Below are 71,145 nucleotides of genomic sequence, written 5' to 3' on the forward strand. Positions count from 1 at the left end.
TACTTGGACTGTTAAACGAAGACTAAAGCTTTGAGTTAAATGTCTAATTAGCTATATGCGACGGTTGGATCGAGATCGGTTGTTGCGTTTTTCCTGCCAAAGTAATCTGGTGAGTGATGGTTTTGATGTGGCGGGTGTGTGTGTGTGCAAGAGCGAGCCTATTGGCCTGCGAGTGCTTGAGTTTGATTAAATTGATGAAAAGTGCACCCAAAAAATAATGGAGATAATTTTCTCAATGCTCAGTTGTGGTTGTTGTTGTTTGAGGGTACTTATCATTATTTTGAAAGAAGAGAGTACCCAGGGTTGCCAATGTGTATAAATAAAAAGTGGGGTAAGTGTTTGTTATTCAATGTAGAGGAATTAATAAGGAGGCATATCTAAATCTGAACCGATTTCCACGAAACTTAGCACACATCATTCCAGACTTTATTCAGTACGCTATGCCAAATTTCGTGCAAATCAAAATATATAAAGGGACTTTGGTACACCATTTACCTGAAATCGGACGAAAATATATATGGGAGCTATATCTAAATCTGAACCGATTTCCAAGAGACTTGACAGACATCATTGTAGGCTTATTTTAGTACACTATGCCAAATTTCGTGCAAATCGAAAGATATTTAGGGACTTTGGTACACCATTTACCTTAAATCGGACGAAAATATATATGGGAGCTATATTTAAATATGAACCGATTTTTACGAAATTTAACACACATCATTGTAGGCTTATTTCAGTACGTTATGCCAAATTTCGTGCAAATCGAAAGATATATAGGGACTTTGGTGCACTATTTACCTAAAATCGGACGAAAAAATATATGAGAGCTATATATAAATCTTAACCGATTGTCAAGAAACTTAGCACATATCATTGTAGGCTTATTTCAGTACGTTATGCCAAATTTCGTGCAAATCGAAAGATATTTAGGGACTTTGGTGCACCATTTACCTTAAATCGGACGAAAATATATATGGGAGCTATATCTAAATCTGAACCGATTTTCAGGAAACTTAACACACTTCATTCTAGTCCTAATTCAGTACGCTGTGCCAAATTTCGTGCAAATCGAAAGATATATAGGGACTTTGGTACACCATTTATCTAAAATCGGATGAAAATATATATGGGAGCTATATCTAAATCTGAACCGATTTTCTGGAAACTTAGCACACATCATTGTAGGCTTATTTCAGTACGTTATGTCAAATTTCGTGCAAATTAAAATATATATAGGGACTTTGGTACACCATTTACCTTATATGGGGCGAAAATATATATGGGAGCTATATCTAAATCTGAACCGATTTTCACGAAACTTAACACACATTATTCTAGGCTTTATTCAGTACGCTATGCCAAATTTCGTGCAAATTAAAATATATATAGGGACTTTGGTACACCATTTACCTAAAATCGGACGAAAATATATATGGGAGCTATATCTAAATCTGAACCGATTTTCAGGAAACTTGACAGACATCATAGTAGGCTTATTTTAGTACGCTATGCCAAATTTCGTGCAAATCGAAAGATATATAGGGTCTTTGGTGCACCATTTACCTTAAATCGGACGAAAATATATATGGGAGCTATATCTAAATCTGAACCGATTTTCACGAAACATTGCACACGTCATTCTAGACCTTCTTCATTACGCTGTGCCAAATTTCGTGCAAATCGAAAGATATATAGGTACTTTGGTGCACCATTTACCTTAAATCGGACGAAAATATATATAGGAGCTATATCTAAATATGAACCGATTTTTCCCAATTTCAATAGGGTTAGTCCTTGGGCCAAACAAATGAGCTGTGCCAAATTTCATCCAATACGGATCATAAATGCGACCTGTACTTTGTTTACAATTTAACATGGGCGGACAGACAGACGGACGGACATGCATAAATCGACTCAGAAAGTGATTCTATGCATATTCTCAAAAGGAACCATGGGTCTATCTCGATTCCTTTTGCCTGTTACAAACATATTCAGAAAGACATAGTACCCTGTACCACAGTGTGATGAAGGGTATAAAAATATTTTTAAAATCCAAAGGCAATCCTTTTTCCATTATGAATCTTCATTTCTCATTCCCTATCATTGGGACTCTCTTTCTCTCTTCCCTGCCCATTTCTTCCATTATGTGGTAACTCGTTTACGTAGACTAGTATTGAAATTGTGAATAATACCCCAAACTTATCTTATCATTATTTTTGTTATAATATATTTTTTTTTGTTTATCAGTCCACGATCTAAATATTAGATTGTGTGTACACAATCACACAATCCACGTTCGTAACATAAACAAACAAAGAAATTAAAAATAAAATAAATTTATAAAAAAAAAAAATATCAAAAGGCAGAAGGTTTTTTGATGTGGAGGGGATTTCATTTAATATTTATTTAAACAATACATTTAATAATAACAACAATTTGTCAGACTTAGTTTTGCGAAAAGCGTCAAGAGAAAGAATGTGTTTCTAGGTGAGAAATGTTATTCGGCAAAGAGGCTTAATGACAGGAGGAAATTAATGGTCGAGCTGAAGGGAGTCCAATTGGGCCAGTTGGTGAGAATATTTATAAAAAAAACCTCAGACGATCTACATGAGTGAATCTTTAGAGACGAAGACTCAGATTCAGATTTGGAAAAAAAAATGTAGTTTCGGGGGTGCATTCAAAATAACTAAAATTGGTCGAGGTCATAACCAACAGACTAATGTAAATAAAATACAAAAACTCAAACCACATGTCTCGTGATTACCAAAATACGTCTATTGCGCCCCTAATGAATCATACCAAGTTACAGCAATAAAGAATAAAAGTACGCATCAATTGTCGTACTTTTATTATTTATTGTTGTGTTTTTTATCAAACCTCTCTTATCTTTTATTTTCCGACAAGTACAGCTACATCTCCCCAAAACCAAACTTGTACAACTTCATAAGTGGATTTATTTATTGCAAAACGTAAACGTTCACAAAATATCGCCTTATCTCCTTCTATTGTCTTATCAAGGTCCACAAAATAGGAGGGGGTTTTTGGAAAAAGGGGTACAGAACGTGTTATGAGTTCAAATAAGATTATAGGCTATCTATCGATTCAATTTCTGTGAATCAGCACCCAAGTGCTAGCTAGCTAGGTTTTTGCTCTATACCAAAAAGAGGGGTTCCCAGAATATTTCACAATTTTATCGAATTTCTTTTATTGGCATTATAAAAATTCCTACCGGGGTACCACCACCCTGATGATGATTGTGCCACATTAATAAATTGGTATTTTGCTATTGCCATAAATAGAGGTCTGTCTAAATATAGAATCTATAAGTTGCTCATGTACATAAGAAAATCCGAGTTGCTATTTATTATTTTTATTATAGTGAAAAAAAAACATTATGTCTAATGTAGACAGAAGGTCTCATGACAGAACGTCTTCTATAGGTATATATCGTCCTGAAGGTGCTCCATATGCAGCAGATCTCCATAAGGTCTTCTGAAAACATTCTATGGGCAGAATATCTATTCTGTAGGAATTCTATAAAAACAAAATAACAAAATGAAGATCTTTTATAGACAAATATCCACCTGATAGCTTTTATATTCAGTAAAATTCTTGGAGGCTCCTAGACCGAATTCCTTTTAAAAGCATTTTGTAGGTATTCTATGTATAGACAGAATATCTCCTGCCCGTATTCTATAGACACAAGTTCTAATCAGAGTTTACTATAAACCAAAGACCTCCTAAAGACCATCTGTGTACAAAAGACCTGAAAAGGGTATTTTATAGACAGACCTCCTAAACCTCTTCTATAGGCATAAATCCCCCTGATAGATTTTTTTTATTTTGAAGACCTCCTGATGGTCATCCATCAAAAAAGGCCCTTTGATAGACAGGATGCCTCCTGAAGACATTCTATAGCATAAAGACCTCCCGAAGGTTTTCTATGGACAAAATACCTTCGGAAAGTGAAGGCTGAAGACCTGTTGAATGACCTCCTCCTGAAGGTATTCTACGGGATAAAGAACTCCCGAAGGTTTTATATGGACAAAATACCTTCGGAAAGTGAAGGCTGAAGACCTGTTGAATGACCTCCTCCTGAAGGTATTCTACGGAATAAAGAACTCCCGAAGGTTTTCTATGGACAAAATACCGGTCGGAATGTGAAGGCTGAAGACCTGTTGAATGAACTTCATATACATCTATTATATAGGATGCTATGTGTAGGTTTTCCAAAGGTGGAAGACCTTCCGAAGTTTATCACACGAAAGAAGACCGTCCGACGGGCTACTATCGTATGCCTTTCATAGATAGGACACCTTCTAAGAGCCTTCTATATGCAGATAACTTTCTGATGGTCTTCTGAAGTTAAATTTATTATATTATCATTTATTATAAGAAGGCCTCCAGTATGTCTTTCATTCACAGAAGCCCGCCTGAAGTAGTTTTATAGGTAGAACACCTCCTTGAGAGGACGCCTATAAAGTATACCACTAGATCGCGGACAAAAACTTCCTTCAGAATCTCTCTATAAAATGTTTTCGCTTATAAATACTACCTCCAGTTAGTTCTACAGAGCTCGTCTATAAAGACTCCCTTCCCAGCTCGAACTCCCTTCCCAGCTCGTCTATAAAGACACCTTCTAAGAGCCTTCTATATGCATATAACTTTCTGATGGTCTTCTGAAGTTAAATTTATTAAAGAAGGCCTCCAGTATGTCTTTCATTCACAGAAGCCCGCCTGAAGTAGTTTTATAGGTAGAACACCTCCTTGAGAGGACGCCTATAAAGTATACCACTAGATCGAGTATTAAAAACTTCCTTCAGAATCTCTCTATAAATGATCCGTTCACCTCGCTTATAAATACTACCTCCAGTTAGTCCATAGAGATAAAGACTCCCTTCCCAGCTCGTCTATAAAGACTCCCTTCCCAGCTCGTCTATAAAGACTCCCTTCCCAGCTCGTCTACAAAGACTCCCTTCCCAGCTCGTCTATAAAAACTCCCTTCAGCTCGTCTATAAAGACTCCCTTCAGCTCGTCTATAAAGACTCCCTTCAGCTCGTCTATAAAGAATCCCTTCAGCTCGTCTATAAAGACTCCCTTCCCAGCTCGTCTATAAATATAAAGACTCCCTTTAGCTCGTCTATAAAGAATCCCTTCAGCTCGTCTATAAAGACTCCCTTCCCAGCTCGTCTATAAAGACTCCCTCCCTTCAGCTCGTCTATAAAGACTCCCTCCCTTCAGCTCGTCTATAAAGACTCCCTTCCCAGCTCGTCTATAAAGACTCCCTTCCCAGCTCGTCTATAAAGACTCCCTTCCCAGCTCGTCTATAAAGACTCCCTTCCCAGCTCGTCTATAAAGACTCCCTTCCCAGCTCGTCTATAAAAACTCCCTTCAGCTCGTCTATAAATATAAAGACTCCCTTCAGCTCGTCTATAAATATAAAGACTCCCTTCAGCTCGTCTATAAAGACTCCCTTCAGCTCGTCTATAAAGACTCCCTTCAGCTCGTCTATAAAGACTCCCTGCAGCTCGTCTATAAAGACTCCCTTCAGCTCGTCTATAAAGACTCCCTTCAGCTCGCCGATAAAGACTCCCTTCAGCTCGTCGATAAAGACTCCCTTCAGCTCACCGATAAAGACTCCCTTCAGCTCGTCTATAAAGACTCCCTCCGCCTCGTCTAAACATAATCCAGTTCTACTTTGTCAACAAATATATCGCATGCTATATTTTTTATTTTCCTGCTAATTATTAAAAGCTTAAAGATAGCTTTTTGTGTTATTCTGTTAATTAAAGCTCTTCATACAAAAAGCTTTATGTTATATTATAACATTAAAGCTTTTGTGGCTATACATTAGTGATGTGTGACCCGTTGCATATTATTTTCGGTGACATGCTACGCATCGCAAATGAGGTTGGATCTGTACGAAGCTCGGAGCATTCACTTTAAGTGCACACACGCCACAATTATTTTAAATAGCAGAACAACAAGTGCTTGGCTTTAGGGTCAGGTTATGGTGTGACAATTTTGTGGAATAATAAAATTGAAAGTAAAGGAGGTCGCCACTGGTCAATAAAAAAAAGACGACGATCGCTCAGAACTTCGCTGACACAAAATGGGTCAGACATAAAAAAGAAAAAGTAAACGAAACTACACGACAACGACATCATAAACGACAATTAACGGTAAATATGAATTCAAACAAAACAAAAAACAAATGAAGTTGGTAGTAAAGAAAAACAATAAGGTCGTTTGTTACGCTGCCACTACTGTAAGCGCATGCTAAGCGGGCTGGCCGCTGCAGTTGTGACTTGAGGTGTGTGTGTGCGTGTGTTTGAGTTTGGCTGGCTTAAAGTTTTTTATTGAAAACATTCACCCCGCCACTCTGCTATTGTTTGTTGTTGTTGGAGTTTTGAGGCCGGTTTAGGCGAAAACAAAAACTTCGTCTTAAATCAAACGATGGCATCCAAGGCAGTCGCATTTCAGCCGTTTAAACGTTTGATTGATTTCAGTTCGGCCTAGCTCACGCACCCAAAAATATAAAAAATACGGAATAGAAAAAAATACGAACAAACAAACAAACCGATTTTCATTTACATTCTCTCAAAAACCCTTAATTAGGTCAGGGCAAAGTGTTAAAGGTTTTTTTTTGTGCTTCAATTGAACAAATAATCCGACAATTGTAATCGAAGTCTGTAATACAAAAATGTTGATCGACGAGAGAGACATGATTGAAATTAATTTGAATTCCTCATCGATGGGTTCAACGTTGCTGCATGAAACACCCTGCCTGACAAAGTCCTTTAGCATAACAGACCTCAAGGATCGTGCCCTGCATTCAAGGATTAAACCCCAACCAAAATATGCCACAATTGGTGGTGTCAAGGGCAGTAGCAGTCTTGCCAATGGTAAACAATTGGATAGTCCAAATATTAGTTGTCTGAGGCAGATGTATTGTCCCGACTGTAAACAGCGTTTGGATAAAGAAAGTGTGCGATTTGAATCTCTGCTGACGTGGTAAGTTCGAAAAATGTGGTGGAAAAAAATTTAACAAGGGAAGGGGATTTGTGGGAGAAGTCCTTTTAGACGAAGGGAGTCTTTCTTGAAGAGCAGAAGGGAGATTTTTTAGACGAGGTGAATGGTGTCTTTTTAGATACGATGGAGGAACACTTTATAGAGGAAGTGGAGGTAGTCTTTATAGGCGAATATAAGGGCGCCTTTATAGATGAGCTGATGGGAGTCTTTATAGACGAGCTGAAGGGAGTTTCTATAGACGAGTTGGATGGAGTTTCTATAGACGTTGGAGGGACGAGCTGTAGGTAGTCTTTATAGACAAGCTGGGTGGAGTCTTTATAGACGAGCTGAAGGGAGTTTTTAAAGAGTCTTTATAGACGAGCTGAAGGGAGTCTTTATAGACGAGCTGAATGGAGTCTTTATAGACGAGCTGTAGGGAGTCTTTATATACGAGCTGGTGGGCAGTCTTTATAGACGACCTGAAGGGAGTCTTTATAGACGAGCTGTAAGGAGTCTTTATATACGAGCTGGAGGGCAGTCTTTATAGACGAGCTGGAGGGCAGTCTTTATAGACGAGCTGAAGGGAGTCTTTTTAGACGAGCTAAAGGGAGTCTTTATAGACAAGCTGGAGGGCAGTCTTTCTAGACGAGCTGGAGGGCAGTCTTTATATACGAGCTTGAGGGCAGTCTTTATAGACGAGCTGGAGGGCAGTCTTTATAGACGAGCTTGATGACAGTCTTTATAGACGAGGTGGAGGACAGTCTTTATAGACGAGCTGAAGGGAGACTTTTTAGACGAGCTAAAGGGAGTCTTTATAGACGAGCTGAAGGGAGTCTTTATAGACGAGCTGAAGGGAGTCTTTATAGACGAGCTGAAGGGAGTCTTTATAGGCGAGCTTAAGAGTCTTTCTAGACGTGCTGAAGGGAGCCTTTCTAGACGTTCTGAAGGTAGTCTATATAGACGAGCTGAAGGGAGTCTTTATAGACCAGCTAAAGGGAGTCTTTCTAGACGTTCTGAAGGGAGTCTTTAAAGACGAGCTGAAGGGAGTCTTTATAGACGAGCTGAAGGGAGTCTTTATAGGCGAGCTGAAGGGAGTCTTTATAGACGAGCTGAAGGGAGTCTTTATAGACGAGCTGAAGGGAGTCTATAAAGAAGGGGGTCTTTATAGACGAGCTGAATGGGGTCTCTATTTACGAGCTGAAGGGAGTCTTTATAAACCAGGTTTAGGAAGTCTCTATAGACGAGCTGAAGGATGTCTCTATAGACGAGCTTATGTTAGTTTTTATGGACGAGCTGAAGGGAGTCTTGTAAACGATAGAAGTGTGTCGCTATAGACGAGCAAAGGGAGTCTTGGAGCTACAGGAGGTCTCTATTTACGAGCTGAAGTGAGTCTTTGTAGACGATAGGAGGGTGACGGGCAAAAGGGAGTTAGAGGGACACTTTTTATAGGACCAAGAGGTAGTCTTTATAGACTGAAGGCTGCCATTATAGAGGAGTTGGAGGGTGTACTTGTAGACGAGCAGAAGGGAGTCTCTATAGACGAGGAGATCGAGAGATTATAGACAAGGAGATCGGAGTAATCGTCGGAGTCGGAGGGAGAGTTAATAGCCTTTATAGACTAGCTGGAAGAAGTATTTATAGACGAGCTGGAGGAAGTCTTTATAGACGAGTCGCAAGGAGTCTTTATAGAAGAGCTGAAAGGAGTCTTTATAGAAGAGCTGAAGGTCTGGGGAACATCCATCAATGACCCGGTTTCTAGAAACCCTATCTGTGAGAGACCTATTGAAAATATGTTACCTATCTGATACTCATAAAAAATCTGCTATAGATTTCCTTAAAAATATATTTGAAAAAGATGAAAGTGAAATTTCCCTTACTTTCCCTTGTGCCGTAGGGTAGGCTAGTATATGACCCCATCCGATGCATTTGCATACCAACATATCCCTCATCTTAATTATAATGTGTCAAATGGAAAACAAGAGTTGTTAAGAAATTTAAAATTAGCCATCTGACCTCTCGATAAACAAAAATATTAATCATTTTATTTGTCATTTCCCCCCTCTTCCCGCTTACAGCTGTCTACCATTATTCCCGCTGACAACTGTCTATAAATGCTGTTTGAAACGTTCGGTTGGACGCAAGGTGATCTGTAACAAGTGTGGCAGTAATTTGGGCTATTGGAAGAGATCGTAAAAAAGACATGGCTAATGAGACACAACCCTAATGAAATGATCATTTGTCTATGTGTGTATCTGTGTTTATCTTTTAAGTGTAGTTATAAGTTATTGTTTAATGTCTCATTTTTTTAATTATCGTGTAAGAAAAAAAAAAAAAAAACACAAATACAGTGAAAAAGTGATTTATAATTTTTGTAATAAAATAAATGTATAGATAAAAGAAAAAACAAAGAGAAAAAAATAATTAATTAAGAAATGCAATGGAGTAGTGGCGGGAAGAGTTCAAGGTAGAGTTGAGTGATGCTCTATAATTATGCTAATAAATATGACAGATTTTAAGAGAGAGAGAGAGGTTCGTATAAATGTTAGATGGGTGCATTTTTTATTACAAACCTGAAATATTTTTGAAATGGAGATTTAAATTGACTTGACTTTTGTAAAACAAATTTCACCTTGTGGAAACAAATCTCATGACATTACAATAGGTGGGTCCATGACAAAGTTTTTTTTCTCAGACCTTACCCTGTATTACTTCAAAAAAAAAAAAAAAAAAAAAAAAAAAATAAGTAATAATAAAAAATATTACAATGTATCAACAATTCAAGTTGAAACCGCATCTAATTATATTCAATTATATAATTTTTTCTTCAAAGCCTGCCACTGGCATTTGTTAAAAAATATTTATTTATTTGTGTGTTTGTTTAGTGTCTGGATTTTTTTTATTTATTTACCCATTGGCGTTACTTGACCATGACTTTCGTTTAATAATGATGTGGTATCGTATTTATGTGGTATCACTTGCATGGCTAAAGTCAAGTGCAGCTTTGCGGAATCCGACAAAAAAATGTGTTTCAATGGTGCAAATGTTTCATTCGCATTTATCTTCGTTTTGACCAAGTGCTTTGGCATGGCCTACGGAATTAACCATACCAAAATAGGAAATATTTCTGAAGTAATAAAAAATCTGTGAAGCCTATCATAAAATTTTAAGTATTTTCAAGTGGATGGTATGATTTGAGGAAGTAAAAAAAGGATTTGAAATTTTGCAATCACTACATCAGAAACTGAAGGTGATTTTAAGGGAGTGTTTATAGGCATGGTGAAGCGATACTTTATAGGGCAGCTGAAGGAAGGCTTTATAGACGAGCTTAAGGAAGACTTTATAGAACAGCAAAAGTCTTAAAAGACAGGAGCGGGAAGGAAGGCTTTATAGGACAGCTGGAGCTATTACTCATAGAACAGCGGTTTTAGAGATTAACGAAAATCTTAACAGTCTTAATTGATAGGGCCTGTAGGAAATCTTTATACCTAAGCTAAATGGAGTCTTTATAGATGGTCTGGAGGGAGTCTTTATGGGCTAGTTTGAGGGAGTCTTTACCCACAAGGTGGAGGACGACTTTGTAAAAGAGCTGAATGAAGTCTTTATAGACGAGGTGGTTGGAGTCTTGGTAGACAAATTGGAAGAACTCATTGAAGGCCAGCTAGAGGTAGATTTCTTTTAATATATATATACTTTTTTTTTTAAATTCACGGCTTCTATGGATACTTTAAAAATATTTTTTTTACTCTACAGATGCTCCAAAAATGATTATTTTTAAATGCACGCCTTCTATGAGAAAATATTCTTTACAAAATTCACGCTTTGTATGGAGGCTTCAGAAAGTATCCTTCACAAAATTCAAAATTCAGAAAATATCCTTTACAAAATTCACGCCTTCTATGGAGACTTCAGAAAATATCCTTCACAATTGAAAGATATAACCTTACCTCAAACACCACCACAAATGCCAAGCGGGCTGCAAAAACATGCCAATAGTGGGGACTTAAACCATAGGGTTCGTAATCTTCAGGATCATTTCTATATAAAAAATAAAATCATTTTAATTTTTTGAATTAAAAAATCAAATCCCTTCCTCCCTTTGCTTACCTATAACCCCTATAATAACATGTATCCGGATCTTTTTCCGTTTTGGCACCCCACGGTCCCAACCTAGATGTGGATTTTTTAAGGTCCCAACCCAGGCGTGGACTTTTAAGGTCCCAACCTAGGAGAGGATTTTTTAAAAATACTTTTTCAAGCTTTAGAATTTTTTCTAATTGGGCGCCACTTACTCATTTCCAAATATTCATCGAACAGCGCTAACCTGCCCGGATCCTGCATATGATAATCCTGTTCCCAGGCCATGTGCAAATGACTCTCATCCTTGCTTGCGTTGACGCCACCAATTATAGAATTTCGGAAATAGATATTCCATAAAATTATTCCAGCATTGCTGGCCAACCATAATTATAGCCAATTATGTACACAATTCCGAAAGACATCCTGCCGGATCGCATATATCATTTTTCAAACGAAAGAAGTCGCTACGGCGGGCCTGATCATCCCCAGGATAATCAAAAAACCGACCCTTAAAGAGCGCGATGTAAATCGGCGACGAACAGAAGTTCATAAATTCAAAAAAGAATATCTTGAACGTATACGAGTCTTCGTATTCCGTATGGGTACGGGGATTTTCCAAGTTCGTCAGACGTATGGCCAGGCGATGGTAGATCTGAAGGAAGATTTTTGTAATTAATCCATAAAAAAATCATTACAAAATCCTTACCCTTGTCAATATCATAATGACCACCAAGTTAATGAGGGCCGGGGTTACCAATCAGGGTTTCCAATCAATACTCATACTCACCCCATGATGACAATGGCAAAAAATACCGTTGACGGATTATCGAACAAATATGTAATCCTCGAAAACAAACATGACTGAGACAACCTCTGATAGCTACAAGCTTTATCACATAGCGGACTCCAGCGTTGCCAAACCATAAATAAAAAATAGGGTACCCACAATCGATGGATAGACCAACATTTCCGGCTAGAAACCTAGCCAACAGAAGTATAGGGCAATTTTGTCGCCAAAAAAATCCACGCCTTCTTTGGAGACTTCAGAAAATATCCGTTAAAAAATGCACGCCTTCTTTGGAAACTTCAGAAAATATCCTTTAAAAAATCCACGCCTTCTTTGGAGACTTCAGAAAATATCCTTTAAAAAATCCACGCCTTCAATGGAGGTTTCAGGAAATATCCTTTAAAAATCCACGTCTTCAATGGAGGGTTCAGAAAATATCCATTAAAAAGGATATTTTCTGGAGGCTTCAGAAAAAATCTTTTAAAAAATACATGCCTACTACGGAGGCTTCAGAAAATATCCGTTAAAAAGGATATTTTCTGGAGGCTTCAGAAAAAATCCTTTAAAAAGTCCACGCCTTCTATGGAGGCTTCAGAAAATATCCGTTTAAAAATCCACGCCTTCTATGGAGGCTTCAGAAAATATCCGTTAAAAAGGATATTTTCTGGAGGCTTCAGAAAAAATCCTTTAAAAAGTCCACGCCTTCTATGGAGGCTTCAGAAAATATCCGTTTAAAAATCCACGCCTTCTATGGAGGCTTCAGAAAATATTCGTTAAAAAATACACCCATTCTATTGAGGCTTCAGAAAATATCCTTTACAATATTCACACCTTCTATGGAGGCTTCAGAAAATATCGTTTAAAAAACACCACCTTCAATGGAGGCCTCAGAAAATATCCTTTACAAAATTCACACCTTCAGAAAATATCGTTTTAAAAATACCACCTTCAATGGAGGCTTCAGAAAATATCCTTTACAAAATTCACACCTTCAGAAAATATTCTTTACAAAATTCACACCTTCAGAAAATATCCTTTAAAAATTCCACGCCTTCTATGGAGGCTTCAGAAAATATCCTTTAAAAATTCCACGCCTTCTATGGAGGCTTCAGAAAATATCCTTTAAAAAATCCACGCCTTCAATGGAGGCTTCAGAAACTAACCTTTAAAACATCCGTTAAAAAATCCACGCCTTCTTTGGAGACTTCAGATCCTTTAAAAAATCCACGCCTTCTTTGGAGACTTCAGATCCTTTAAAAAATCCACGCCTTCTTTGGAGACTTCAGATCCTTTAAAAAATCCACGCCTTCTTTGGAGACTTCAGATCCTTTAAAAAATCCACGCCTTCTTTGGAGACTTCAGATCCTTTAAAAAATCCACGCCTTCTTTGGAGACTTCAGATCCTTTAAAAAATCCACGCCTTCTTTGGAGACTTCAGATCCTTTAAAAAATCCACGCCTTCTTTGGAGACTTCAGATCCTTTAAAAAATCCACGCCTTCTTTGGAGACTTCAGATCCTTTAAAAAATCCACGCCTTCTTTGGAGGCTTCAGGAAATAACCTTTAAAACATCCACGCCTTCTATGGAGGCTTCAGAAAATATCCGTTAAAACATCCACGCCTTCTATGGAGGCTTCAGAAAATATCCGTTAAAAAATCACGCCTTCTTTGGAGGCTTCAGGCGAGCAGAAAACGATCTGAAAGAAAGACCCTCCTTCCTTTGCGAGCTGCATTCTCATAATGCAGAAATGGAAATTTTTCTATTCCACAGTAAGAACTTGATTCGTAATTTTCCCAATGAATAAATTAATTAATTTAATGATTCCATGATGCATACCACCACAATTCCATATTTTTTAATTAAATTCCTTGTAAAGCAAAATTCTACGGAAATTAAAACATACTATGTCACCCGATTATTTCTCAATCGAATAATGGCTTTCTCTCTCTTAGGTACAACTTTCAATTTCAATAGCTCACCCATCCACTCTCTCTCTTTGGTCATTTGGCACGCATTTTTTCAAAAAATATGGGATTCTGCCAACAAATTAGTCTAAGTAAATTTTTTATAAAAAAAAATCCATCGTCACCCCCCACAACAAAATTAATTTTGTTGTTGCTTTATTTCTGCCAGTGTTGTTGTTGCCCACTTTTTTCATTAGCCTCTCCGAATAGAATAGCAATTTTGTCTTTTCACAAATTTTAGTTACGCCAAAAGACGCCGTGTGACAAAAACGGAACGAAACGTAGAATCGCGTCAGTGTTCTAAGCAAAATATAAATAAAAATCGGACAAAGGTGACAAAAAAAATAAGCGATTTACATTGAAATGGCCACACGACCACAGCAACAACAATCTTCTCAACAACATGAAATGGTTGAAATACGCTTAGATTCGCCACGTACTCCAGATCAGTCTCAGGTGCCTCAGTTTAATGCTGGTGGAGTTCAGGATACAGAAAATACCGGTAAACCCTATTTAAGGTTCTATGCGGTGGGACCAAAGACGAAGACAATTGTCTGCCCATTGTGCAAAGAGAAATCAGATGCTACAGATTTAAGTTCATCGGGTATTTTCGATAGTCTGAATTGTCTACTGTCCTGTCTGTCGTGGTAAGTACACACAAATTATATGAAGATCCCCTGCCTTCAGTTTCTTTATATATTTATATTATATTATGCATAGTTAAAAGGATATAAATAAATAATAAACATGCAGTCGGTGAAAAACTTAGCCCACACCATTCAAGACTTAATTTAGTATGCTGTGCTAAATTTCGTGCAAATCGAAGGATATACAGAGACTTTGGTGCACCATTTACATATAATCGGACGAAAATACATATGGGAGCTATATATAACTCTGAACCGATTTTCAGGAAACTTAACACACATCATTCCAAACCTAATTTAGGACGCTATGCCAAATTTCGTGCAAATTGAAGCATATATAGGGGCTTTGGTACACCATTTACATAAAATCCGACGACAATATATATGGGAGCTATATCTAAATTTCTCTATATATATATATATATATATGTGCAAATCGATGTTTATATTGGGACATTGGTACACCATTAATATTAAATCGGACGAAAATATATATGGGAGCTATACCTAAATCTGAACCGATTTTCAGGAAACTTAACACACATCATTCTAGACTTAATTCTGTGCGCTATGCCAAATTTCGTGCAAATCGAAAGATATATAGGGACTTTGGTACACCATTTACATTGAATCGGACGAAAATATATATGGGAGCTATATCTAAATCTGAATCGATTTTCACAAAACATAGCACACATCATTCTAGACTTAATTCAGGGCGCTATGCCAAATTTGTGCAAATCGAAAGATATATAGGAACTTTGGTACACCATTTACCTTAAATAGGACGAAAATATATATGGGAGCTATATATATATATATATATATTATTCCACGTATTCTGTAGATGCTTGAAAAAGTATTTTTTTAGAAACACCCTAATAAACATAAAATATGTGTGTGTATTAAATTCACTTGGAATACGGTTTTTTTTTATAAATAATGAAAATCATTTTTGTTTTGTATATTTGACTGTTGGCATCACCGCCACTTCAGGCTGTCCATTTGCGTTATTTTCAATTAAAAATAAATTAAAAAAATTATTTTTTTAAATGAAATCATTTTTTTCACACATATATTTTTTTGTTCTTTATTTTTCCAGCTGTTTCCCGATTTTCACTCTCTCGTGTCTGTACACGATGTGCTGCCAGGATATTGTTACGGATCATCGAAAATGCTGCACGAAATGTGGTGGCCATTTGGGTTTCTATGCCAGGCCCCATTAGTGTAGCTGCAGCATGGATTTTGAAATATTGTTATTAAATTTGTTTATTTTTATTTTTTGTTGTTGTTGATCATTAATAAAAAATTCAATATATGTATATTTTTTCAAATATTAATTGTATTATTATTTGAGTATTCAAGAAGGCGTGATGACGACACACTCATCATGATCTCTCATTTTCAAATTGCTGTGAGACATTTTTTGTGTGATCGACAAACCATTCGGAAAGTAATGGCAAAAAAATAAATCTCTTAAGCCAATCGCCAATGACTAAATGCCCTCCAAACAAGAAGAAGAAACAGAACAATTTTTTGTTGTTCTACTCAGTTTTTCTTTCGGTCGGACTCTCATTGGCATCGTCTTTGTGTATTTGTTTATTTTCCACCACAGTGTCAAGTGTTTAGTAAATTGTCGCGCATCACCCAAAAGACTCACTGCGTGAATAGAGTTCGGTTCGGCGTTTTTGTTTTTTTTTCATTATCGAAATGGCCCAAACAATTAATAATAATACCACCGCGAACACTGCCACCGGTCCTGCCAACATCCGAGACAGTCGAATTATTGATGATCGCAAACCTGAGATACCCAAAAATGTAGGTCACCTCCTCAAAGAATCGGTTGAAATCGATTGTCCGGCCTGTCATAAACGTAATATGACCCGAGTATCTAAAACAGCTGTGACATTTTGTCAACTTGTTGTGGCGGCCATTAATGCGATTTGTTGTTGTTGGTGAGTATGATTCATTTCTTATAGAGGTCTCTGAAAAAATATTCTTAAAAAAATCAAAAATCAAAATATCCACGCATTGGTTCGACTTACAATTTTTTTTGAAAATATCCACGCTTACTCAGGATGCCTTAAAAATATTTTTTGAAAATATCAGCGCCTATTCAGGATGCTTTAAAAATTATTTCTTTTTGAAAATATCCACGCCTATTCAGGATGCTTAAAAAACTTTTTTTGAAAAAATCCACGCCTACTCTGGATGCTTTAAAAAATATTTTTTGAAAATATCCACGCCTACTCTGGATGCTTCAAAAAATAATTTTTAAAAAATCCACACCTACTATGGGTGCTTCAAAAATAATTTGTAAAAAAATCCACGCCTACTGTGGATGCTTCAAAAAATATTTTTTTAAAAAATCCACGCCTACTGTGGATGCTTCAAAAAATATTTTTTTAAAAAATCCACGCCTACTCTGGATGCTTCAAAAATAATTTTTTAAAAAATCCACGCCTACTATGGATGCTTAAAAAATATTTTTTGAAAATATCCACGCCTACTCTGGATGCTTCAAAAAAATAATTTTTAAAAAATCCACCCCTTAAATTCTTTTGTTATTATTTATTTTTTTTTCAACTTCCAGCAAAGATGCCATCAAATGGGAGGGCCGCTTCGATTACAATCACTTCTGTTCGGAGTGCGGTTGCTATATTGGCCGCTATATATCGTTGGGCTGGAACGAACGTCGTATGCTGAGAGAAAAGCGAATGGAATTGGAAATCAATCATATGGTCGATAATATGGTGGATCGCGTCACAAATAATCAGAGGGAACAGCAACAGTCCGGGCAGACTTCACCCTATGGGGCAACAACGGTACCCAATGCGGCTACACAACTTTAGGTGAAACGAATATTTTTTTTTTAAATGATTTGGGCTTAAAATTTTGAAAATGTTTAAAATAATAATTTTTGTTTATTTATTTGTTTTGAATTGAATACATCATCACCTATACACACATAAAATATATTTATGCTTTGTTTATTTATAGAGGAAGGTAGTATAGGTGCTTAATTTTGAAATCATTAAATATCCTCACCTTCTACAAATGCTTGAAAAAATATTTTTTAAAAATCAACGCCTTCTATGGATGCTCAAATCACTTACTAAGTCGATTTATGCATGTCAGTCCGTCCGATTTAAGGTAAATGGTGCAACAAAGTCCCTATATATCTTTCGATTTGCACGAAATTTTTCATAGGGTACTGAATAAAGACTAGAATAATGTGTGGAAAGTTTCATTGAAAATCGGTTCAAATTTAGATATAGCTCCCATATACATTTTCGTCCGATTTAATGTAAATGGTGTACCAAAGTCCCTATATATATTTCGATTTGCACGAAATTTGACATAGGGTACTCTATTAGGCCCAGAATGATGTGTGCTAAGTTTCAAGAAAATCGGTTCAAATTTAGATATAGCTTCCATATATATTTCCGTCCGATTTCAGGTAAATGGTGCACCAAAGTCCCTAGATATTCTTCGATTGGCACGAAAATTGGTACAGCGTAATGAATTAGGTCTAGAATGATGTGTGCTAAGTTTCATGAAAATCGGTTCAGATTTAGATATAGCTCTCATATATATTTTCGTCCGATTTAATGTAAATGGTGTACAAGGTTCCTTATATATCTTTCGATTTGCACGAAATTCGGCAGAGCGTACTGAATAAAGCCTAGAATAATGTGTGTTAAGTTTCATTGAAAATCGGTTCAAATTTAGATATAGCTCCCATATATATTTTCGCCCGATTTAAGGTAAATGGTGTACGAAAGTCCCTATATATCTTTCGATTTGCTCGAAATTTGGCATAGCGTACTGAATAAAGCCTAGAATGGTGTGTGTTAAGTTTCTTGAAAATCGGTTCAGATTTGGATATAGCTCCCATATATATTTTCGTCCGATTTAAGGTAAACGGTGTACCAAAGTCCCTATATATCTTTCGATTTGCACGAAATTCGGCAGAGCGTACTGAATAAAGCCTAGAATAATGTGTGTTAAGTTTCTTGAAAATCGGTTCAGATTTAGATATAGCTCCCATATATATTTTCGTCCGATTCAAGGTAAATGGTGTACCAAAGCCCCTATATGCCTTTCGATTTGCACGAAATTTGGCATAGGGTGCTGTATTAGGTCCAGAATGATGTGTGCTGATGTATCCTGAAAATCGGTTCAGATTTAGATATAACTCCCATAAATATTTTCTTCCGATTTCAGGTAAATGGTGTACCAAAGTCCCTATATATTTTTTGATTTGCACGAAATTTGACATAGGGTACTGTATTAGGCCCAGAATGATGTGTGCTAAGTTTCAAGAAAATCGGTTCAAATTTAGATATAGCTTCCATATATATTTCCGTCCGATTTCAGGTAAATGGTGTACCAAGGTCCCTATATATCTTTCGACTTGCACGAAATTTGGCATAGGGTGCTGAATTAGGTCCAGAATAATGTGTGTTAAGTTTCATGAAAATCGGTTCAGATTTAGATATGGCTCACATATATATTTTCGTCCGATTTAACCTAAATTGTGCCCTAAAGACCCAACGTTTGTTATTAAAAACTTTCGTGTGCCTAGTTTTCTTGAAATCGGTTCAGATTTACATGTAGCTCCTATATATACTTTCGTCCGATTATAAGTAAATGGTGCACTGAAGACCTATTCCTAGGCAGATGGAGACAACTTACTGAAGTTAATATAAATTAATCTCTGCAAGTTTCCTTGAAATCGGTTCAGATTTAGATATAGCGCTGCTTCCATATATGAATTCGACCTATTCGTGTTTATTGTGCACTAAATAATCAATGGTTTGATATAAAATTTTAAACAGTGAGGCGTACCAAATATCTGGTGTAAAGTTTGCTTTAAATCTGTTTACAAAATTTAGAATAGGTTGCATATAATAGGTAGATTAAGATCGCATATTTAAGTTCGTTGAATTTCATGTCAATGTTCCTTCGAAAAAGCGACGTCTTTTAGGATACATATTTAAAATATACCCAAAGTGGTGAAGGGTATCATATAGTCGGCCCAGTTCGTCTTTGCTACTTTTCGAACTTTTTTTTTTTGATTTGGCCCTTGACAGTTTTTTACTTCAACGATTTAATATTTATTATTAATTTTCTCCATGTTCTGCCTGTAACGTTGTAATTCTCTTTATAAATTCCATAGTAATGATCTCACGCATTGCTCCCAAAGTGTGGGAGAGTGATGCACAGTTAATTTGCTTAATTAAATTCTCAGAAATACGACCATCGAATATTTCTCTGGTACATTTGTACTCGTGGCATATTCGCTTGTCACGACACGAACAAAAATAGAACAACATCATTTTCACTTTTAGGCACACAGTTAATACCACATACGTCAGACCTATATATTCGCAGACATCGATTTTCATTCTCTTAGCACTTGGGCAGCATTCTCTATTCTATGTGAAGAGAAAGAGAGATAGATCTCTTCTTCCCAAACGGTACTCATTCGCTTTTTTTGCAATGGCCACATTTTCCTCCCTCGCTCTCTCTCATAAACAAATAAACCTGCCTGATATTCCAGAGAGTAATATTTTCTCTGCCTCTGATCTATGCAATTTTTTTTTGTTCTGTTTAACTTGCCCCAATTGTGGCCCCAGTACACTTCGTGACCAGTAATTGTTCTACTCGGGGGTTAGTAAACGCGTGCAACTTTAACAGTATGGATCAGCAGAAGCAACAGCAGCAACAACACGTGTCGCCATTGTTGGATGGCCCAACCGAAGTCGATGTCAAACAAAGTCCCATCAAATTGCGGCTTGTACCGGCAAAAGGTGGTGACAGCGCGAATGGGAATGTTGTGGCAAATTTAGTTGTTGTCAGCGAGGGAGAAAATGGCATAGTTGAGGGAGCCACAGACATTGATTTACCCTATATCGATGAGACTGAGGTGGCATCACCGGTAAAAATCAATCAATTACAAAGTACCCGCTCGGCAAAGGAAGAGAAACCAAGGGTTCGCTATTACGCTGTCGGTCCCTCTTCGTATAAAATCAAATGTCCGCTGTGTAATCAAAATGCCAATGCCTGTGTGATGCGTGGCGCCACCTGTAAAGATGCCACTTGTTGTTTATCGTTGTTGTCGTGGTAAGTCGGAAGAGAAAAAAAATAGATGGATAGGTGGGGAGAGAGTGTGAAAAATGAATTGTTGTGATGACAGTGGTGAAAGTGTTTATTTCAAAATATCGGATATTTTTTCATTGTTGTTTTTTTCGTTTTTTGTCTTTCAGCATATTTCCGATATTTTGGCTGTGCTGTCTTTGCACTTGGTGTGGCTGCAACAGTGAATGGCACACAAATGGCCTGTACTGCAGCCAGTGTGGCGGTAAATTGGGTAAAATAAGGAAAGCGATATGACCGGGTTAAGGTGATTTGTAATATAAAACGAACATATTTTTTGTAACGAATAAAAAAAAACGAAATAAAATAATTAATTAAATAAAAAGCGAACATTTTAAAACTATCTATGGACTATAATAATACATAAAAATTATATACCTGTAATAAATAAAACCAATAAGGAAAGTAGTAAAGTCGGACTGGGCCGACTATATGATACCCTCCACCACTTTGGGTATATTCTACGTATGTATCCTAACAGACGTCGCGTTTTTGTTATATATCTGTATCTGAACCGATTTCAGAGCAACTTGCCAGAGGCTAATTTATATTACTTCAATACGTTGTGTCAATCGGCTTAGCTATGGATCTTTTCACGAAGCTTAGCAACATCATTCCAGAAAGATATATAGGGACTTTGGTGCACCAATTACATAAAATCGGACGAAAATATATATGGGAGCTATATCTAAATCTGAACCGATTTTCACGAAACTTAACACACATCATTCTAGACTTATTTCAGTACGCCATGCTAAATTTCGTGCAAATCGAAAGATATATAGGGACTTTGGTGCACCATTTACATAAAATCGGACAAAAATATATATTGGATTTATATCTAAATTTGGACTGATTTTCACGAAACTTGGCAGACATGACTATAGGCTCAATTCAGTACGTTACGCCAAATTTCGTGCAAATCGAAAGATATATAGTGACTTTTATACACCATTTACCTTAAATCGGATGAAGATATATATGGGAGCTATATCTAAAACTGGACCGTTTTCACGAAACTTGACAGACATCAATCTAGGCTCAATTCTGTACGTTATGCCAAATTCCGTGGAAATCGAAAGATCTATAGGGACTTTAGTGGACTATTTACATAAAATCAGGCGAAACTATATATGGGAGCTATATCTAAATCTGAATCGATTATCACGAAACTTGGTAGACATCATTCTAGGCGCAATTCTATACGTTATGCCAAATTTCGTGCATATCGAAAGATATATAGGGACTTTGGTGCACCATTTACATAAAATCGGACGAAAATATATAAGGCAGCTATATCTAAATTTTCACCGATTTCCACGAAACTTGGTATACTTCACTATAGGCTCAATTCAGTACGTTACGCACAATTTCATGCAAATCGAAGCATATATAGGGGCTTTGGTACACCATTTACCTTAAATCGGAAGAAATATATATGGGAGTTATATCTAAATCTTAACCGATTTTCACGAAACTTTGCACACATCGTTCTAGACCCTATTCATTACACTGTGCCAAATTTCGTGCAAATCGAAAGATATATAGGGACTTTGATACACCATTTACCTTAAATCGGACGAAGATTTATATATGAGAGCTATATCTAAATCTTAACCGATTTTCACGAAACTTAACATACATCATTCTAGATCTTATTCATTACGCTGTGCCAAATTTCGTGCAAATCGAACGATACATAGGGACTTTGGTACACCATTTACCTTAAATCGGACGAAAATATATATGCTAGCTATATCTAAATCTGAACCGATTTTCAAGAAACTTAACACATATTATTCTAGGCTTTATTCAATACGCTATGCCAAATTTCGTGCAAATCGAAAGACATATAGGGGCTTTGGTATACCATTTACCTTAAATCGGGGGAAACTATATATGGGAGCTATATTTAAATCTGAACCGAATCTTTGCACAGATCATTCTAGACTTATGTCAGTACGCTATGCCAAAATTCGTGCAAATCGAAAGACCTATAGGGACTTTAGTGGACTATTTTCCTAAAATCGGGCGAATCTATATATGGAAGCTTTATCTAAATCAGAACCGATTTTCACGAAACTTTGCACATTAATTCATTACGCTATGCCAAATTTCGTGCAAATCCAAAGATATATAGGATTTTTTAAGGAATATTTTTTTTTTGAGTCGAAACAATGCGTGTATTTCAAAAGAATATTTTTTCAAGCTTCCACATCTTATTCATAATTAAAAATCCGCATCGTTAATAATTTATTAAAATATGTATTATATTTATGTATACAAAATTATATTAAATATTTTAGAAAAAATATATATCAAAATATTTCGCAAAAATTCTCCTACAACTTTGGACGTCTATAGGTGCCCAAATATTCACCGCACGAGGAACAATACTGGCGACGCATGCAGCAGCTCAAGAGGAAACGTCTCGTGATTGTTTTACCCTTTTGTTTACAATAGGGGCAGCAGACTTCGTGTGGCTTGGGGCCAACGGCAAAGTAAACAGGGGGTGGGGTAGTGGCATCTGTAGCTACCATAATGTCGAGCACGGAATCGAGCGAACGAACGACGGAACGAACGGATGAGAGTCAGTGACTAACACACAACCTTGACGTAGATGAATGGATGAAATCATTTGAATTTTGTTTAATTATTGCAGTAATAAAAACAAAAACAACAACTACATAATATTATGGGAAAAGGAAGAAGAAGAAAAGAAAGAAGAAAAAAATTATTTTGTTTGTTTTGCTTACTTGCAAGTGGTTGTTGTTGGGGAGTGATCGTCTTCTCACTGTCTTGATCGCCAACGGAATGCGTAGTGTGTTTTGGGATAAACGTTCTATGAAATACTGTGACATGAAAATTGGTCTGTGAATCGTGAAAATTTCGATTTTTTTGTTTGTTTGTGGTGTAGTAAATTTTTAAGAGACGGTAAAGAGAATTTACTCTACTGAGAACCAAATGGATTAGAGAGGAAAAAATAAATACGAAATAAATATATAGATTCTTATTAAGAATCTATTTGAGAATCTAATTGGATTGTTGATAAACTAATTAAAATTTGTGAAAAAATATTCTTTAAGAAATCCACGCCTCATATGACCCTTGAAAAAATATTCTTTAAGAAATCCACGCCTCATATGACCCTTGAAAAAATGTTCTTTACAAATCCACGCCTCATATGACCCTTGAAAAAATGTTCTTTACAAATCCACGCCTCATATGACCCTTGAAATCATATGACCCTTGAAAAAATGTTCTTTACAAATCCACGCCTCATATGACCCTTGAAAAAATGTTCTTTACAAATCCACGCCTCATATGACCCTTGAAAAAATGTTCTTTACAAATCCACGCCTCATATGACCCTTGAAAAAATGTTCTTTACTATGCTATGCCAAATTTCGTAGAAATCGAAGTATATATGGGGACTTTGGTGTACTATTTACCTTAAATCGGATGAAAATATATGGGAGCTATATCTAAATCTGAATCGATTTTCATGAAATTTAACATATATCTTTGTAGACTTAACTCAGTACGCTATCCCAAATTTCGAATTTGAAAATCGAAAGATATATAGAGACTTTGGTGCACCATTTACATAAAATCGGACGAAAATATATATGGGAGATATATCTAAATCTGAACCGATTTTCACGAAATTTAACACACATCGTTCCAGACATAATTTATTACGCTGTGACAAATTTCGTCTTAATCGAAAGATATATATGGACTTTGATGCACTATTTACCTTAAATCGGACGAAAATGAATATGGGAGCTATATCTATATTTGAACCGATTTTCACGAAATATAACACACATCGTTCTAGACTTCATTCAATAAGCAGTGCCAAATTTCGTGCAAATCGAAGGATATATAGGGACTTTGGTGCACTATTTACCCAAAATCGGACGAAGATATATATGGGAGCTATATCTAAATCTGAATCGATTTTCAGAAAATTTAACACACGTCGTTCTAGAATTAATTCATTGCGCTCTGCCAAAATTCGTGCAAATCGAAGGATATGTAGGGACTTTGGTGCGCCATTTACATAAAATCGGACGAAAATATATATGGGAGCTATATCTAAATCTGAACCGATTTTCACGAAATTTAACACACATCGTTCTAGACTTAATTCAGTACGCTGTGCCAAATTTCGTGCAAATCGAAGGAAATATAGGGGACTTTGGTGCACTACTTACCTTAAATCGGACGAAAATATATATGGGAGCTATATCTAAATCTGAACCGATTTTCACGAAATTTAACACACGTCGTTCTAAACTTAATTTAGAATGCTATGCCAAATTTCGTAGAAATCGAAGGATATTTGGGGACTTTGGTGCACTATTTACCTTAAATCGGACAAAAATTTATATGGGAGCTATATCTAAATCTGAATCGATTTTCAGGAAATTTAACACACGTCGTTCTAGGCTTAATTCAGAATGATATGCCAAATTTCGTAGAAATCGAAGGATATTTGGGGACTTTGGTGCACTATTTGATGAATGAAAATGAATGAATATTAAAAAATATTTTTTTGAAATTTAAAGCCATGTTCTCCTAACCCATTTGGAGAATTGCCCGAAAAGAGTCGGTATACAGCATTGTCTTCATTTCTTCGTACACTTGAAACCTTTTCTGACATCATTTTGTTCTTTTTTTGCTGCTGTTCCATCAATCCCATTGCCCATTGCTCGATGTTTTGGCATTGTTCCAAGGAGCGCATTAATCATTTTGCCCCAAAACAATGGAAATATATTTAGACCAATATTGAATATATATTGGGGATTTGTAGCTACATATTTATAAATGTTAGCAATTTTAAGTACGCATGATTTGCAAGGAGGGATCTGTGGAAAGACTGCTTTGTTGAGATCAATTGAAGACAACGGATAACGAATCATTTATGAGACATCGTATTCATTTAAAATATTTTCCATATATGCGATAAATTCCACAAGAAATCTCTTCCTCGAAATGCAATGACATTTTATTATTTCTTCGTTGGAATGCATTCAAATAAATAATTAAATTTCAAATTTATATATTTTTTTAATTTTTATATTTGTTTTTTTTTTAATAAATTTCTTAAAAATTAATTTCGTTTATGACCCACTTTTCTTAATTAATTGCCATATTTGCTGCTCAAATGATTGCCCTGATGGCTTCTGACCGGTGGTACACGTTTCGCACGGCCCAAATAGCAGCTGCAATTTTTACAATAATGATTGACATCTGTGCGATTAACCAACTTCTTGTAGTCGAAACAGAAACAGCAGCAGAGACCACTATAAAAAATGTAAACAAAAGAAACAAAAAAAAAAAAAAAACAGAAAAAATAATTCCAGTGATTTTTGGAAACGGTGACGTATGATTAACAATATTACGTTTACGCCCCATGCACACACACACACTCTCCTAACACCATTCACACACTCACACACACTTCCTACACATTTATTTCCTGTACTTACTAAAACAATGCCGAATAAATATCATTACACGTCGTCGACCATTTCTTCTGCTCAATGTGGACCTCTGTCAGCTGATCTACCCCACAACTGGGACACAGAATCGATGTTGGTTCCTTGGGCAAATTTAAATGGGTTCCAGCCAAGGGTGTAGCATAATTATTATCCATTTGTCGTTTCTTTTCCTCGTCGAGTTTTTCTCTTGTCAGTGGCATTTTTGTGGTTAATTCGAGATGTCTTTTTTTTGTTTAAACTTTAAATTCGAAAAAATCGGCTAATTTTTCTGTCAATTTTTATTTTGTTATTCACACAATAACGTCGCCGGTGTAGACTAAACAAAATATTTTGTGTATATTTTTTGCGCGTCTTCTACGACAGTCAGAGTTTGTCATCGTGAATTTGTCGGTTTGTCCACCTTAGAAGAGACACCAGAGTGTCTCTGGTGGAGTGTAATTAAAAAGGAAAAGCAACAAATACCACAGAGCTCAATATGCTCTCTCTATGTGTACAACGGCCTATGCCTTTCACTTATTTATAAGTGATGGAGGAGAGAGTAAAGTTTACAGTAATAAGGAAAACAACCACAACAGAGATCAATGCGTTTCATTTCTCCCTCTATCTCTCAGTTATTTCTATGGGATAGGAGAGAGGTAGTATTATTAAGAGTACAAGGAGAAGGCAATACCACAGAGATACACCATACTTTTAAAGGAGTTTCTAGTTCAGTTATTTATAAGAGATGGATGGAGAGAGAGAGCGATTATTATTATTATTCAGAAGAGAGCATGCATTGAATATTGCTACACACATTTATAAATAAATATTTTTTTTAATATATAATTTGGTTTGCTATACCAATTAGAATATGAATATGATGCTCTCTCTCTCTCTACATATATATTTGTTGTATTATATGAAATATTGGGAAAGAGAGCATCATCTTAGAGCAGGGGAAGAAACATATTTTGTAATAATTAAAAACTAATCATATAGTCTCTCAAATGTCAATGGCTAGTACGCATACAAAAATTACCATAAAAATTGAAGGTCATGGTCAGACAGAGACAGATAAATATATGGGGTATGGTCGGGAAAGGGAAAATTATTAAGGAATTATTTGTTCAAGCAGGGACTATCAGAGGGGTGGATTTTTTAAAGAATATTTTCTCAGGGATTATCTGAGGCGTGGATTTTTTAAAGAATATTTTTCAGAGACTATCTCAGGCGTAGATTTTTAAAGAATTTTTTTTAGGCACCTATATGATGATTTTTTAAGGAATATTTTTTCAAGGCTCACAACAAGGCGTGGATTTTTTAAGGAATATTTTTTCAAGGCTCACAACAAGGCATGGATTTTTTAAAGAATATTTTTTCATGCCTCCTTCCACAATGCGTGGATTTTTTAAAGAATATTTTTTCAAGCCTCCTTCCACAAGGCGTGGATTTTTTAAAGAATATTTTTTCAAGCCTCCTTCCACAAGGCGTGGATTTTTTAAGGAATATTTTTTCAAGGCTCACAACAAGGCGTGAATTTTTTAAGGAATATTTTTTCAAGGCTCACAACAAGGCGTGGATTTTTTAAGGAATATTTTTTCAAGGCACCCAACAAGGCGTGGATTTTTTAAGGAATATTTTTTCAAGCCTCCTTCCACAAGGCGTGGATTTTTTAAAGAATATTTTTTCAAGCCTCCTTCCACAAGGCGTGGATTTTTTAAGGAATATTTTTTCAAGGCTCACAACAAGGCGTGGATTTTTTAAGGAATATTTTTTCAAGGCACCCAACAAGGCGTGGATTTTTTAAGGAATATTTTTTCAAGGCTCACAACAAGGCGTGGATTTTTTAAGGAATATTTTTTCAAGGCTCACAACAAGGCGTGGATTTTTTAAGGAATATTTTTTCAAGCTCACAACAAGGCGTGGATTTTTTAAGGAATATTTTTTCAAGGCTCACAACAAGGCGTGGATTTTTTAAGGAATATTTTTTCAAGGCTCAAACAACAACATTGAAGACTTCAGGGTCCTGACGATTTCTATGAAAAAGTATCTTCAGGGTCAAGACGATTTGTTTCCTATAGAAAAATGTCATCATCAGGGTCCTTCCTGACTATTTTTTTCTATGAAAAAGTATCTTCAGCGTCAAGACGAATTGTTTCCTATAGAAAAATATCATCATCAGGGTCCTGACGATTTTTTTTGTATAGAAAAATATCATCATCAGGGTCCTGACGATTTTTTTTCTATAGAAAAATATCATCAGGGTCCATACGTTTTTTTATACTCTTTACCCTATTATGTCTTTGTGCATATGTTTGTAACTGACAAAAGGAAACGAGATAGACATATGGTTCTTTTTAAGTCGATTTATGCATGTCCGTCCGTATGTCCGTCTGTCTGTTCATGATAAATTGTAAACAAAGTACAGGTCGCATTTATGATCCGAATTGGATGAAATTTGGCACATCCCATTTGTTTGGCTCAAGGACGAACCCTATTGAAATTGGGAAAAATCGGTTCAGATTTAGATATAGCTCCCATATATAATTTCGTCCGATTTATAGAAAATGGTGCACCAACGAGTCAAATTTAGGTCGATTGACACGAAATTTTGCACAACGGACTAAAATATAGATAGCCTAAGGTGTGCCAAGTTTCATTGAAATCGGTTGAAATTTAGATATAGCTCCCATTTATATTTTCGTCCGATTTTTAGTGAATTGTGCACCAAAGAGTCAAATTTTGGCCGAATGGCACGAAATTTTGCACAACGTACTGAAGATAGGACAGTCTAACGTGTGCCAAGTTTTATTGAAATCGGTTCAGATTTAGGTGTAGCTCCCACATATATATTTTGGTCCGATTTTTAGTGAATTGTGCACCAAAGTGTCAAATTTAGGCCGAATGGCACGAAATTTTGTACAAAGTACTGACGTTAGGATTGCTTAACTTGTGCCAAGTTTTAATGAAATCGGTTAAGATTTAGATATAGCTTCATATATATTATCGGCCGATTTTTAGCGAATTGTGCACCAAATAGTCAAATTTAGTTCGGATGGCGCGAAATTTGGCACAAAGTTGTGAAGTTAGGACAGTCCAACGTATGTCAAGTTTCATTGAAATCGGTTCTGATTTAGATATAGCTCCCATATATATTATCATCCGATTTTTAGCGAATCGAAAGTGGTAAAGGGTATCATATAGTCGGCTCCGTCCGACTTTACTACTTTCCTTACTGGGTTTTCTATGAAAAAAATTCTCGAGACCAACTTCCAATTTTTTGTTTTATATTTGCAGTTACACCCTAATACACATGTTCGCTATTTTGTGTTTGTTTTTTTTTCGCTACTATATTTAAATATGGCATTTGTTGTTGTTGTTTTTGTTTTTCATATAAAATGTATTTATTTATATATATACTATAATTATACACAAAAAAATAATGTTGGGAAGGGTAAACAAAAAATACTTTTCGAACCGTGAGATGAATATTTCAACACTTTGGCAATTTGTTGTGTATTGAAATTTGAAATTAATTTAAATAAAATACCATTTAGTTGGGGAAATGAAATTGCAGGCCTCATGTTGTGTTTTTTTTCTTGGTGTGGCACATTGAAGTCCAACTCCCACCACCACCTTCTGACCTCTCCTAGTTTCAGGCTACCAATGCTGGTGGTCTACGTTTCGCTCGTCCATAATAACAATTGCAATTTTTACAATAATGATTTGTGTCACACTGGCCACAGGGATCGGAATAATTGAAACAACAACAACAGCACAGGGAGCTGGAACGAAGGAAAATCGAGAATTTTCATTAATGATGTCTTCTGAAGCATTTTGCCGAACTTACGCAAATAGACAACCAAAGAAACTGTTCCACTTCTTGGCCCATTTCTTGGGCTCAACATGCACCTCACTCATACCCTTTACTCCGCATGAGGGACAGCGTATCACAGCCGGTGTTGTGGGCAAATTGAGGAATGTTCCGGCCAGGGGTGTTGCAAAATTATTATAGATTTCTAAATTCCTTTGGGAACGCAACATCTTCTCTGCGGCCTTTTGAGCCTTTCGATCGATCACCACTTCCACGTTTGGAGGGGGTTTGGGATTGGTCTCAGCCACTGCCTGCGTCATGTTTTTTTTTTCGAATTTATTTTCTTTTTGTGATTCTGTTTTTTTTTCGGTTCTCGTTTATTTCACTTCACTTTTGCCACATTCAGCAAATAATCGAATAAGACTAACATCGAAAATGTTGACGAACAATTCATGTTAATCTCAAGAAAAAAAACGGAAAATTCTAATGAGCCAATAATGTGGGTGTGTGTGAGAAAAATTTTGGTGTAAACAAAATTTATAAACAAAGAGTAAAATTAAGAGATAAATTCTATTGCGGGAAGAGAAAAAATATTTTTTAAGGAAAGGATTTTTTTTTTTAATTGTTTTTTTCAGGGACTACAAAAGGCTTGGATTTTTATAACCTTCACCACACTGTGGTACAGGGTAGTATGCCTTTGTGCATATGTTTGTAACAGGCAAAAGGCAACGAGATAGACACAGGGTTCCTTTTGAGAATATGCATAGAAACACTTTTTAAGTCGATTTATGCATGTCCGCCTGTCCGTTCGTCCGTCTGTCTGTCCATGTTAAATTGTAAACAAAGTACAGGTCGCACTTTTGATTCGAATTGGATGAAACTTGACACAGCTCATTTATTTGGCCCAAGGACGAATCCCATTGAAATTGGGAAAAATCGGTTCCGATTTAGATATAGCTCTCATATATATTTTCGTCCGATTTAAGGAAAATGGTGCACCAAAGCCCCTCTATATCCTTTGATTTGCACGAAATTTGGCATAACGTACTGAATTAAGTCTAGAACGATGTGCGTTAAATTTCGTATAAATCGTTTCCGATTTAGATATAGCTCCCATATAATATTTCGTCCGATTTAAAATAAATGGTGCACCGAAGTCCTTATATATCTTCCGATTTGCACGAAATTTGGCTCAGCGTACTGAATTGGGTCTAGAATGAGGTGTGTTAAGTTTCCTGAAAATCGGTTCAGATTTAGATATAGCTCCCATATATATTTTCGTCCGATTTTAGGTAAATAGTTCACCAAAGTCCTTATATATCCTTCGATTTAACGAAATTTAGCATAGCGTACTGAATTAAATCTAGAACGATGTGTGTTAAATTTCGTGAAAATCGGTTCAGATTTAGATATAGCTCCCATATATATTATCGTCCGATTTAATGTAAATGGTGTACCAAAGTCCCTATATATCTTTCGATTTGCACGAAATTTGGCATAGCGTACTGAATTGAGTGTAGAATGATGAGTTGTGAGTTTCGGGAAAATCGGTTTAGATTTAGATATAGCTTCCATATATAGTTTCGTCCGATTTTAGGTAAATGGTGCGCCAAAGTCGCTGAAAATCATTCGATTTGCACGAATTTTGGCATAGCGTACTGAATTAAGTCTAGAACGATATGCGTTAAATTTCGTGAAAATCGGTTCAGATTTAGATATAGGCCCTATATATAGTTTCGTACGATTTAATGTAAATGGTGTACCAAAGTCCCTCTATATATTTAGATTTGCACGAAATTTGGCATAGGGTACTGAATGAAACCCAGAATAACGTGTGTTTAGTTTCTTGAAAATCGGTTCAGATTTAGATATAGCTCTCATATATATTTTCTTCCGATTTTAGGTAAATAGTGCACCATAGTCTCTATATATGTTTCGATTTGCACGAAATTTGGCATAGCGTACTGAATTGAGCCTAGAATGATGTGTGTCAAGTTTCGTGAAAATCGGTTCAGATTTAGATATAGCTCCCATATATAGATTTGCCCGATTTTAGGTAAATGGTGCGCCAAAGTCGCTGAAAATCATTCGATTTGCACGAATATTGGCATAGCGTACTGAATTAGGTCCAGAATGGTATGTGCTAAGTTTCGTGAACCTACTTCAGACTTAGATATAGCTACCATATATATTTTCGTCGATTTAATGTAAATTGTGCACTAAAGACCCAAAGTTTGTTAAGCGGTACACAATTGTTGTTATGCATGTTCATGGGGATTTTCGTGCCTTTGAGATGAGAATCTGTCCCTACCATAGCTCGTGTGTTAAGTTTCGAGAAAATCGGGTTAGATTTAGATTTAATTTCGTTCAATTTCAATGTCAATGTTCCTACGAAAAAGCGACGTCGGTTAGGATACATATGTAGAATATACCCAATGTGCTGAAGAGTATCATATAGTCGGCCCAGTACGACTTTACTACTTTCCTTACTGGGTTTTAAAATAATTTTTTTCAGTACATTTTCTAATTCTTCTCTATCATGAAGCGAAGGGAATTTTTTGTTTGCTTCAACATTTCATTCATTTCCTCGACACTGACAACAAAATTACTGCCACAAGAGCTGACATCTGGAAAATAAACAGATAATTAAATGGCTTCGGAGAACTGACTTCTGTTCTGTGTTGTTCTGTGTTAACGATCGTTGAACACTTGATGCCGCAAAAATATATGTGCCACCGCCACTACCAACCATGTTGTTGTTGTTTTTGTGACGGCTGCTCGTAATAAACGCAATAAATTTCAAGAGCTGAGATGAGTTAAGCTGCTTTTATGCGCGTTCGCTGGGAAATAGACCAACAGCCCAATGAACTTTATATATATTTTTTAATTTTATTAACTTATGTTTGATGTGTGTGTGTGTGTGGGGGTGAGGTCATTAAAGACCTCAATTACGCATAATGAAGACGGAATTTATAATAAATAAAATTAACAACAATAGCAATAACAAAAACTATATTTATGTAGCAAAGTGTTAACAGGGAGGGGAAAATTTCAAATGAGAATTTTATAAATATTTAATAAAATCTAAGCCTCATGTGGGCACTTAAAAAAATATTTTAAAAAAATCTACGCCTCATGTGGACCCTTAAAAACATATTTTAAACCAGTGAGTGGAGCAGTATAGTCGGACGGGGCCGACCATATGATACCCTACACACCTTCCCCTAAAATCTAACTTTTTGTGGTTCTATATTCTAAGCTTGAGCAATATTTCTCGATATTTGCAGCCTATTGACCGACTAGAGGTCAACAAATGTTACTAATATTCAGTACAACCCATCTAAATACTTGTCCAGATTCCCTTCACCGTGGGTTGTGTTGTGATGTTCGGCTTTCCGTTGTGGCCTGTAGAACGACTCGAAATACCACAAAAATTAAGTTTTCGGTCCATTTCATCCCAATATTATTTTCTGATCATCAGCAAACATCACGGAATGTTTCAAAGCGATCAGCGCTATATTTCCGCCCTCTAGTGTGGTAATGGTTTATTAAATAATATATGAATACGGAAGCACCCTTAAATATTTAAGTGTAACTCCCACATTCGAGTACATACGACAATATAATTGGTATAAATTTAAAGGTCAACCGCTGCTCTTGGATATACCATATACTGCTCGGGTCTATCCTTTAAGAGTAAACATATATGCTATAGAATACAAATTTTGTAATTTTTCACACAAAAGTAAATGGTATACCAAGGTCCCTATATATCTTCCGATTTCCACAAAATTTGGTATAGCGTACTGGATTGAGTCTAGAATGATGTGTGTAAAATTTCTTGAAAATCGGTTCAGATTGAGATTTAGCTGCCATATATAGGTTTGCCCGATTTTAGGTAAATGGTGCACCAAAGTCCCTGAAAATCATTCGATTTGCACGAATTTTGGCACATCGTGCCGAATTAGGTCCAAAATGGTATGTGCTAAGTTTCGTGAAAGTAGGTTCAGACTCAGGGTTCATTTGACCCGTTAAATATTGGCCAATCTTCCTCAAAACAGGCATGCCTTTTCTTTGGCCCGATCCCCTTCTTCATGTAAAAAGTCGCGATGTTTGGGCCATAATTGCGGCCTCTGGAGCGACCAGAAAATCCGACAAAAATAAAGTTATTGGTTCATTTCATCCCCTAAATATTAGCCGATCTTTACCAAAAACAATAGGGGTCTTCATTGGTCAGTACCCATCCTACATGCAAAATTTCGTGAAGATTGGTCCATAACTGTGGCCTGTATCGTGTTTACAAATTATAATGGACAGACGGACGGACGGCTACACATGTCTAGATCGACTCAGCTAATCGGTATACTTAAAGGTGTGTCTAGGATCAATATTTTACGGTGTTACAAATTCTTGAGGCTGCACATACCCTGACAACATAGTTGTGTAGGGTATAAAAATCTATGCCTCATTTGGACCCTTAAAAAAATATTTCTATTTTCTTTAATTTTCGACTTCTTTTCTACCTCCTCCTCCTCTTCAGGAGCACTTATTTTCACATTGCGTTCAAATTCAACAGCATTATAATCACGATTTGGTCTAACACAATTCGAAGAAGAAGGTACGGCAATTGGAACAATGCAAATGCTCAACTTCGTGGGAGGGAGAAATCCAAACACAGAGGCCAGCAATTGAGCATACAGAAGGCACACCAGGAATTTTCGGTTAGAAATTCATTTTTAGTCCCACCAAGGGCAATTTATGGCAACCACACTTCGGACAATAGATGCTGCCATTGAGGGGTCGCCACTTTTCAATGGAAGTACGATAGTGGCGACGTTTGCGTGGTGTATTGCGTCGACCACTACTCGTAGCTGATGTGCTAGATTGGGGTTCTTATTTTATAGCGACGTGTATACAACACATTGGTATCAGGATCGAGGGGGCATAAATTGCAGTCTTTAACTTCGGTATAATTTTCTGCTATTTAGAGAGATGTTGGGGGAATAGAGAGAAATGTGAGAAATTATCGATTCTATTTTCTTTAATTTTCGACTACTTTTCTACCTCCTTCTCTTCTTCGGGAGCACTTATTTTCACATTGCGTTCAAATTCAACAGCATTATAATCACGATTTGGTCTATTACAATTTGAACGACGATTATGAAGGCCCAAGAAGGTATGGCAAAAATGCTCAACTTCGTGGCAGGGAAAAATCCATGGTATAAAATACAGAGGCCAGAAATTGAGCATACTGAAGGCACACCAGGAGTTTTCGGTTAGAAATTCATTTTAGTCACCACCAAGGGCGGTTTGTGGCAACCACACTTCGGACAATAGATGCTGCTATTGAGGGGTCGCCACTTTTATATCGAAGTACGATAGAGATGGCGTTTACGTGGTGTATTACGTCGATCACTACTCGGAGCTGAACTGCTGGAGGGGGTTCGTATTTTAAAGCGGCGGGTATACAACACATTGGTATCGGGATTGAGGGGGTATAAATTACAATCTCTAACTTCGGTATAATTTTCTGCTATTTAGAGAGATGTTGGGGGAATAGAGAGAAATGTGAGAAATTATCGATTTTATTTTCTTAATTTTCGACTCCTTTTCTACCTCCTCCTCTTCTTCGGGAGCACTTATTTTCACATTGCGTTCAAATTCAACAGCATTATAATCACGATTTGGTCTATTACAATTTAAACGACGATTATAAAGACCCAAGGCAGTTCGACAATACAAATGCTGGACCTCATGGGAGGGAAAAATCCAGCAATTGAGCATACAGAAGGCACACCAGAAGTTTTCGGTTACAAATTCATTTTTAGTCTCCACCAAGGACGGTTTGTGGCAACCACACTTCGGACAATAGATGCTGCTATTGAGGGGTCGCCACTTTTCTATCGAAGTACGATAGAGATGGCGTTTACGTGGTGTATTACGTCGATCACTACTCGGAGCTGAACTGCTGGAGGGGGTTCGTATTTTAAAGCGGCGGGTACACAACACATTGGTATCGGGATCATGGGGTCATAATTTGCAATCTTTAATTGCGGGATATTTTTTTGCTATTTAGAGAGAGGTTGGGGGAATAGAGAGGAATGTGACAAATTATAGATTTTGAGAGTTCTGCGGACTTCCATTTACATATATCTGATTTCAATGAAATTTGTTACAACTCATCGTCGGTAATATAATGAGAACGTTTTCCCTCCTTCATAGTATCCGTATTGGAATTTCCAATATCCTTTTCTTCGGAAGAATATTCCCTGCGACTTCGTACATCTTCAGCAATCCCATTGAGGTTCTGTTCATTTAAAGACATTTGACTTCTATCCTGCTATTCGATTTTGTTTCCTTTGGCCAAATATTTTTGGGATATATCCACATTCCGATCGACATCAATAAATTTTACTTCCGGATGATTGGTCCGTATGTGTTGAATTAATGGGGCGGTATTATTGCGCAAACAGTGTAATATTTTCTGACATTTCATACACGCCGTTTGTGGACATTATTAAAAAAAATGCCACACCTTTTGTTAGTCCCTGAAAAAAAAATATTTAAATTTTGTTTCGTGCCTCAGCTTGGACAGCCTAATTTATATACTTAAACATATTTATATTTCAACACTATATAAAGTAAACATTAATGAGATGGAACAACAGAAAAGCCAAAAAATTTCCCAGAGATCAAGTTAATAGAATTTTGTTTATTTAAGAGAGACAAACATCTCTCATTTTTTCCACTGGGTTTGTGCCACAATTCTCCTACCCAAAAAAGCGTGTGCAAGTAAATTAGGAAGACATGTAAACACAAAAAACCCATTTCACCCCGAAAAAATACAATTAGTTTAGTTTTTAAAAATCCACACAACGAAGCATATTCTAGCCTCTCGGAATCAGACATCCATCAAATTTGACAGACAAAAAAAAAATCTCTTAACAAAAAATGGTTGCAATTGAGGATTATATTGTGGACGATTATCCGACAGATCCTACTCCACCATCTGCCCTGATAAAACCAATCGATCTGAAAAACATAGGATATTTACAAAAAATTCCCACACATGTTGATTGTCCCGCCTGTCGGGCGGTAGGCATGAGTGTGGTGCGTTTAGAGGCGGTAACTTGTTTGCAAAAATTTCTCAAGGCCACCAATTTGTGGTAAGCATTTGTCGGAGTCAATTTGGTCAATTTCATCATTTTGTTGTTGGTGTTGTTTTTTTTTGTATTTTAAGTAAAACTGCCGAAAGCCGTTATGACATCAATCATTACTGCAATGCCTGTGGTTGTTATATTGGCCGTTATGTGGCCATAAATTGTGCCGAACGTTGTTTGTCGAAACAGGCTCGCAAAAAGGCAGCTGCCGACAACTTAACTTTGCGGGAAGAATCGAAAAATTGGGCTAAGAAAATTCAAGAATCGCGAGAGAGAGTATTAGCCAATATGGCCAAGGAGCGAACGGAAAGGAAGCAAAAAGAAAAGTCAGCAACTGATGATGGAAATGAAAAGGAAGAAGAAAACAAATAATGAGAAATTGAAAAGGAGAATAAGGATGTGTTGTAATGAATTTATAGTATTTTTTTTTATAAAATTGTTTTTCGAGATACGATATAAAATTATTATTTTTTTAAGCAAAAATCATATACTTGAATAAAATGTTTACGGAAGACCTGTGGCGTATAACTAACGTCAACACGTATACGTCACCATGAACGCAATGAGAAAAATATTCTTTAAAAATCCACGCCTTATATGGGTACCTGAAAAAAATTAATTAAAAAAATTCACGCCTTACAGGGGAGACTGAAAAAAATTAATTAAAACCAGTACGGAAAGTTCAAAAGTCGGTCGGGGCCGACTAAATGATAACAACATGATATACATCAATCTGGACCTAATTCACTACTCTGTGCAAAATTTTGTCTCAATCGGACCATTATTGGGAGTTTGGTGCACCATTTACAAAAAATCGGACGAAACTATATATGGGAACTATATCTAAATCTGAACCGATTTCAAAAAACTTCGGATATATTAATCTGGACCTAATTCAGTACCCTGTGCAAAATTTTGTCTCAATCGGAACAATATTGGCAGTATAATGCTCCATTTACATAAAATCGGACGAAACTATATATGGGAGCTATATCTAAATCTGAACCGATTTCAACAAAACTTCGGATACATTAATCTGGACCTAATGTAGTACTCTGTGCAAAATTTTGTCTCAATCGGAACAATATTGGCAGTATAATGCTCCTTTTACATAAAATCGGACGAAACTATATATGGGAGCGATCTTTGAATCTGAACCGATTTCAACAAAAATTGGCATATATCAATCTGGGCCTAATTCAGTACTATGTGCAAAAGTTTGTCTCAGTCGGAATAATATTGGCAGTATAATGCTCCATTTACATAAAATCGGACGAAACTATAAATGGGAGCTATATCCAAATCTGAACCGATTTTCTCCAATTTCAATAGGGTTCTTAGGCAAAATAATTGACATGTGCCAAATTTCATCAAAATCGGATCATAAATGTGACCTGGACGGACGGACATGTATTAATCGACTTAGAAAGTGGTTCTATTTACATTAAATCAGACGAAAATATATATGGGAGCTATATCTAAATCTGAACCGATTTTTACGAAACTTAGCACACATCATTCTAGGGTTAATTTAGTACGCTGTGCCAAATTTCGTGCAAATCAAAAGATATTTAGGGACTTTGGTGCACCATTTACCTTAAATCGGACGAAAATATATATGGGAGCTATAGCTAAATCTGAACCGATTTCCACGAAACTTAACTAACATCATTCTACTCTTAATTCAGTACGCTATGCAAAATTTTGTGCAAATCGGAAGATATATAGGGACTTTGGTGCACCATTTACCTTAAATCGGACGAAAATATATATGGGAGCTATATCTCAATCTGAAACGATTTTCCCGAAACTCATCACTCTTCATTCTAGGCTTAATATAGTACACCGTGCCAAATTTCGTGCAAATCGAAAGATATTTAAAGACTTTGGTGCACAATTTACCATAAATCGGACGAAAATATATGTGGGAGCTATATCTAAATCTGAACCGATTTTTACGAAACGTAGCACACATCATTCTACACTTAATTCAGTACGCTATGCAAAATTTCGTGTAAATCGAAAAATATAGATGGACTTTGGTGCACCATTTACATTAAATCGGACGAAAATATATATGGGAGCTATATCTAAATCTGAACCGATTTTTACGAAACTTAACACACATTGTTCTAAACTTAATTCAGTTCGCTATGCCAAATTTCGTGAAAATCGAAGGATATAAAGGGACTTTGGTGCACCACCTACATAAAATCGGACGAAAATATATATAAGAGATATATTTAAATTTGAACTGATTTTCCCGAAATGTAGCACTCATCATTCTAGACTCAATTCATTACGCTATGACAAATTTCGAATTATATAAAGGGACTTTAGTGCACTATTTACCTTAAATCGAACGAAAATATATATGGGAGCTATTCTAAATCTGAACCGATTATTCCGAAACTCTCCACTCATCATTCTAGACTCTATCAGTAAGCTATGCCAAATTTCGTGAAAATCGAGGGATATAAAGGGACTTTGGTACACTATTTACCTTAAATCGGACGAAAATATATATAGGAGCTATATCGAAATCTGAACCGATTATCGCGAAATTTAACACACATCATTCGTGACCTAATTCAGTAAACTATGCCAAATTTCGTGCAAATCGAAGGATATATAGGGACTTTGGTGCACAATGTACATTAAATCGGACGAAAATATATATGGGAGCTGTATCTAAATCTGAACCGATTTTTGCGAAACTTAGCACATATCATTCTAGGCTTAATTTAGTACGCTGTGCCAATTTTCCGGCAAATCGAAAGATATTTAGAGACTTTGGTGCACAATTTACCTTAAATCGGACGAAAATATATATGGGAGATATATCTAAATCCCTAAAAAAATATATATTAGGCCCTGAAAAAAATATTTTTAAAAATCCAACCCTTATATGGGTACCTGAACAAATTATTTAAAAAAATCCAGACATATAGTTTTTAGTTGATGAGAACCACTGTGCCGACCGGCATATATTTTTTTATGTATATTAACATTAAATGTTATTCATCCGGCACACATTAAGCTTTATTACAGAAAAGCTTATCTAGTACGTCTTGTTACCAACAGATGGCTCTATTCGTTTCTGTAGTCGATCATTTCGGGAATCTGTAACATTTGCCTTATTATTGCTATCATCGGTAAGGGCCTCCAAATCTATTCCAGCCAGTGAACCAAATTTCTTAAAACTCTGCAATCGAGCCACCATATCCGGATGTAATTCTTTGCCATCGATGACAATGGATGGCAAACGATTGTTGGTTTGATGAACCTGTTGCTGCTTTGCGGAACTCTGCTGCCCCTCCCATTCACCGGTAGAAGTAGATTTATTTTCTTTAATTTTCGATTTCTTTCCTTCCTCTTCTTCCTCGGGAGATCTTATTTTCACATTTCGTTCAAATTCAACAACATTATAGTCCCGATTTGGCCTAATACAATTTAAACGACGATTGTAAAGACCCAAGAAAGTTCGACACTTGGAACAGTGCAAATGCTCAATTTCATGGGAGGGAAAAATCCATGGTATAAAACACAGAGGCCAGCAATTGAGCATACAGAAAGCACACCAGGAATTTTCCGTAAGAAATTCATTTTTAGTCTCCACCAAGGGTGGTTTGTGGCAACCACACTTGGGACAATATATGCTGCCATTGAGGGGACGCCACTTTTCTATCGAAGTGCGATAGAGATGGCGTTTGCGTGGTGTATTACGTCGACCACTACTCGGAGCTGAACTACTGGAGGGGGTTCGTATTTTAAAGCGGCGGGTATACAAAATATTGGTACTGGGATCATGGGGACATAATTTGCAATCTTTGATTTCGGGATAATTTTCTGCTATTTAGAGGGAGATTGACAGAGATAGGGAGGGATGTTACAAAAGATGGATTTTGAGCGTTCTGCTGGCATCCACTTACATATTTCTGATTTCAATGAAATTTGTGTCAACTCATCTTCGGTAATATAATGAGAACGTTTTTGGTCCTTTTTAGTATGCGTATTGGAATTTTCAATATCGTTTTCTTCGCAGGAAAATTCTCTGGAACTTCGTACATCTTCAGCATTCCCATTGAGGTCCTGTCTTTTTAAAGAAATTTGACTTCCATCCTGCTGTTCGATTTTGTTTCCTTTGGTCAAATATTTTCGGGATATTTCCACCTTCCGATCGACATCAATAAATTTTACTTCCGGATGATCGGTGCGTATATGTTGAATTAATGGGGCGGTATCATTGCGGGAACATTCCAATATCTTCTGACATTTCATACAACGAACCAATGTCATTTTCTTCTTTTCATCCATTGTACATTTTCAAAACATTAATTTTGTTTAAAAACAATTAACAATAAAATAACAAAAAGGAAAATTGAAAAATAATCGAATTTTTATTTTGACATAGGGTGTTATTAGTCCTAATTTTTGTGGGTTTTTTTTTAGGGTCATATCTAAGTCGTGGACTTTTCAAGCACCCATTTTTAAAATATTTCATATTTCAAAGACCAAAGAATATTTTTTTTAAGGACTTATAGAAGGCGTGGATTTTTTAAACAATATTTTTTTCAAGGACCTATCTAAGGCGTGGATTTTTAAAGAATATTTTTTTCAAGGACCTATCTAAGGCGTGGATTTTTAAAGAATATTTTTTTCAAGGACCTATCTAAGGCGTGGATTTTTAAAGAATATTTTTTTCAAGGACCTATAGAAGGCGTGGATTTTTAAAGAATAGTTTTTTCAAGGACCTATAGAAGGCGTGGATTTTTTAAAGAATATTTTTTCAAGGACCTATAGAAGGCGTGGATTTTTTAAAGAATATTTTTTTCAAGGACCTATAGAAGGCGTGGATTTTTTAAGAATATTTTTTTTCAAGGACCTATACAAGGCGTGGATTTTTTAAAGAATATTTTTCCAACGACCTATACAAGGCGTGGATTTTTTAAAGAATATTTTTCCAACGACCTATACAAGGCGTGGATTTTTTAAAGAATATTTTTTCAAGGACCTATAGAAGGCGTGGATTTTTTAAAGAATATTTTTTTCAAAGACGTGTATTTTTTAAAGAATATTTTTTCAGGGGTCTACAGAAGGCGTGGATTTTTTAAAGAATATTTTTTCAGGTGTCTACAGAAGGCGTGGATTTTTTAAAGAATATTTTTTTCAAAGACGTGGATTTTTTAAAGAATATTTTTTCAAAGACCTATAGAAGGCGTGGATTTTTTAAAGAATATTTTTTTCAAAGACGTGGATTTTTTAAAGAATATTTTTTCAAAGACCTATAGAAGGCGTGGATTTTTTAAAGAATATTTTTTTCAAAGACGTGGATTTTTTAAAGAATATTTTTTCAAAGACCTATAGAAGGCGTGGATTTTTTAAAGAATATTTTTTCAGGGGTCTACAGAAGGCGTGGATTTTTTAAAGAATATTTTTTCAGGGGTCTACAGAAGGCGTGGATTTTTTAAAAAATATTTTTTCAGGGGTCTACAGAAGGCGTGGATTTTTTAAAGAATATTTTTTCAGGGGTCTACAGAAGGCGTGGATTTTTTAAAGAATATATTTTCAGGGGTCTACAGAAGGCGTGGATTTTTTAAAGAATATTTTTTCAGGGGTCTACAGAAGGCGTGGATTTTTTAAAGAATATTTTTTCAGGGGTCTACAGAAGGCGTGGATTTTTTTAAAGAATATATTTTCAGGGGTCTACAGAAGGCGTGGATTTTTTAAAGAATATTTTTTCAGGGGTCTACAGAAGGCGTGGATTTTTTAAAGAATATTTTTTCAGGGGTCTACAGAAGGCGTGGATTTTTTAAAGAATATTTTTTCAGGGGTCTACAGAAGGCGTGGATTTTTTAAAGAATATTTTTTCAGGGATCTACAGAAGGCGTGGATTTTTTAAAGAATATTTTTTCAGGGATCTACAGAAGGCGTGGATTTTTTAAAGAATATTTTTTCAGGGGTCTACAGAAGGCGTGGATTTTTTAAAGAATATTTTTTCAGGGGTCTACAGAAGGCGTGGATTTTTTAAAGAATATTTTTTCAGGGGTCTACAGAAGGCGTGGATTTTTTAAAGAATATTTTTTCAGGGGTCTACAGAAGGCGTGGATTTTTTAAAGAATATTTTTTCAGGGGTCTACAGAAGGCGTGGATTTTTTAAAGAATATTTTTTCAGGGGTCCACAGAAGGCGTGGATTTTTTAAAGAATATTTTTTCAGGGGTCTACAGAAGGCGTGGATTTTTTAAAGAATATTTTTTCAGGGGTCTACAGAAGGCGTGGATTTTTTAAAGAATATTTTTTCAGGGGTCTACAGAAGGCGTGGTTTTTTTAAAGAATATTTTTTCAGGGGTCTACAGAAGGCGTGGATTTTTTAAATAATATTTTTTCAGGGGTCTACAGAAGGCGTGGATTTTTTAAATAATATTTTTTCAGGGGTCTACAGAAGGCGTGGATTTTTTAAAGAATATTTTTTCAATGACCTATTTCATTTGCATATTATATGAGTGAATTTAAAAAAAAAATCGCAAAAAAAACAAAATGTTAGTGTTAAGAACCTCTTGTATGTCATTGTTCTTCGCACACGTTTTTTAATCATTTTATCGACCATATCTATATAGTCGCACTTTTTTGTGTTTAATTATAAAATCATATATAGGCTTGTGTAAATGTTTACACATTTTTATAAGGCTCTTGAATTGATATTGTTTACCCAAAATTTATTCAACAGTTTTTGGCGGAGGTTATTTTTCCATATCGCCTGAACAAATTTCGGAATTGTCATTCGAAGTTGTATGTTTTAATATTTTAAAAATATGACTATTTTAAATCATATATTATAAAAAATTACTTTATTTTACAAAAATTAAAATTTTTTGCTGAAATTTGATTTTTTTGGAAAACAAATCTCAATTTCCCTCAACACCTGTCTATCAGAACATCGTCTACATATATTTGCTCATATAAAAACTCACAAACACCCGCTCTTGCCATTATCTCGATAATAAAAACAAATTATTATTACGTCTAATATCAGTTGAAAAAAATTGAAAGACCCCAAACACGACAATCAGTTCTATGTTAGGTGCTGTCGATGAAACAGTTACCGGTCGGAAGGGGTTGAATGAAAATAAACATGAAACAGAAGTGAAAAAAATTAAGAAATTAAAAAAGAAATATATATATATATATATGAAAACTGAAATAATTTCAAAGTGGAATACAAGAAATTTGTAAAAAATATAGAAATTAAAAAAAAAATATATATTTATCTCACAGTTGAAAGCAATACGCGAACCATTAAAAAAGGGTGTAATATTGTGTGAATCTCAAAATAGAGAATACCATTTTAGAATAAGAAAATTTAAGACAAATAAAATAAATAAAAAATAAAAAAAATTGCTTCACTCTGGGCCGATCTTTTTTATCCCATCAAGGGTATAATTTTCCAAATATATTTTTCCTCTATAAGGTTATGGAGAACTCTAAGACAAATGGTGTAGTAAATAAAGCATTTTCCAGTGAAGAGGTATACATTGGCGCAATCAGTCGGAAATGTCATAAAAAAAATCTCAAAATATGTGTTGGCTATTTTAGATAATGGAAAATGGCCTCGGATTACTAAAGTCAGATATGGATATAAACAATACTAGGCCCAACGAAAATCCAAATAATCGAATAAATAATGCTAAAACCGTTCTAATATGTTTGATGCACATTTTAGTGGGCTCATATTTTGGATATGCCACGCATTATTATATAAGAGAATGTAAGTACGGAAATGAAATATTCGTTCAAAATCCACGCCTTTATTAGGTCCTTGATAAAAATATTCTTTAAAAAATCCACACCTTTATTAGGTCCTTCATAATTTTTATACCCACAGGGTATTATGTCTTTGTGCATATGCTTGTAACAGGCAAACGGAAACGAGATAGACACATGGTTCCTTTTGAGAATATGCATAGCATCACCTTTTAAGTCGATTTATGCATGTCCGTCCATCCGTCCGTCTGTCCGTGTTAAATTGTAACCAAAGTACAGGTCGCATTTTTGATTCGAATTGGATGAAATTTGTTACAGCTCATTTATTTGGCCCAAGGACAAACCCTATTGAAATTGGGAAAAATCGGTTCAGATTTAGATATAGCACCCATATATATTTTCGTCCGATTTAAGGTAATTAGTGCACGCAAGTCCCTGTATATCCTTCGATTTGCACGAAATTTGACATAGCGTACTGAATTAAGTCTAGAATGATGTGTGCTAAGTTTCGTATAAATCGTTTCCGATTTAGATATAGCTCTCATATATATTTTCGTCCGATTTTCGGCAAATAGTGCACCAAAGTCCCTTTATATCCTTCGATTTGCACGAAATTTGGCATAGCGTACTGAAGTGAGTCTAAAATTATGTGTGTTAAATTTCGTGAAAATCGTTTCCGATTTAGATATAGCTCCCATATATATTTTCGTCCGATTTAAGGTAAATGGTGCACGCAAGTCCCCGTATATCGGGTACTGAATTAAGTCTAGAACGATGTGTGCTAAGTTTCGTATAAATCGTTTCAGATTTAGATATAGCTCCCATATATAATTTCGTCCTATTTAAGGTAAATAATGCACCAACGTCCCTAAATATCAGTCGATTTGCACGAAATTTGGCACAGCGTACAGAATTGAGCCTAAAATGATGTGTGCTAAGTTTCGTGAAAATCGGTTCGGCTCCCATATACATTTTCGTCCGATTTCATATAAATGGTAAACGGAAGTCCCTATATAGCCTTCGATTTGCACGAACTTTGGCAGAGAATACTGAATTGAGTCTAGAATGATGTGTGGTGAGTTTCGTGAAAATCGGTTGATATTTAGATACAGCTCCATATATATTTTCGTCCGATTTAAGGTAAGTGGTGCACCAAAGTCCCTAAATATCTTTCGATTTGCACGAAATTTGACGTAGCGTACTGAATAATGTCTTGCTATATCTAAATAGCTTCATATATAAATTCGTCCGATTTAAGGTAAATGGTGCATCCAAGTCCCTATATATCCTTCAATTTGCACGAAATTTGGCATAGCGTATTGAAATAAGTCTAGAACGAAGTGTATAAAATTTCGTGAATGTCGGTTCAGATTTAGATATAGTTCCCATATATATTTTTGTCCGATTTTATGTAAATGGTGCACCCAAGTCCCTATATATCCATCGATTTGCACGAATTTTGGCATAGCGTACTGAATTGAGTCTAGAATGATGTGTGGTGAGTTTCGGGAAAATCGGTTCAGATTTATATATAGCTCCCATATATATTCTCGATTTTAATTTTTCAAGATTTTCAATGGGCTGGTAAATCAATACCAATGCTTTTTAAGGTTTGTAACTTTGCACATATATATTTGAATATTTAAAAGAGAAGAAAAATAATTTACAAAAAATTTGTTGTTATTGTTTTGTTGTTGTTTTTTGTAATTAAAGAAAAGTCCTTATTTTTTATGGCGGGCATGATAACTCCTCACTGGAACATCGGAATCTGAAAATTCCAACGGTGTTAGAAAGAGTACATTTCTGGCTCTCGTATGAACTAGGATTATTGACTTCGCTCAAAAATTAACAAAATGGCGGACCTTTGAAAATTTTTTTTTGGAAATTCGCCTATTTTTGACCACAAACTAAGTTAAAAAATAAGGAAGATCTTCACCGATTGGCTTAATCCTAGTTCATACGATAGCTATACACTCACAGAGAAAGGTGTAAACATTTGGAATGGATTGGGTTATTAGTTTTTGAGTTATCGTGCCCGCCATTCGCAAAAAAAAATGTTTAGAGAAAAACGCGTTTAAAGTTTAAGAAGCCCTTCAGCCGTCACTTGATGCTGACACAATAAATCGGCAGTATCTTCAAGAGTTCTTGAGATTTTCTCTTGAAATTTTGTAGGGACATTCATTAATTAGTGTAGATTAGAATTATATCAAAAAAATTGTTGACCCCGAGAATGGGGGGGTCCCCTTAAATTGTTTTCGATAAATTTGTCCCATGGTACGCAGACGACTCTAAATCTGCCGAAGACTCTTAATCTCATAGGTTGCAGAAAGACATGAGTATGTTCCTTCGATTGGCATGCAATTGTAAGGATACGTATGTGGTGAAGGTATCATATAGTCGTCTCAGTCTGACTTTACTACTTTCCTTACTGTTTTTTAAACCCTCGCCTATAATAGGTCGCTTGAAAAAATATTTTTAGATTTTAAATCCAGATTTAAAATATTATTCCTGAAAATATATTCTTAAAAAACCATATCTGCAATAGTCCATGAATAAATGCGATTAAACAAATCCATTTTATTTTATTCCAGATAATTCCCATAACTGCGAGGTGTCCTTGAATGAGGATCCTCTTTATTGTTCCATGCAATTTTGTAGTGGCTATGGATTCCTTGTCTTATTTATCGGATTTATTTACCTTGGCTTGATTTATTATAAAATCTTCAAACCCAGATTGGGTCGAAGATTACATCGGGATTATTTGATACCCCTGGATAGATGGTGGCTGGTTTTCAGCAGGAAAAGGTAAGGGATAAAAATTTAAAAAAATATATATATATTATTTTCATAATATTTTAATTATATTCTCAATATTTTTCAGATCAGTATCGGCAATATTAATTGGTATATTATGTATAGCTGTGGCCGCATTTCTCTATATCGAAACTAAGCAGCAACCCGAGAAATTAGCCTCTCTGGTGGCTCCCGGCTTCTTTATACTCTGTGGCTATGTCTTCTCCAGCGATCGCGCCGCCATCAAATGGCGTTTGGTCATCACTGGCATCGCGTGCCAATTTCTCCTGGGCATTATCTGCATACGCTGGAGTGTGGGTCGAAGTATATTCGAATGTATTGGTAATAGAACGGCGAACTTTCTATCCTTTGCCGATGAGGGTAGTCGTTTTGTATATGGCGATGATCTTATAGGACAGGGTGTTTTTGCCTTTGCCATTTTATCGGTGATATTTTTCTTTAGCTTCCTCATTTCAATTTTGTACTACATGGGTGTGATGCAATGGGTCGTAATGAAACTAGGGTGGGTACTGTCGCAAATTTTGGGCACCACCGTCTGCGAAAGTGTAACGGCAGCAGCTAATATTGTCCTATCCATGACTGAGAGTGCTGTGCTCATAAGGCCTTATGTAAAATTGCTGACAGCCAGTGAAATTCATTCGATTATGGTGTCGGGATTTGCCACGGTATCGGGTTCAGTTTTGGCAGCATATCTCAGCTTTGGAGCATCCCCAGCCCATTTGATAACTTCGAGTGTAATGGCTGCCCCCGCCTCACTGGCCATTTCGAAATTATATTTACCCGAAACAAAGGAGAGCAAGACGGCAGCGGATAATATACGATTAGAGAAATCGTAAGTGAATATAATTCCCAGAATTATTTTGGAAATTATTATTCAAAAAATAATGTTTACATTTCAGCCAGGACTCTTCATTGTTGGATGCCGCTGCCAATGGGGCCAACAATGCCGTACCCATTGTCCTGGGGATCATTGCAAATCTGGTGGCCTTTGTGGCTTTTATTGCCTTCCTCAATGCTGTGGTCAATTGGTTTGGCAGTTTAGTGGGTCTAGACTTTATTGACTTTGAATGGTTATTTTCGAAGCTGTTTATACCTCTGGCCTGGGGAATGGGAGTGCCGTGGAAGGATTGCGAAGAAGTGGCAAAAGTTGTGGCAGCCAAAACTATTGTCAATGAATTTGTGGCCTATGAACGTTTGGGAGGATTGATCAACAATAATGTCATAGGTGTGAGTATGCATTTTGCAAATACAGTGTGTCCCGAAAATGTTTTCAAATTAAAAACCAATAAGGAAAGTTCAAAAGTCGGACGGAGTCGACTATATGATACCCTTCACCACTTTGAATACATACAAGAGATGCTATTATATATACAATATCCTGTAGATAGAACAGACATATAATCTTTAGAGGACCATTGAAATGAATGGGGTTAAACTAAATGTGTGATCTACATAGATATTTGAACCCAATTAAAAACCCATCATTCTACACTGAATTCAGTACCCTACGCCAAATGTCGTGCAAATCGAAGGATATATAAGGACTTTGGTGCACCATTTACATAAAATCGGACGAAACTATATAAGGGAGCTATACCTAAATCTGAACCGATTTTCACGAAACTCATCACACAACATTCTACTCTCAATTCAGTACACTATGCCAACTTTCGTGCTAATCGAAATATATATAGGGACTTTGGTGCACCACTTCTATAAAATCGGAAAGATATATATATATATATATAAAGAAGCTATATCTAAATTTGAACGGATTTTCACGAAACTTGGCACACATCACTCCTGACGAAATTTAGTACGCTATGCCAAATTTTGTGCACATCGAAAGATATATAGGGATTTTGGGCACCTTTTATATAAAATCGGACGAAACTATATTAGGGAGCTATAGCTAAATCTGAAGCGATTTTCACGAAACTTAGCACACATCATTCTAGACTTAATTCAGTACGCTGTGTCAATTTTTGTGCAAATCGAAAGATATATAGGGACTTTGGTGCACCATTTCTATAAAATCGGAAAGAAATATATATGGGAGCTATATATAAATCTGACCCGATTTTCACGAAATTTAGCACACATCATTCTACACTCAATTCAGTACGCTATGCCGAATTTCGTGCAAATTGAAAGATATATAGGGAAAGAAATATATATGGGAGCTAAATCTAAATCTGAACCGATTTTTACGAAACTTGACACACATCATTCTGGACATAATTCAGTACCCTATACAAAATTTCGTGCAAATCGAAAGATATATAGGGACTTTGTTTCCCTATTTACCTAAAATAGGATGAAAATATATATGGGAGCTATATATAAATCTGACCCGATTTTGTCGAAACTTAGCACACGTCATTCTAGACTCTATGCAAAATTTCGCGCAAATTGAAAATATATAGTTACTTTGGTGCACCATTTACCTATAATCGGGAGCTATATCTAAATCCGAACCGATTTTTACGAAACTTAACACAGATCATTCTGCACTTAATTCAGTACCCTATGCCAAATGTCGTGCAAATCGAAAGACTTTGGTGCACTATTTACCTTAAATCGGACGAAAATATATATGGGAGCTATATCTAAATCTGAACCGATTTTCTCGAAACTTAGCACACATCATTCTGGACCTAATTCAGTACCCTATGCCAAATTTCGAGCAAATCGAAAGATATATATAAAGATATATATAGGGACTTTGGTGCCCTATTTACCTTAAATCGGATGAAAATATATATGGGAGCTACATATATAAATCTGAACCTATTTTCTCGAAACTTAGCATCATCATTCTAGACACCATTCAGTACTCTATGCCAAATTTCGTGCAAATCGAAATATATATAGGGACTTTGGTGTCCCATTTATCTTAAATCGGACAGAACTATATGTGGGAGCTATATCTAAATCCGTACCGATTTTCAATTTCAAAAGGGTTCGTCGTTGGGCCAAATAAGTGACTTGTGCCAAAATTTCATCCAAATCTGATCATAAATCAGACCTGTACTTTGTATACAATTTAACATCTACAGACGGACGGACGGACATGCATAAATCGACTCAGAAAGTGATTCTATGCATATACTCAAAAGGAACCATGTGTCTATCTCGTTTCCTTTTACCTGTTACAAACATATGCACAAAGACATAATGCCCTGTACCAGAGTGTGGTGAAGGGTATAAAAATCCACGCCTCAGATAGATGCTTAATTTTTTTTTCAAAAAATCCACGCCTCAGGTTAATTTAATCCGAATTCACATATCGCAATATTAAAAAATGTGTGAATTTAACTTGAAGACCCTTGGTCGTATACGTGTTGACGTACATCATACCCCATATATGGATATTCGGACACCATGTAGAATACTTGATGACATATATCATTCACCCCAATCTTTTACATTCCGAAAATAAAGAGAACAGAAAGGAGTTAGAAAGGAGTCAGACAGATGCTTAAAAAATATGTTTAAAAAAATAAACGCCTCAGATGGTCCTTCAGTTTAAAAAAAATCAGGTGGTCCTTAAAAATATTATTTAAAAAATCCATGCCTCAGATGGTCCTTAAAAATATCCTTTAAAAAATCCACGCCTCAGATGGTCCTTAAAAATATTCTTTAAAAAATCCCCGCCTCAGATGGTCCTTAAAAAATCCCCGCCTCAGATAGTCCTCGAAAGCCTTATAAAGAACCTCTCAAATTTATTGTGACAACATTTTCTGGACAAACTGTATCGTATTGATAAATTTTTTGGACTAAGAATTTTTATTAAATTTTCAGGCTCGCAGTGCCAGCATAGCAACATTTGCCATTTGTGGTTTTGCAAATCCCAGTTCCATGGGTATGATGATTGGAATTCTGGGCACCATGGCTCCCAAAAGTCGAGGCCTCATAACATCGGTGGCTTTTCGAGCGTTTGTTGTGGGCAGTATTGTGTGTTTTGTGTCGGCGAGCTTTGCCGGTAAGTTTTTTAGAGAAAGAAGTCCGACTGAGGACTGGAAGAACTTCTTCCTTAAAAAAAAACAGAGTCCGACTGATGTCGGGATTTTTTTCTATAGAAGAAAAGTTTAACTGAGTTAGGGACGATTTTTGTCAAGAAAAAAATTAATTCAAAATCAGACGATATTTTTTTGCAGAAAATAATTAATTGTTTTTGTTATTTTAGGCATTCTAATGCAGGAAGAGGAAGAGAGACGAGTTTATGAGAGGATCCTAAGTATGAACCAGTTAAAAAACATTACAATTGGAGTGATTAAGACATAATAAAGATACTTACATTAATTATACTCACACTTTCAAAAATAAATTATTTCAAATATTTTAATTAAATTTACTCTCAGTTTTTTCTTTTATTTTCCTTTTTTTTGTTGTTCATGTATTTAAAAATGAATTTATTTCAAAATATTTCTTGTTCGTTTTTATTAAATTTTATTCTATATACTTAACATAATTTTACATTTCATTTCAGTTTTTTTTTATAATTCACTTTGTGTTGTAATTTAAATATTTTTTTGTTTTTGTTTCAAAATTTATCGTTAGCCTATAAAAACAATTTTTTGTTGTATTCCTTGTTAACATAGTTTTTTGTTGTAGTTGTAATTTATTACAGTTGTCATCATTTTATCGTTTAGTAGTTCGAAATCAAAGTTTAATGAATTCAAAAGAATAACCAAATAAAAAAAAATCGGAATATTTTCCAAATGATTTGAAGGTCTGTTCTATCCTTCGTTGTTTGTTTGTATGTGTGTGTCTCTAAGAATTGTTGGCATATTTAATACCAATTTTTTTGGTTGTTGTTTTTTTGAAATTAAAATTCCTTTAATTTTTTTTTGTTCGTCTAGAATAAAAAAGAATCAATATTTACTTTATACATACATAGGTTGTTTTTTAGTTTGTTGTTCATTTTCTTTAAATATATTTGTTTTTAAAATATGTACACAATTCAGGGATTTTGTTTAAATTTTGTATATGTTGTTGTTGTTTGTTTTTAGATTTTGCACGATATGCTCCCCATTTGGTTTGTATTTTAGATTTATGTGTGTATGTTTGTGTTTTTTATAATAATAACATGTGTCTATATATCAATGTATTGAACATTTCAAAAAAGTATTTTTTTCAATGGAAAAAGGAAAAGAAATTGACGCCTTAAATAGTCATTGCCTTGGGTAGCCCCTGAAATTAAAAAATCTTCGCCATAGATAGCCCCTGAAAAAAATTAAAAAATCTTCGCCATAGATAGACCCTGAAAAAAAAAATAAACATTCTACGCCTTCGAAGCCTTGAAAAAAATATTCTTTAAAAAATCCACGACTTCTACAGGTCCTTGAAAAAATATTCTTTAAAAAATCCACGACTTCTACAGGTCCTTGAAAAAATATTCTTTAAAAAATCCACGACTTCTACAGAGCCTTGAAAAATATTCTTTAAAAAATCCACACCTTCTATAGGTCCCTGAAAAATATTCTTTAAAAAATCCACGCCTTTTACAGGTCCTTGAAAAAATATTCTTTAAAAAATCCACGACTTCTACAGGTCCTTGAAAAAATATTCTTTAAAAAATCCACGACTTCTACAGGTCCTTGAAAAAATATTCTTTAAAAAATCCACGACTTCTACAGGTCCTTGAAAACATATTCTTTAAAAAATCCACACCTTCTATAGGTCCCTGAAAAATATTCTTTAAAAAATCCACGACTTCTACAGGTCCTTGAAAAAATATTCTTTAAAAAATCCACGACTTCTACAGGTCCTTGAAAAAATATTCTTTAAAAAATCCACACCTTCTATAGGTCCTTAACAAAATATTCTTTAAAAAAAACAAGCCTCTGGTAGGCCTTGAAACAAAATATTCTTTAAAAAACCCACGCCTTGAGGAGACCCTGAAAAATATTCTTTAAAAAATCCAGGCCTTATATAAGGCCTTGAAAAATATTTTTTAAAAAATCCACGCCTTATATAAGGCCGTGAAAAAATATTCTTTAAAAAATCCAGGCCTTATATAAGGCCTTGAAAAAATATTTTTTAAAAAATCCACGCCTTATATAAGGCCTTGAAAAAATATTCTTTAAAAAATCCAGGCCTTATATAAGGCCTTGAAAAATATTTTTTAAAAAATCCACGCCTTATATAAGGCCTTGAAAAAGTCCACGGCTTTTGGATGGAGGTTTGAAAAAATATTCTTTAAAAAATCCACGCCTTATATGAGGCCTTGAAAAAATATTCTTTAAAAAATCCACGCCTTATATGAGGCCTTGAAAAAATATTCTTTAAAAAATCCACGCCTTATATAAAAAGGCCTTGAAAAAATATTCTTTAAAAAATCCACGCCTTATATGAGGCCTTGAAAAAATATTCTTTAAAAAATCCACGCCTTATATGAGGCCTTGAAAAAATATTCTTTAAAAAATCCACGCCTTATATGAGGCCTTGAAAAAATATTCTTTAAAAAATCCACGCCTTATATGAGGCTTTAAAAAAATTTTCTTTAAAAAATATTCTTTAAAAAATCCACGCCTTATAAAAGGCCTTGAACAAATATTCTTTAAAAAATCCACGCCTTATACAAGGCCTTGAAAAATATTCTTTAAAAAATCCACGCCTTATACAAGGCCTTGAAAAATATTCTTTAAAAAATCCACGCCTTATACAAGGCCTTGAAAAAATATTCTTTAAAAAATCCACGCCTTATATAAGGCCTTGAAAAAATATTCTTTAAAAAATCAACGCCTTATATAAGGCCCTGAAAAAATATTCTTTAAAAAATCCACGCCTTGTGGATGGAGGTTTGAAAAAATATTCTTTAAAAAAATCCACGCCTTATATAAGGCCTTGAAAAAATATTCTTTAAAAAATCCACGCCTTATATAAGGCCTTGAAAAAATATTCTTTAAAAAATCCACCCTTGTGGAAGGAGGCTTGAAAAAATATTCTTTAAAAAATCCACGCCTTCTATAGGTCCTTAACAAAATATTCTTTAAAAAATCCACGCCTTATATAAGGCCTTGAAAAATATTTTTTAAAAAATCCACGCCTTATATAAGGCCGTGAAAAAATATTCTTGAAAAAATCCACGCCTTATATAAGGCCTTAAAAAATATTCTTTAAAAAATCCACGCCTTATATAAGGCCTTGAAAAAATATTCTTTAAAAAATCCACGCCTTATATAAGGCCTTGAAAAAATATTCTTTAAAAAATCCACGCCTTATATAAGGCCTTGAAAAATATTTTTTAAAAAATCCACGCCTTATATAAGGCCTTGAAAAAATATTCTTTAAAAAATCCACGCCTTATATAAGGCCTTGAAAAAATATTCTTTAAAAAATCCACGCCTTATATAAGGCCTTGAAAAAATATTCTTTAAAAAATCCACGCCTTATATAAGGCCTTGAAAAAATATTCTTTAAAAAATCCACGCCTTATATAAGGCCTTGAAAAAATATTCTTTAAAAAATCCACTCCTTGTGGAAGGCTTGAAAAACTATTCTTTAAAAAGTCCACTCCTCGTGGAAGGCTTGAAAAACTATTCTTTAAAAAGACCACGCCTTGTGGAAGGCTTGAAAAAAATATTATTTAAAGGGTACAATGAATATTCGCCTTATATTGCTTGAAAAATAAATAAAAACCAGCCTTATACAAGGAAAGTTCTTTAAAAAATCCACGCCTTATACAAGGCCTTGAAAAATATTCTTTAAAAAATACCCTTCACCACTTAGAACAGACACATAATCTTTAGAGGACCATTGAAATGGAATGGGGCGAAACTAAATGTGTGATCTACATAGATATTTGAACCAAGTAAAGAACTCAATGCTGTGTATGCCAATCATATTCTTTTGTGTACCATTTGTATGAAATCGAGCAAAATAATGAATGTGGAGCTATATATACATCTGGACCTAATTGAGCAACCGTGGCATATACATACCGTTTGGTATGCTGCAGCAAAGGGCACTGTTCACAATTTTATCTCGTGTATATGGAACAGACGTAGGCTCCTGGGTGCACCATTTACCAAAAACCGATTTTCACAAAACGTCGTATACAACATTAATAAGGACCTATCTAAATACGTTGTGCAAAATCCGTGGGAGTTTGGTGCCACATTTACCAAAAAAATCGGTATAGGGGAGCTATATCTAAATCTGAAGCGATTTTATCAAATCTTGGTATAAATCAATGTGGACATATTTTAATACGATCTGCAAAATTTTGTCTCAATCGCAAAAATTATGGAAAGTTTTGTGCACCATTTACAAAAAATCGGACGAAACTATATATGTACCGATTTCAACAAAACTTCATAAATATCAAACAGGATTTAATTCAGTACTCTGTGCAAAATTTTGTCTCAATCGGAAAAATATTGGAATTTTGGTGCATCATTTATATAAAATTAGTCGAAACTATATATGGGAGCTATATCTACATCTGAACCGATTTCAACAAAACTTCATGTACATAATTCAGTACGCTGTGCAAATGTTGTCTCAATCGGACAAAAATTACGAGTTTGGTTCACAATTTACCTAAAATCGGACGAAATTATAAATGGGAGCTATCTTAACCGATTACCATAAATTTCGCACACACCAAAATGGTCTTAATCTAGTACCCTGTGCAAAATGTTGTCTCAATCGGACCAATATTGGCAGTATGGTGCTCCATTTACATAAAATCGGACGAAACTCTATATGGGAGCTATATCTAAATCTGAACAGATTCTAACAAAATTTCGTATACATAAGTATGGACCTGATTCAGTGCGCTGTGAAAAATTTTTTTCAATCAAAAAATTTTGGAAATTTGGTGCACCATTTATCTAAAATCGGATGAAACTATATATGGGAGCTGTATCTAAAACTGAACCGATTTCTTCAATTTCAATAGGGTTCGTCCTTGGTCCAAATAAATGAGCTGTACAAAATTTCATCCAATTCGAATCAAAAATGCGACCTGTACACAAAAATACATGGACGGACGGACGGACAGACGAACGGATAGACAGTCGGACATGCATAAATCGACTCAGAAAGTGATTCTATGCATATGCTCAAAAGGAACCATGGGTCTATCTCGATTCCTTTTGCCTGTTACAAACATATGCACAAAGACATAATGAAGGGTATAATGAATAAAAATTTGTTTACAAAATGACCGCAGATGTGCTCCAAACGATACCATTCAAATCTGAATGAAAACGGCCTTAAATTGTATGAAAATTGCGATTTTTATTATTTTTTTGCGACTTCAGCCATTGCTTTGCGATTTCCAATCAGGTGTATCAATAGATGTATATTAAAGAAAATTAGAAATTCAAAGCATACTTTTAGGCGCACATAAGTTTTTTGTTTATCTTTTATTTGAAACCAATACAAAATGTGTGATTTTTCATTACTAGGAGGTAATAGACGACCAGCAGCGCACGGTAGGTATATTTCGGAACATTGTTGAATTCAAATGCAAATAACTCAGCGAAAACGTAGCCGATTTTCATAAAATTTTCACCAATGGTTCGAGGGAATTGTAAAGTTTTATATGCATATTTAAATATACATATATATAAACTTCTGATATATGAGATAAAATTGACAATGAAAGTTAAAAAATATATTTAAAATTAATTTGGTTTTTTGGGGTACTCAAGGGTTAAAATATCGGATGTTCTTACTGGTATTCTCATGCCATTCAGATTTGTCTAAACAGTAGTCATTCTTTATGGGTCGATTGCGGATGGTAACCATAGTTTAGTGGAGTTGCCATTTGCCAAATTTGAATTATGGATGGCAACTGTTGTCAACTTCAGTTGTTTCAAATTGAATTCTTCGGCAACCATTTATTTCTGGTTGCTGTTTAGTCGTGTTTAGCAATAAGGACTGAAATTTGTAGCCTCCCATAATGGTTAAAATTACTACACAAGAATAATTTGAGGTCTTAATTGCCCGGATGAAAACTCACCCAAATGTCAAACAAAAGCCACTGCCGATGATGTCTGGAAGGCCATTTCAGAGGACCCTAACTGACAGAGAATGACAGAGAGTGGCGAACATCTTCTTTTGGGCCCATGATATGTACGTGTCTGTCATTTATACATCAACACCCGGGAACTTTGTTTTCGAATAAAACCAGTAAGGAAAGTTGTAAAGTCGGACGGGGCCGACTATATGATACCCTTCACCACTTTAGGTATATTCAACAGATGAATCCTAACAGACGTGGCATTTTTAAAGAAACAGTAAAATGAAATTGGATCCATAAACATGTCATTCTGCAAACGATACTAAATTTTTCATTTGGTCAGATATAGAAGCTATATCTAAATCTGAACCGATTTTTACGAAACTAAACACACATCATTCTAGACCTAATTCATTACGCTGTGCTAAATTTCGTGCAAACCGAAAGATATTAAGGGACTTTGGTACACTATTTACATTAAATCGGACGAAAATATATATGGGATCTATATCTAACTCTGGACCGATTTTCATTCTAGACCTACATTGAATCGGGCGAACCTATATATGGGAGCTATATCTAAATCTGAACCGATTTTCATGAAACTCAGTACACATCATTTTAGGCCTAATTCATTACGCTGTGCCAAATTTCGTGCAAATTGAAATATAAATAGGGACTTTGGTGGACCATTTACATTGAATCGGGTGAACCTATATATGGGAGCTATATCTAAATCTGAACCGATTTTCATGAAACTCAGCTCACATAATTTTAGGCCTAATTCATTACGCTGTGCCAAATTTCGTGCAAATCGAAAGTTATATAGGGACTTTGGTGCACCATTTATATAAAATCGGACGAAACTATATATGGGAGCTATATCTAAATCTGAACCGATTTTCATGAAACTCAGCACACATCATTCTAGGCCTAATTCATTACGCTGTGCCAAATTTCGTGCAAATCGAAAGATATATAGGGACTTTGGTGCACCATTTATATAAAATCGGACGAAACTATATATGGGAGCTATATCTAAATCTCAACCGATTTTCATGAAACTCAGCACACATCATTCTAGGCCTAATTCATTACGCTGTGCCAAATTTCGTGCAAATCGAAAGATATATAGGGACTTTGGTGCACCATTTATATAAAATCGGACGAAACTATATATGGGAGCTATATCTAAATCTGAACCGATTTTCATGAAACTCAGCACACATCATTCTGGGCCTAATTCATTACGATTTGCCAAATTTCGGAAGATTCGGAAGATATATAGGGACTTTTTACATTAAATCGGACGAATATATATATGGGAGCTATATCTAAATCTGAACCGATTTTTCCCAATTTCAATAGGGTTCGTCCTTGGGCCAAATAAGTGACATATGCCAAATTTCATTCAAATCGGATTATAAATGCGACCTGTACTTTGTTCACAAATGTACATGGACGGACGGACAGACGGACATGCGTAAATCGACTCAGAAAGTGATTCTATGCATATTCTCAAAAGGAACCATGTGTCTATCTCGTTTCCTTTTGCCTGTTACAAAGACATAATACCCTGTACCACAGTGTGGTGAAGGGTATAAAAATGTTAATTCTATCCAAATTTTACACACTTTTTCCTATATTAGACGGACAACATCGGTCAAAACCACCGACATTGTGCGTTGAGCCATGCCAAGATTGAAGTCATTGCCATGTGACTTTTGAAAACGTCTTCTTCTAGTATATCCAAACTTCTAGGCAGAATTTTTAACATTTTCAAAATTATGTTCAATAAAAAAAAAATATACAACTGACACAAAAATTCTTTATTTGTACATTGCCCTCCCTCTCTCTCTCTCTCCATCCATCCTTCTGTCTTACAACTAAATCTCCCTGATTACTTTTCAAGTATTTTTTTCTTAACCTTTCATTTAGGCAACATTTTTTGTTCATTTCAGCGTGAGGTACATTCGACTCCTTGTAACGTTTTTTTTTTGTCTAAAATTTGGGGAAAAATATATGTTATTAAAATTTTATTAATTATTCTAATTCAAAATGTTTGTTTGTATACATAAATACATATAATTTTTTGCTCTCTCATTTATAACATATAATAGAGATTACTCTTAAATTTTTTTTATATATAGAAAGATAGATTTTTTTGATTAAAAATAAAAAATATAATTTTTATAAAACCATAGTATTTGTTGTTTGTTCTTATTATCTTAGTGAAGCTACAATTTTTTTAGAGACTACTTTAGATCAAAAAAGAATTTTAAGTAGAGATGATGATACTTTCTAAAATAACCTAAAGGAAATTAAATTTAGATTATTTATTTATATATATTATTTATTTAAAAATATAACTAATTTCTATAGTTGTTGTTTATTTTAATAGATAATTTTTTAAAAATTACTTTTGAGGCACATTTTCTTATATATTTTTGTTTTACTTTGTTTAACATACGTTACTTATTTTTCTCTCTTAATATTTAATTTATTTTTTATTTATTTTTTTTGTATTTTTTTATAATGGAAAATATTTGTTTTTATATTTTTAAAAATATATGTGTTATGTTTACTTAAGTCTTAGAATTTAAATTTAATGTTAACATTCACATTTAGTTGAAGAAAAGAAAAAAATAATAATTTTTATTTTATTGGCAAACATTTCTGAAATTAATAAAAAAGAAAAAAAAATCACAAATTTCCAACGATTTTTTTTTTTCTAAATGAAAAATCATTAAAAAGATTTCAATTCCTATTTCAAATTAATAATTATAATTTTTTTATCATTACAAAAAAATTAAAGCAACTTATTTTCCTTGGCATTCACATTTCCGATATTTTCATTAAGAATTGGTTAGGTAATGTTTTTTTTTGTTCTCTTCCTGCTCTCTCCCCTTTGACCACATAATGTTTAACATTTTGCGACAAACGTTCGATTTCTTTGAAACCAATGGAAATCCGCCGCAAGGGATTTCCTTCTAAATCAATTTTTACAATGTGTTCTGTTTATTATTTTCGATGGACTTGGAAGCGGTTATTGGTCTTGGCCTTGGACGTTTTTTCGGCTGCAGTGAATACAAGCGGCCACTGCGTGGTGGTCGGGCATGTTGTTCGGTTAGTGCACTGTTTTGTGTTAATTGGTAACTGGAAAGAAAAGGAGTAACACAAATGTGAGAAAACAACAAGAGAAAAGTCAATTAGTTGGTGAAGAATTTTTCCGATACAAAACAAAAAAAGAAATAGGGAGATTGAAAAAAGCTCACCAACGATTTTTTTCTATAGAAAAAAAGCTCACCAAAATTTGTTTCTATAGAAAAAAGCTCACCAACAATTTTTTTCTATAAAAAAAAGCTCACCAACAATTTTTTTCTATAGAAAAAAAGCTCACAAACAATTTTTTCCTATAGAAAAAGCTCACCAACGAATTTTTTCTATGGAAAACAATTCACCAACGATTTTTTTCTATAGAAAAAAATTCACCAACGATTTTTTTCTATAGAAAAAAATTCACCAACGATTTTTTCTATAGAAAAAAATTCACCAACGATTTTTTTCTATAGAAAAAAATTCACCAACGATTTTTTTCTATAGAAAAAAATTCACCAACGATTTTTTTCTATAGAAAAAAATTCACAAACGATTTTTTTCCATAGAAAAAAAATCGTCGGACCTCAGTTCCGATTTTTTTCCATAGAAAAAAAATCGTCAGCCCAGCTGAGGTGTTTTTTTCCATAGAAAAAAATTCGTCAGCCCAGCTGAGGTGTTTTTTTCCATAGAAAAAAAAATTCGTCAGCCCAGCTGAGGTGTTTTTTTCCATAGAAAAAAAAATTCGTCAGCCCAGCTGAGGTGTTTTTTTCCATAGAAAAAAAAACTCACCAACAATTTTTTTCTATAGAAAAAAACTCACCAACGATTTTTTTCTTATTGGGAAATATATAGTTTTTCCTCTTCTTATTATCGGAAAGATTTCCCCGTATATATCTGCCTTTTAAGCGGAACGCACAACGATATTCAATTTTATAGAATATTTATTAAGAAACAAATTGTTGTTAACAAATTGAAATTCAGAACAAGACAATTTATACAATTAAATTGTTTGATATTTTCAAACTAGAAAATCACAAAGCTTTTCAAAGAAGAATATGTTTGTTGAAATAAATTAAAACAAAGTATTTTCAAACAAAGTGTTTTTCCAACATTTCTATAGAAAAAAACTCACCAACGATTTTTTTCTATAGAAAAAAACTCACCAACGATTTTTTTCTATAGAAAAAAACTCACCAACGATTTTTTTCTATAGAAAAAAAACTCACCAACGTTTTTTTCTATAGAAAAAAAACTCACCGACGATTTTTTTATAGAAAAAAAACTCACCAACGGTTTTTTTCTATAGAAAAAAGTTCAGCAATGAGTTTTTTCTATAGAAAAAATCACACCAACGATTTTTTTCTATAGAAAAAATCACACCAACGATTTTTTTCTATAGAAAAAAACTCACCAACGATTTTTTTCTATAGAAAAAAACTCACCAACGATTTTTTTCTATAGAAAAAAACTCACCAACGATTTTTTTCTATAGAAAAAAACTCACCAACGATTTTTTTCTATAGAAAAAAAACTCACCAACGTTTTTTTCTATAGAAAAAAAACTCACCAACGTTTTTTTCTATAGAAAAAAAACTCACCTACGATATTTTTATAGAAAAAAAACTCACCAACGATTTTTTTCTATAGAAAAAAAAACTCACCAACGATTTTTTTCTGTAGAAAAAAACTCACCAACGATTTTTTTCTATAGAAAAAAAACTCACCAACGTTTTTTTCTATAGAAAAAAAACTCACCTACGATTTTTTTATAGAAAAAAAACTCACCAACGGTTTTTTTCTATAGAAAAAAGTTCAGCAATGAGTTTTTTCTATAGAAAAAATCACACCAATGATTTTTTTCTAGAGAAAAAATCACATCAATGATTTTTTTCTAGAGAAAAAATCACATCAATGACTTTTTTTCTAGAGAAAAAATCACATCAATGATTTTTTTCTAGAGACAAAAAGCTTTTTTTCAATGATTTTTTTCTATAGAAAAAAGCTTACCAGAAAAAAACTCACCAATGATTTTTTTCTATAGAAAAAAACTCACCAACGGTTTTTTCTATAGAAACAACCTCACCAACGGGTTTTTTCTATAGAAAAAAGCTCACCAATGACTTTTCCTGTAGAAAAAAGCTCACCAATAATTTTTTTCTATAAAAAAATTCACCAATAATTTTTTCTATAGAATAAATTTTTACCAACTTTTTTTCTATTTTTTCCGAATAGAAAAAAGCACCAATGATTTTTCCGAATAGAAAAAAAACACCAATGATTTTTTTCCGAATAGAAAAAAAAACACCAAAATTTTTTTTGTATAGAAAAAAGCTTAAGAAAAAAATAAAAAAAAGCTCAAGTGCCCACTTACTTCAGTTCCAGCTTCGCCAAACGTTGTTTCATTTTAGCCTGACTGGCCGTATACTCGGCCAGTAGACGTGCCAGACGCATATTGAGATTTTCCACCGAAACTTCTAACTTTTCAATGCCACTCTCTATGGTGTCATGGACGCGTTGGGAATCTACAAAAAATAAAAACGACGAAGTGAGGAAACCCCACAGACAAAAACACACACACGCACACACATTAATTTAAACATGACAAGGGGAAATAAAAAAAAAAACTTCCACTTACCCGCAAAAACTTGCTCATCCAGCAAACCATCTTTACGCAACAGCTGACAACCCCTTTCCGTCAGGGTGGCCCTTGCCTCTGGGTAGTCGGCCAGTGTTTCCCACAAATCACGTTTAGCCAAACAGAATAAATCGGAATAGCCTAAGGAACGAACATTGGCAGTACGTCTATTACCCGTACGATTGCCAGCAATCTCCAGTACAGACACTTCACCGAATACCGAACCAGCACCAAGGGTGGCAAAGACGGTAACACCATCATCGGCCACCACCGACAATTTACCACGTTTCACAATGTACATCTCTTTGCCGACATCACCTTTGCGGCAAATGTAATCACCCGGACTGAATACCTGCAGTTTGAGCTTCAACACCAAAGCCTCTAGGAGGCCAGGTTCAGTGTCATGGAAAATACGAACTTGTCTCAGGGTGTCCATGTGCACTTGAATGGCAATTTCTGCTTTCAGTTTGTCCGGCAGTGCGGCAAGAACACGTTCCTCATCGAGGGCACCACTCTGTGACCAGGTATAGGCAAACCATCGTATGACGCGTGCCTCCAACTCATGGCCCACTTTGCGGAAGGCCATATATTGTTTAACGCCGTCCATGCGATTTTGGAATTCGACACGGGCCACATTCATATTGGAAATCATGGAACCGATGTTACCTGTGAGGGGAAGGAGAAAAAATTTATAAATAAACAATTTTCTATTGGAAAATAAAAATGTTGAAAAAATATTTAAAAAAAAAACTCCTCTCCTAAAAAATTTAAGTCTGCATTACCCCTCATCTTGGGATGGAAGGATGTCACCCCAACAAAAAGTATAACAAATGGTGATTGAAGAAAATCTTAAAAGCCTGTCGTCGTCATTGGCACACGCGTTGATAATTAATGCTTCTGCCATTAACCACTCCACACATACACACGCACACACACATACAAAATAGTATTAATGACAATAATGTCTTTATGTTCGAACGTCCGGTTAGGTCATAATGGCCGTTTAGATGGCTCATAACAGGCTACTTGACAATAATTCCAAGAGTAAGTAAACAAATTAAAAGGGAGCCGACTCACACTATCACGCAAATGCAGGATGACAAACAGGAAGAGAAGGATATGTAAAAGGGACATCAATATCATTATTATTATTGTTGTAGTTGCTTTGGTTATAACCACCATTATTAGCCATGTTGTCATGTTTGGCAATGCAATCATTCTTTAGTTTAGCCATTGCTCGTTGTTGTCTACTTTTTTATTGTCATTGTCTTGCGTTTTTTTTGTGTCTCTATGCTTTGTTCTTTGCTCTCTTTCAATCTAATTAATATTTTAACGCTAACAAAGAAACAAACGTTTTCCAATCCTCCTCCGATACAAACAATATTGGATATTGTTCGCCTCCGGTCTGAGACAGAATAGTCGCAACAGAATCTATGGATAATTGCTGGCATTTTTTGTGGGTGTTAGGGGAGGTGGTGATGGTCGTGGCAGTTATGCACGAATTGTTGCCATTGTGTCGATTAAATTGTGCAGGAAGTTTTCTTTTTTTGTTTTGAAGTGTGACTTTTAGTTTAAGTAATGAAATTGATGCCATAAATTTATGGATAATATTTTTTTATAACCCTAAAGAGTTTGTAAACGTGTATATGAATTAATAGCGGTAATTCAATTAGGATGAAATAGCGTTTTACAACATCTCGATTTTTATGACAAATGACGTCCTCTTCATTTTAAGTTCCCCTGTGAGAAAGGAGTATTTTCAAGGGCTAATATAAGCAAGGACATTCACAGAAGGCGTGGATTTTTAAAAATATTTTTTTTGAAGATTTCACTGAAGGCTTGGATTTTTAAAAATTATTTTTAAGAAGATTCTTAGGCCTGGAAAAAATATTCTTTAAAAATTCTACTACATCCCTTTAAAAAATGAGACCTCTACAGGTCATGAAAAAATAGTCTTAAAAAAATGTACGCCTCTACAGGCCATAAAAAATATGCTTTAAAGAATCTATGCCTTGGATCCAGGAAAAAATATGCTTTAAAGAATCTATGCCTTGGATCCAGGAAAAAATATTCTTTAAAAAATCTACGCCTTATTGGGGTCCTGGAAAATTTTTCTTTAAAAAATCTACGCCTTATATAGGTCCTGACAAAAATATTCTTTAAAGAACATTTTCTTTAAAAAATCTATGCCTTATATAGGTCCTGTCAGAAATATTCTTTAAAAATCTACGCCTTATATAGGTCCTGTCAAAAATATTCTTTAAAAATCTACGCCTTATATAGGTCCTGACAAAAATATGCTTTAAAGAACATTTTCTTTTAAATTATTGGGGTCCTGGAAAATTTTTCTTTAAAAACTCTACTCCTTATTGGGGTCCTGGAAAAATTTTCTTTAAAAAATCTACGCCTTATTGGTGTCCTGGAAAATTATTCTTTAAAAAATCTACGCCTTATTGGCGTCCTGGAAAATTTTTTTTTAAAAAATCTACGCCTTATTGGCGTCCAGGAAAATATTCATTAAAAAATCTACGCCTTGTAAAGGTCCTGGGAAGAATATTCTTTAAAAAATTTACGCCATATTACAGCCTTGAAACCCATGAAAAAATATGCTTTAAAGAATCTATGCCTTGGATCCAGGGTCCTGGAAATTTTTTCTTTAATAAATCTACGCCTTATTTGGGTCCAGGAAAAAAATATTCATTAAAAAATCTACGTCTTGTATACATCCTATACTTAATTCAGCAAAAAATATATATCGCCTTGAAACCAGCAATTGCATAAAATCGGATGAAAATATATATGTGAGCTATATCCACTTTGGGTATATTTACAAATTTGCACATATCATTCTAGACTTACGTTTTTGTTATATATCAAAATTATGCAAATGAAAAGATTTGAGGGACTTTGGTGCACCAATTATATAAATTTATATTACTTCAGTACTTTCACGAAGCTCAGCAACATAATTCTAACCTTAATTCAGTAACCTATACCGAAATTCGTGCAAATCGAAAGATATATAGGGTCTTTGGTGCACCAAATACATAAAATCAGACGAAAAAATATATGGGAGCTATATCTAAATCTGAACCGATTTTCACGAAACTTTGCACACATCATTCCAGACGCAATTCAATAGCTATGCTAAATTTCGTGCAAATCGAAAGATATATAGGGTCTTTGGCACACCATTTACCTTAAATCGGTCGAAAATATATATGGGAGCTATATCTAAATCTGAACCGATTTTCGGAAAACTTAACACACATCATTCTTGACCTAATTCATTACGTTGTGACAAATTTCGTGCAAATCGAGAGATATATAGGGTCTTTTGTACACCATTTAACTAAAATCGTACGAACATATATATGGGAGCTATATCTAAATCTGAACCGATTTTCACGAAACTTTTCATACATCATTCTAGACGCAATTCAGTACGCTATGTCAAATTTCGTGCAAATCGAAAGATATATAGGGTCTTTGGTACACCATTTACCTTAAATCGGACGAAGATATATATGGGAGATATATGTAAACCTGAACCGATTTTCACGAAACTTTGCACACATCATTCTAGACCTAATTCATTACGTTGTACCAAATTTCGTGCAAATCGAAAGATATATAAGGACTTTGGTGCATCATTTACATTAAATCGGACGAAAATAAATATGGGAGCTTTATCTATATCTGAACCGATTTTCTCCAATTTCAATAGGGTTCGTCCTTGGGCCAAATAAGTGACTTGTGCCAAATTTTATTCGGATCATAATTGGGCCAAATAAGTGACTTGTGCCAAATTTTATTCGGATCATAAATGCGACATGTACTTAGTTTATAATTTAACATGGACAGACAGACGGACGGACGGATGGACGGACATGCATAAATCGACTTAGAAAGTGATTCTATCCATATTCTCAAAAGGAACCATGTGTCCTCTCGTTTCCTTTTGCCTGTTACAAACATATGCACAAAGCCATATTACTCTGTACCAGGGACGTACGCAGAGAAGAAGGCTTATTAGAGCCTTGAAAAAATATTCCTTAAAAATCTACGGCTTGTTAGAGCCTTGAAAAAATATTCTTTAAAAAATCAACGCCTTACTAGAGTCTTGAAAAAATATTTTTTAAAAAATCCACGCCTTGTGTAAGGCTTGAAAATATATTCTTTAAAATTCAACGGCTTGTTAGAGCATTGAAAAAATATTCTTTAAAAAATCAACGCCTTATTGGGATCCTTGAAAAAACATTTTCATAAAATCGTCGCCTCTGTTGGTCCATAAAAAATTTATTTTAAACATTTAGTTTAAATTCTCCTCCAAACAAAACCATCACGAAAACAAACAAATTTCAAACAACCACACACATGTCCCTCCAAAAAAAAAAAAAAATATGCAATAGAGACCCCATCCAACAAAATACACAAAACTTACCCACAATGGTGGCAAATATCAGAACACCAGCCAAAAAGTCAGCAACCACAAACAAATATTCCGCATCATTTTCCGGTGTTGGAGTTTCGCCAATTGTCGTCAATGTCAGTGTTGACCAATAGAAACTGTAAATGTATTGACGCTGCAACGTACTGTTCCGCTCGCCATGCAGATTGTAGACCCAATTGTCGGTACCAAAACCCAAAGCATAACTGATGACGAAATACATACAGGCATTCCAATGGATGAGGACCAAAATGGCCAACACGACTTTACAAATACGAAAGGCATTCGGATAACTGGTGGCAGTTTCGGTGCGATCAAACCATTCCCACATGCGTGGCAGCCGGAGGAGACGATTGAGGCGTACGATCACAGAACAGGGCAGCAGTGTGGGACCACATTTACTCGGTGACCACCATATGTAGGAGATATCCGTGGGCAGCATTGACAGCACATCGATGTACCAGCCTTTGTTGGAGAAATAGTGTCGTCTCAGTTTGTAGGCATCACGCACCAGCAGTCCCTGGTCCAAGTAGCCTAGAGGGGGAGGGAAAATGTTACAAAATTTATTTAACAAAAAAATTAAAATAAAAAATAAATTGTCGATTTACAAAATACAATAATCGTGGCAATGAAATCAAATTTAGTTTTCCTCCTATTTTTATTTTTGGGATTGAAGGGGTGGTGGTTGAAAGCAGGATGCTGTCTTTGTTTGTCTTCTGTCATTATTTTTAGCCATTTTCGTTGTCCTTGAGCTTGCCGCATGACAATGCCTTCATTTTAGTTGTCTTCCAGTGATTAGTGTCGTCGTTGTTCGTCTTGTCTTTTCCAGTTGTATTTGTTGTTGTTTTTTTTCTTTTCTTCAAATATCTAGATAATGACTTTTTATGCCACTGACTGTGCGGAATATTAAATGCAACAATGTTTTGTTTTTTGTTTTGGGGGAAAACTGGCAATATAATGCAGTTTTTGACACAAAGGATAATTTTTGAGTTTGGGAATAGAATTGAAAATCATTTGAAAGGGGAAATTTCGGTTTGAGAATTCTAAAGAAAAAGTTGTCTTTTTCAGTTTCGAACCCCGAAAAAGTAACAAAAAGGACGAAAGCAAGGATATTGGTAAAGGACCTTCGAAAAGAACGGTTTAATTTATACAAATCGACAGGAGAGATACCTCATCCATCCATGGAAGAGATGCCTCTTTTATATATAGTAGAGAGGCATCTTCCAAAAATAGAAGAGAGACCGCTTCCATCCCGAGGGACTACGAATTTTTTCTATAGAAAAAAAGTAGTCCCGAGGTTCTACGATTTTTTTTCTATAGAAAAAAGTAGTCCCGAGGCTCTACGATTTTTTTCTATAGAAAAAAAGTAGTCCCGAGGTTCTACGATTTTTTTTCTATAGAAAAAAGTAGTCCCGAGAGACTACGAATTTTTTTCTATAGAAAAAAAGTAGTCCCGAGAGACTACGATTTTTTTTCTACAGAAAAAAAGTAGTTCCGAGAGACTACGATTTTTTTTCTATAGAAAAAAAAGTAGTCCCGAGGTTCTACGATTTTTTTTTCTATAAAAAAAGTAGTCCCGAGGGTCTACGAATTTTTTTCTATAGAAAAAAGTAGTCCCGAGAGACTACGATTTTTTTTCTATAGAATAAAAGTAGTCCAGAGGTTCTACGATTTTTTTCTATAGAAAAAAAGTAGTCCCGAGGGTCTACGAATTTTTTTCTATAAAAAAAGTCCCGAGAGTCTACGAATTTTTTATAAGAAAAAAAGAAGTCCCGAGGGTCTATAAAGAAGAGAGACATCTTCCAAAAATAGAAGACATTTCTGTTCATAGTGGACGAGTTTGATTTTCCCCCTTTATGTCCTCTCATCTTCACTTGAATTCTCCTGTTTCTCGCACTTTAAAATTTTTCCAATTTTCCCGATTTCCCCGCTATAAAAAAATCTCTTCTCCCACACTTACCTTCATGCATGTGCACCAACGTATCCATCAAATAAATGAAATCACATAAATAGTCGAGGAAATACCAAACCGGTGTTGCACGGTGATTAATTTCCCAAAATACGGCACGGCCCACCACAAATATGATGTTATATAACACAGCTAGGGATACCACTGCCAGCCACTGAAAACAACAACAACAACACAAAAATATATTTGATGAAATGTTAAAAAAAAAAACAAAATATTCCTTCGATGTTGCGGAGCAGTCGGAAGCTTGGTGTTCTCACTTACCCTATAATGTGACTGCAATGATGGATTGACTGACAGTCGATTACACAGCCTACTGGAGCCGCGTATTTCACATGCCGGTCCCGCATCTGCTTCGGCTGAGGTACTTTCATTGGTCGTGCTGACCTGTGTTGAGGCTGGTGTTCTACCGATTTTATCGGCATTTGTGTTATTGGAGAAACGCTCGACAAACCAATCGGGCGGTTTGGCACGATTACGTTTCGTTAGACGTTGACGCAGGGCATTTAGGGTGCGACGCAGTGTTGAGGGTTTGGAATGTTTTGTTTGGTCCTGCAAATAGATAGAAAAGATAGGGAATGTTAAAGATGTTTGTATTTAAAATTTAAAGCGAATTTTTGAAAAATATTTTCAGGGGCCTAAATAAGGTGTGGATTTGTTAAATAATATTTTTTCAGGGGTCTAAATAAGGTGTGGATTTGTTAAAGAATATTTTTTCAGGGACCTAAATAAGGCCTGAATTTTTTAAAGGATATTTTCAGGGGCCTATATAAGGCCTGGATTTTTTTAAAGAATGCTTTTTCAGGGGCCAATATAAGGCCTGGATTTTTTATAGAATACTTTTTCATGCAAATATTTTTTCAGGGACCTATATAAGGCGTGGGTTTTTTAAAGAGTATTTTTTGAAGCATCCATAGAAGGCGTTGATTTTTATACCCTTCACCACACTGTGGTACAGGGTATTATGTCTTTGTGGATATGTTTGTAAAAGGCAAGAGGAAACGAGATAGACATATGGTTCTTTTTCAGAATAGGCATGGAATCACTTTTTAAGTCCGTCCGTCCGACCGTCTGTCTGTCCACGGTAAATTGTAAACATTTAGCCCAGCTCATTCGTTTGGCCCAAGGACGAACCATATTGAAATTGGGAAAAATCGGTTCAGATCTAGATATAGCTCCCTTATAAATTTTCGTCCGATTTAATGTAAATAGTGCACCAAAGTTTCTATATATCCTTCGATTTGCACGAAATTTGGCACAGCGTACTGAATTAAGTCTAGAATGATGTGTGTTAAGTTTCGTGAAAATCGGGTCAGATTTAGA

The 71,145-nt window shown here is 35.1% G+C and overlaps 9 protein-coding genes, 1 long non-coding RNA gene and 1 pseudogene across 10 annotated transcripts in view; 6 read left to right on the forward strand and 5 right to left on the reverse strand.

Annotated features, from left to right (window-relative positions):
- The first annotated feature begins 6,706 nt into the window (after positions 1–6,706).
- LOC133331615 (uncharacterized) lies at positions 6,707–9,209 on the forward strand. The gene is made up of 2 exons (XM_061539999.1): positions 6,707–7,017; positions 9,090–9,209. Exons 1-2 carry the CDS (start codon positions 6,707–6,709, stop codon positions 9,205–9,207), a joined length of 429 nt encoding a protein of 142 aa, XP_061395983.1. The 3' UTR covers positions 9,208–9,209.
- Positions 9,210–11,265: 2,056 nt separating this feature from the next.
- Positions 11,266–11,845, reverse strand: LOC133331616 (anoctamin-5-like; annotated as a pseudogene).
- A 2,553-nt stretch (positions 11,846–14,398) lies between these two features.
- LOC133331627 (uncharacterized) lies at positions 14,399–15,715 on the forward strand. Its single transcript, XR_009754392.1, has 2 exons — positions 14,399–14,489; positions 15,592–15,715. It is a non-coding gene; the product is annotated as an uncharacterized LOC133331627 (long non-coding RNA).
- Positions 15,716–16,199: 484 nt separating this feature from the next.
- LOC133331617 (uncharacterized) lies at positions 16,200–17,341 on the forward strand. Its single transcript, XM_061540000.1, has 2 exons — positions 16,200–16,444; positions 17,083–17,341. Exons 1-2 carry the CDS (start codon positions 16,200–16,202, stop codon positions 17,339–17,341), a joined length of 504 nt encoding a protein of 167 aa, XP_061395984.1.
- A 2,852-nt stretch (positions 17,342–20,193) lies between these two features.
- LOC133331618 (uncharacterized) lies at positions 20,194–20,889 on the forward strand. The gene is made up of 2 exons (XM_061540001.1): positions 20,194–20,618; positions 20,762–20,889. The coding sequence occupies exons 1-2, from the start codon at positions 20,194–20,196 to the stop codon at positions 20,886–20,888; spliced, it is 552 nt and encodes a 183-aa protein (XP_061395985.1). The 3' UTR covers position 20,889.
- Positions 20,890–22,959: 2,070 nt separating this feature from the next.
- On the reverse strand, positions 22,960–23,191 carry LOC133331619 (uncharacterized). Its single transcript, XM_061540002.1, has one exon. It carries the CDS (start codon positions 23,189–23,191, stop codon positions 22,994–22,996), a length of 198 nt encoding a protein of 65 aa, XP_061395986.1. The 3' UTR covers positions 22,960–22,993.
- A 2,609-nt stretch (positions 23,192–25,800) lies between these two features.
- LOC133331620 (uncharacterized) lies at positions 25,801–26,361 on the reverse strand. Its single transcript, XM_061540003.1, has 2 exons — positions 26,150–26,361; positions 25,801–25,963 (listed from the first exon to the last, which is right to left on the reverse strand). Exons 1-2 carry the CDS (start codon positions 26,359–26,361, stop codon positions 25,801–25,803), a joined length of 375 nt encoding a protein of 124 aa, XP_061395987.1.
- Positions 26,362–29,795: 3,434 nt separating this feature from the next.
- Positions 29,796–30,274, reverse strand: LOC133331621 (uncharacterized). Its single transcript, XM_061540004.1, has 2 exons — positions 29,991–30,274; positions 29,796–29,925 (listed from the first exon to the last, which is right to left on the reverse strand). The coding sequence occupies exons 1-2, from the start codon at positions 30,272–30,274 to the stop codon at positions 29,796–29,798; spliced, it is 414 nt and encodes a 137-aa protein (XP_061395988.1).
- Positions 30,275–36,905: 6,631 nt separating this feature from the next.
- LOC133331622 (uncharacterized) lies at positions 36,906–37,486 on the forward strand. The gene is made up of 2 exons (XM_061540005.1): positions 36,906–37,120; positions 37,195–37,486. The coding sequence occupies exons 1-2, from the start codon at positions 36,906–36,908 to the stop codon at positions 37,484–37,486; spliced, it is 507 nt and encodes a 168-aa protein (XP_061395989.1).
- A 7,258-nt stretch (positions 37,487–44,744) lies between these two features.
- Positions 44,745–51,977, forward strand: LOC133331623 (solute carrier family 28 member 3-like). The gene is made up of 6 exons (XM_061540006.1): positions 44,745–44,880; positions 47,468–47,681; positions 47,758–48,522; positions 48,590–48,917; positions 51,495–51,675; positions 51,880–51,977. The coding sequence occupies exons 1-6, from the start codon at positions 44,745–44,747 to the stop codon at positions 51,975–51,977; spliced, it is 1,722 nt and encodes a 573-aa protein (XP_061395990.1).
- Positions 51,978–60,638: 8,661 nt separating this feature from the next.
- The window catches only part of LOC133331629 (cyclic nucleotide-gated cation channel subunit A-like), a 16,557-nt gene continuing 6,050 nt past the window's right edge, over positions 60,639–71,145 (reverse strand). Inside the window, exons 2-7 of the mRNA XM_061540011.1 lie at positions 70,087–70,374; positions 69,814–69,976; positions 67,848–68,387; positions 63,404–64,069; positions 63,140–63,290; positions 60,639–60,825 (exon numbers count right to left, since the gene is read on the reverse strand). Of these exons, the coding sequence (XP_061395995.1) occupies positions 60,672–60,825; positions 63,140–63,290; positions 63,404–64,069; positions 67,848–68,387; positions 69,814–69,976; positions 70,087–70,374 (1,962 nt within the window). The 3' untranslated portion in view covers positions 60,639–60,671. The remainder of the gene's footprint in view (positions 60,826–63,139; positions 63,291–63,403; positions 64,070–67,847; positions 68,388–69,813; positions 69,977–70,086; positions 70,375–71,145) is intronic.

The sequence above is a fragment of the Musca vetustissima genome, unplaced genomic scaffold (assembly GCF_032173495.1).
Source record: "Musca vetustissima isolate MV318-11 ecotype Yass unplaced genomic scaffold, APGP_CSIRO_Mvet_v1 utg4091, whole genome shotgun sequence".
In the NCBI taxonomy this organism is placed as follows: Eukaryota; Metazoa; Arthropoda; class Insecta; order Diptera; family Muscidae; genus Musca; species Musca vetustissima.

Bases quoted from the DNA above. Each gene is read 5' to 3' on its own strand.
- LOC133331615 (XM_061539999.1), top strand. From the start codon at position 6,707: ATGTTGATCGACGAGAGAGACATGATTGAAATTAATTTGAATTCCTCA. The intron at 7,018-9,089 runs GTAAGTTCGAAA...TCCCGCTTACAG, and splicing joins TTTGAATCTCTGCTGACGTG to CTGTCTACCATTATTCCCGC.
- LOC133331617 (XM_061540000.1), top strand. From the start codon at position 16,200: ATGGCCCAAACAATTAATAATAATACCACCGCGAACACTGCCACCGGT. The intron at 16,445-17,082 runs GTGAGTATGATT...TTCAACTTCCAG, and splicing joins AATGCGATTTGTTGTTGTTG to CAAAGATGCCATCAAATGGG.
- LOC133331618 (XM_061540001.1), top strand. From the start codon at position 20,194: ATGGATCAGCAGAAGCAACAGCAGCAACAACACGTGTCGCCATTGTTG. The intron at 20,619-20,761 runs GTAAGTCGGAAG...TTTGTCTTTCAG, and splicing joins TGTTTATCGTTGTTGTCGTG to CATATTTCCGATATTTTGGC.
- LOC133331619 (XM_061540002.1), bottom strand. From the start codon at position 23,191: ATGGTAGCTACAGATGCCACTACCCCACCCCCTGTTTACTTTGCCGTT.
- LOC133331620 (XM_061540003.1), bottom strand. From the start codon at position 26,361: ATGCCACTGACAAGAGAAAAACTCGACGAGGAAAAGAAACGACAAATG. The intron at 25,964-26,149 runs GTAAGTACAGGA...CATTTTTTATAG, and splicing joins ATTTATTCGGCATTGTTTTA to TGGTCTCTGCTGCTGTTTCT.
- LOC133331621 (XM_061540004.1), bottom strand. From the start codon at position 30,274: ATGACGCAGGCAGTGGCTGAGACCAATCCCAAACCCCCTCCAAACGTG. The intron at 29,926-29,990 runs GTAAGTTCGGCA...CCTTCGTTCCAG, and splicing joins TTCTTTGGTTGTCTATTTGC to CTCCCTGTGCTGTTGTTGTT.
- LOC133331622 (XM_061540005.1), top strand. From the start codon at position 36,906: ATGGTTGCAATTGAGGATTATATTGTGGACGATTATCCGACAGATCCT. The intron at 37,121-37,194 runs GTAAGCATTTGT...TTGTATTTTAAG, and splicing joins CTCAAGGCCACCAATTTGTG to TAAAACTGCCGAAAGCCGTT.
- LOC133331623 (XM_061540006.1), top strand. From the start codon at position 44,745: ATGGATATAAACAATACTAGGCCCAACGAAAATCCAAATAATCGAATA. The intron at 48,523-48,589 runs GTAAGTGAATAT...TTTACATTTCAG, and splicing joins AATATACGATTAGAGAAATC to CCAGGACTCTTCATTGTTGG. The intron at 48,918-51,494 runs GTGAGTATGCAT...TTAAATTTTCAG, and splicing joins TCAACAATAATGTCATAGGT to GCTCGCAGTGCCAGCATAGC.